This window comes from Macrotis lagotis, chromosome 1 (genome assembly GCF_037893015.1).
Source record: "Macrotis lagotis isolate mMagLag1 chromosome 1, bilby.v1.9.chrom.fasta, whole genome shotgun sequence".
In the NCBI taxonomy this organism is placed as follows: Eukaryota; Metazoa; Chordata; class Mammalia; order Peramelemorphia; family Peramelidae; genus Macrotis; species Macrotis lagotis.
The window spans coordinates 201,592,772-201,659,324 of NC_133658.1; the positions used below are offsets into that span (position 1 = coordinate 201,592,772).

The window sequence follows — 66,553 nt, forward strand, 5'->3', positions numbered from 1 at the left end:
CAACCTACACATACATAATTAATATTTCTTCAAGCAATTATTTCTATGCAATTAGGTCTCCATCTATCTATCTATCTATCTATCTATCTATCTATCTATCTATCTATCTATCTATCTATCCTCATGTATATGTAGATAGCATAAAGAAAAACTAAATGTAATATTAAATAAACAGAATACAAAATTTTTTGGGGAAAAGTTTTCCTTCTAATCTCTTTCACTGGTATGAAAGTAGTTTTCATACCTAAAAAAGAAAGAGACAAAAGAGAGATGAAATTATAGTTTAATATCCCTGCTGAATATTGGTACTAAATTTTAAAACAAATTCTTAACATATATGTCAAAATAACATGACATAACAGCTTATATTTTTTAGGATTATAAAGGTGATTCATTATATGAATAAATAGAAACCTATATTAATAAGATAAATCATGAAGCCACATGATTATATCAATAGATGTTTAAAAGACTTTTGAGAAAATCCAATATTCATTTCTTTTATTTTTTCCAAATTTCTATTGTTTCTAAAATTTATTCTTTGACTCATCAGTTTTTCAGAATTAACATTTATCACATACAATTAATCTGAATTATTTTTTTCAATGAACCTATATTAAATGCAAATTTATTACATTGTGATGAGTAAATTTGGGCAGCTAACTAGCACAGTAGCAACAGCACTGAGCCTGGAGTAGGAAGACCTGAGTTCAATTACAGATTCAGACACTTATTGAGTGACCCTGGAAAAAATCATTTACCCCTGATCACCTCAGTTTCCTTATCTATACAATAACTTAGAGAAGGAAATGGTAAATTTCTCTAGTGACTTTTCCAAGAAAATCCCAAATGGGATCCCAAAGACTCAGACATGACTGAAACAACTGAAAACAATGGTATCAGTTAATGATGTGTATTATTTCTAATTGTTCACATTTTTTAGGGAAGTCTTATGCTTCAAAATATTGCGACTGATTCATTAAGTATAGTGATTTTAAATAAATTAGTTCCTCTGATCATCATCATCCTCTCTCTCTCTCTCCTCTCTGTCTATAATATTGAAATCTTACCTGAAATAATTATTCTTAACTCCTGCTTTTTAAATTTCATCTGAAGCATGATAAATTTTACTCTAGTCCATCATCTTAATTCCATTTATCATTATGTTACAAGTGTATTTCTTGTAAACAACATATTACATAATGTTATTTTATAATTAATTTTGCTATCCTCTTCTGTTTAGGGGTGACTTTATCTCATTTACATTCATATTTATGATTGTTATTAATTTATATATTGTTATTTGTTTCCCTTCATTCTGTCTTCTTGTACTTCTACCTCTCTGTGTTCCCATCCATTCTTACAGATAAGAATGGGACAAGAGAGATGCTTGCCAAAGTTTGTGATCTATAAATATAATAGACTATTCATGTTTTGTTGTCCCTCTTTTCTTGTTTGTCCCATTTATGAAGCCAAGTTTTTAAAAATCTTTTTTCCCCTTTTTCCTTCCATTTGAATTTGATTTTTGTTTCACAGCATGATTGATGTGGATATATGTTTGGCATGGTTATACATGCAGAGCCTGTATTAGATGGCTTTCTATCAAGGGGAGGCGAGAAGGGGAAGGGAAGGAGGGAGAAAAAATGTAAAATTCAAAACTTTGCAAACAAAGGTTATTAGTAAAAACTACCATTGCATGTGGTTGGAAAAACAAATAAATAAAATATCTATTTTTTTTAAATTCCCTTTTCCTTTAATCTGCCCTCCCTTTTCTACAAATATAGCTTGGTTGGTTTATGATCATTCCCTTACCTATTTATTATTCCTCTTAAATCGATCTAATGTCCTCCCCCTTTGCCCATTCTCTTCTATTTCTCTTTTGAATTTAATACATGTCTGTTCCATGATCTCTGTGCATTTCTGTGGATAATTGTGTTTACCTTTCTTTATCCTGATCAGATGAAAATAAGGGTTATGGGCTATACATTTTTCCATTTCTTCCTCCATATTTACTACTTTTCATCTTATGAGCTTCAGTTATGTGTTAGTGCATTCTAAAGCTTTATTAAGGGTGTCTGTAGAAGAATCTGACCTCCTCCAAATCCAAAATATTAACAACCCATAAGTTTCAGTATCTTTCAGAGGAAAAACTATTCTATTATTAATGGGTCATACACCCAAAACAGTGTTCCCACCATATACCTCAAAGTTGTTTTAATTTATAGGTATGATTTTTGATGCATCTAATAATTTTTTCTCATTTGAAAATTTTCTATTAATATAGTTTGATCATGTATCATTTGAGGAGTAGCAGCTTTTACTGTAACCTTTTTATATGTCCTTACATATTTTATATGTCAAGTTAATTTGGTAGATTTTTCATTTGAATGTAGTCAAGCATAACTATCATGTTCCTAATAATTCCATCTGTTGAGTGAAATAATTTTCCTTACATAATTAAGGTACTTTTTTCCTGTATTTTTATTAGTTCATTTAATTTTTTTTCCTGTTATATAACTGGAATTCACTAGAGTACATATAACCTTTGTGACAAATTTCCAATCATTTTTCCCAAGAATCATTGGAGGACAGCTAGGTGGTGCAGTGGATGGAGCACCAGCCCTGGAGTCAGGAGTACTTGAGTTCAAATCCAGCCTCACACTCTTAATAATTACCTAGCTGTGTGACCTTGAGCAAGCCACTTAACTCCATTTGCCTTGCAAAAACCTAAATAAACAAACAAATAAATAAATAGAAATCTTCATTGGAGAAAAGAAGGAATCTTTTAAGGGGATAGGTTCTTTTTTCATTTGCATTGATAGCTTTCTGAAAAGAAAAATAAATGGTAATTCGTTTTTACTTACTAAAAAGTATTGTATACTGGAATGGTATGCATAGATATATGTTCACATAAAACATAAATTGTTTTCAGAGCCTTAGATGCTGTTGCCCCAACTTCCAAAGAAAAAATAAATAAATAAAGGAATGGGAACTTTATCAGTTTTGTCTTTATGTCTTCAGCAAATAGAAAATTTGTGACACAGATGAGATGCTTAATTAATGTTTGTTGTTTGATTAATGGATGGGAATGAACCTTGATCAAATTAGGTAAGGACATAAGACAACAGATACACAACTAAAGGTTATGTTTACAGTTCCACTTTGAACATACACACTAAGAGCTTGTTCTCCACTGCTATGACCTTTAGGAAGTCAGGATGACCTACTTACCATAAATTATTATAGTTGACTCTATTCAAAGTTTTTTTAAACAAAAATGTATTTTTAAAATAAATAACAATAGTTATAGCAATGTAGAAAAGTATTTCAATAATAATAATGGTATTAAGATAATATTTGAAGGTTGGCAAAACACTTTGCAAATATCTCATTTTATTCTTACTATAACTCTGGGAAATAGGTGTCATTAATGACCACATTTTACAGATGGGAAACCTGAGACACATGGAAATTTAAGTGATTTATCCAAGATTACAAAGTTAGTATGTGTCTGATGTTGGATTTGAATTGATCTTCATGACTCCAGCTCTTACACTCTATCCACTATGTAACACCTTAAGATTTGAAAGTATTTTCAATACCATTTCCCATTTGATTACCACAACAACCTTTAAAATATTAAAGCAGTCCTGAGAGAGTGTTACCCAATGATAAAGAGAACCCTCAGGTACAAAAGTACTCTCTCCTCATGAAGGTCAATGTGTTTTCTATAACTGATGAATTTAGAGTTAGAGTTAGAACTTGAGTTCAACACTGAAATGTTCCATAATTTGCCCAAAGTCCCTTAGCCAGTGTCATTCCTTTTCTGACACCACAGCCAGCCCTCTAGCCACTATACATGTGTGCATTTGGATAGAAAAGACTTCTCAGTAAATCTCCTTTAACAAGATTTGTAATTCAGGGCCTAGAGTTCATTTCAACAACAAATTCTCACAACAACAAAATGACTTTTTTTTTTCAACTTTAATTAAATAGTGTTAGTTTTTGAAAGCTTAACTAGCCCTAGATAATTGCTCACAGCTGGATGAGAATGCTGCCTATTCTACCTTCAAACTCCTAGAGAGTGTGAGTTTTCAAATATGTCACCCTTGAATAATAAAATGGTGTCAGATCTTCTCCATTTAAGCACATGGAGTTCATTAGTAACCATTATTTGAGTACCATTTGCCTTTCCCTTGTGTGTTCCTGCTTTTTGTGAGATTTTTATGTAAAGATGCTGTAACTGTATCCTTTTGAGTATTCTAAACACCTCACTGATGACTTTAGAAGAAATGTGAGTTTCAAGTATAATGCAAATGAAAGTTTGGCCCCCAAGAAATACACCAGAATTTATATAACCAGATGTTTACCATCATTCCAATAAAAAAGCCTTGAGTATCTATGAATTTCATCCAAAAATGCTGACATGGCTCAAAACATTTTGAAATTTTAGGAATTATTTTCAGTCAGTTTATGAACCATAGAAAAAAGGGGGAAATAGCAGGCTTAATTCTTTCTAGTTACACCTCTTTGAATCAAAAAAATGATATTATCTTGATGTCACTGCTGGGGTCTCTACAATCTGACTACCAGACTTTTAGCTTACAGTCACCCAAAGTGATTTTCCTGAACCATGGGTCTGGCCAAATCACCTTCTTGTTTAATGAGCTCTGGTGGTTTCCTAGGATCAAATATAGAGTTGGCTATTTGTCATTAAAACTCTTCATAACCCAACCCTTCCTACTTTTCCAATATTCTCAAATTTTACTACCCTTCCAATACTTTGTTATCTAGTAACACTTATCTGATTGTTATTCCTCTAATATGTCTAATATTCCATGCCTTTTCATTCTCTGTCTGCCATGCCTCTAATATTTTCTTCATGGCCGCCTAAATTGGGGCTGGGAAACCTCCAGTTCACAGACCATGTTGGTCAGTCCTGCCTTAAGGCAACACAAGTAAGATTTGAAATTCAATAAATCTAGTAGTTTTAGGGATGAATTGATTAAATATTTGACCAAATATAGCCTGTGAATGATGTTATAAATACCCAAATGGCCCTTGGCAGAAAAAAGTTTCCCAATTCTGGCATGGCTCAAATTCCATCTTCTACAAGAAATCTTTCTTAGTCATCATCCATCACTAGGCTAGAACCTTCTTTCTGAGATTATTATCCATCTATTTTGTACATATATATATATATATATATATATATGTATATCTATCTATCTATCTATATATATATATATAAAAGGAAGATAAATTTGAGTGGTAGAACCCTGTAACCATGGAAAATCTCATCACCTGGGTGAATTTCCCCATGTACTTATGGATTTAATTCAATTTAACTCAGTTCAATTCAATTCAAAAAAGTACTTATTGAGAATTTAATACATTTTGGGATTGCAAAAGTAAAAGTAAATGTTGCTGTCTTCAAGGCGTTTATGAGGAAAATATATTTCCTTGTGCTTTTTCCCACCCAATAGGGTCAAGAATGCCAAAGATGAATTCTTGAGTAGGTACACTTGAAAGAATTGACTTCTGTAGAACCTTCCAACTTTAAGTTTCTATGGTTCTTTATGTCGCAGGCCAGTCTCCTGCAATGGGCTTTAGAGCTGAAGTTCATAGGTACAGTCTAAAAAGGACTGAGCAAGTGCTATGTGCTAAACACCAAATAAAAGAAAAGGCAAAAATACAGCCTCTATTCACAAGGAGTTGATATTCTAACTGGATAAACAATATATAAACCAGTGTTTGCATACTGTCTCTCTCTCTCTCTCTCTCTCTCTCTCTCTCTCTCTCTCTCTATATATATATATATATATATATATATATATATATATATATATATATATGTTCATGGCCTGTATCACAAACTCCAACAATATATAAACAAGTGTTTACATACTATCTCTCTCCATATATATATATATATATATATATATATATATATATATATATATATATGTTCATGGCCTGTATCACAAACTCCAGGTGCTGATTTACTGAATCTTCTTCTAAAGGCTGGCCTTACAGAAGGCATTTCTTTGCTGCTTATGGGTTGAGTAACCATGAAGTATTCAACAAAACAATCTTTCCTATAATTTTGATTTACTATCAAAAGCCATCTTGGTTGAGAATGAGAGTATGTAGCTAATAGATGTTTCAGTTATCTACTGCTTGCTTTGTTTTACTGATTTTTATGCCAGGATTAACATATGGTATATAATAATCAAACATGCCTTTCCATTTGTGTGGAAAGTTGACTCTAATATATTAAAGTCATATGTCTAGAATTAAAAAAAATCCACAAAAGAGGCAAGGTTTTGCCAGTTGCTTGGGGTCTTGGAGTTGATTCTGAATGGTTACAATTATGCTATCCATACTCCTTAAACTAGTTGTCACCCAGAGAGAGGTAGAACAGAGAGATAGAAAGTAATTTGCTTTCTGAAAACCATAAAGAAATTAACTTTTTCCTATCTCATCCATCAAGCAAGGGGAAGTACCATAACCACTAGTGTGAGTATGGATTGATCCCTCTAATTTTATAGCTAAGTAACTGAGAACAAGAAAGATTAAGTGACTGGTTCAGGATCATATAGCTAGTTAGTATGTGAGGTAGGATGTGAACTCAGTTCTTCTTGACTTCAAGTCCAGCACTCTAGCCACTATACAACACATGCCTGACAATTAAATAGTATAGGTACTGCATTTGCAGAGAGATATTACTGTCACATGGAGCAGTTTGGGATGACTGAGGAATAGAAAACAATGAGACTATTTCCTTCCTCCATTTGAAACCCTGTGCTTACATTAAAGTGTCCAAGGAGTTAATTTGGATGGGTGAGGCTTGGACAAACGGCTATCTCAGATTCAAGTGTACAAAGTTTGATAATTCAATTGATGTCTGAAGGGAAGCTATAAGACCTACTCTAGCCTTCTTGGAATATATAATATAGCAACATTCAAAGAATTAATGGACAAATATATAACTGAGAAATGAGTTGACTGGAAAATAGGTGAGAAAGATGTTGCTACTTTTATATATTATTTCATTAGAAAGAAATGTTACAATTATATATTAAAGGTATATTAACATATCTATTTTATTATAACATAGTTTCCCCTTCATTATGGTAGGGGTCTGCTGGCTGGAATCCTTTTAGATGGAAAGGAGAGATGGCACTAGATAATATCTGGATGTATCTTAGGACAGAGGGCGTTTGTTCCTAAATGGTCCCAGAAAGACTAAGTATATGATACTATCTGCTTCCATAATAAAATCAACCACAAAATCTCCTAGCAACTTTCTGAAGGTGTGCAGTAGAGGCAATTCATGACATAGATACTAAGTCTAATCCTATAAATGCAGCCCAAGGTCTATTATATATTTTGTCTTTTGTGTTACTACTGAATCATATTGATTTTGAAAAACACTAAAATACTGATTTTTTTTTAAAAAATCTTAGTTTCATTTGTTGTTTTATTAGAAAACAAAAGTCATCACTTTATAAGAAATTTGTTAGATTTATTTCCTTTTAAATAATCTCAAAATGTTTCCATTTGTCAAAATTTATTCATATATATATTTTGTTTTGACTCAACAAACTACCAAATAACCAAATAGTCTTCAAAGAATGTGTTTTAATATAAGTTTATTAATTAACAGAAATGACTGGGGCCTCTAACTTACTATAATATTGATATTAGCATTTGCTTCTGTTCAGAATTTTACAGTCCTTCGTTGTTGACTTTGCATCATAGCAGTGATGCTTTCAAACTGTAGAGATGAAGAAGACTATTGAAAGTCCCTTGGCAATAAATCAATCAAAACGTAAAGAAATCAATTCATGCTATTCACTGGAAAACCAAATACTCAAGCTGAAGTTTAAATACTTTGGCAATATATGATGAGAAGACAGGACACATTGGAAAAGACCTTGATATGGGGAAAGATTGAAGACAAAAGGAAAAGTGAATGACAGAGGATGAAATGGATAGATAGCATCATGAAAGCAATGAACATGAACTTAGATTTTGAGAGATAGTAGAGGATCGAAGGATCTGAAATACATGGTCCATGAAGTCACAAAGAGTCAGATACTACCAAATGACTAAACAATGGAAAGTCTTTTGGATTTACTCTCGTCATTGTCTTTTCATGCTTTTAGTTTTTGAATCTTCATGTTATTCATTCCTAATGATGTAAAAATATTCCAGCATATAAATATGCCATATTTTCCAAACATTCCCCAATCATTTGCCGTATATTTAGTCTCTAGCTGTTAGCATTATTTTGAATATGTTGATCTTTTCTTGCTATCAATACCCTCATTGAAGTTTAATCTTAGCTGTGGCATAAAATAATATGAGCAATGTAGTCTTTCTTTAATTCCAAATTGTTTATTGAAACTAATCATAGCTCTAACTAGGAGAAAATTAACCTATCATTCCATAGCTCTTCCAAATTTTTGCTGCATTTGTTACATTTGTAAATATAAGGAGATACCCCAGAATCATTTTTTTTTGCTTATTAGTGATTAGGAACATTTTTTTCAGTTCATTTTGATTTTTTTTTCATTTTCTTTACCATCTGCAAGCCTCCAACAAGATTTGCACCAACTCCCTATTGTTTTTTGTTGTCAAACTTCTATCACAGATATTAAATGTAAGGTTTGTTTGTATATTTTAAAAATCTGTGTAATTTCTTGTTATCCTTACTTCACTTTTTATTTATACAATAGCTTTTTAAATTAATTTCTAATAAAACAGTATAAAATAGTCTTTCCATTATTTTATTCAAATCATTGTTTCCTTCTTGTTTAACCTCTGTGGAGGATTGGTTTCCCTGATCATCTCTCATGGTATTAACACTACAATATTGATTTCTATATAGTCCAATGACTGTGACTTTCCAATGCAAAACTTCCATTCCAACCTGTTTACTACTTACTGACAAGTATTGTCCATTTTATTATAATGGTAAACTTCCTGAAAAAAAAAGGTTGTCTTGTTTGCTTTTATTTGTATCTCTATTGCTTAGAATAGCACTTGGCACATAGGTACATAATAAATAATTTTTCATTGATTTTAAATCTGAAAAAAGTTTATTGATATCAACTACAATTGCTGTCTTGAGACAGGTCTTTTTTCATTTCATTCATTCATAGGTAATGTTTTAAACATCTAGCTATTCAATTTGAAGCATATATATATATATATATATATATATATATATATATATACATATTTAATATTGATATTCTCATGATTCCATGGAATAATGGATAGAGTTGGTAAGATTTGATTCAAGTCCTGTCTCATAATTTTCTATTAAATCAATTTTCTAATAAAAGTTGCAAGTGCAAATCAGTGGAAGAATTTTTTATATTGATACTACTCTAGACTACTGAAATAATTGATCTTAGCCTTTACATTCCCTCTCCCCATTTCTTATCCCCATTAATTATTTCACTATATTGTTTTTAAGAAAACTGCATTTTTTCTGTTTCAAAACCCTCATTTCAATTCTGTATTATTTTTTAAATATTGATTTTTTCTACTACTTATAATCACAGTGATATTCCCCTCCTCTTTGCCGCCCCAAAAGTCAAACCATTTGAAAAATAGAATTTTTTTAGAAAGGAAAAAAAAAGTCAACACAACTCACTGATATTGAGAAAATCAGGAACATGCACACTATGTAATATCTGTGGACCTTTTTCACCTCCTCAAAGGAGTTGGTGAGAATATCTTTAATATCTTTTCATTTTAGTCTTACTTTGTCTTTATAATTTTGTTACATTTACTTTTGACTTTTTGGTATGTCATTCTATATTAATGTGCCTATGGTTCTATAACCACTGCAATAATAACTGTTGATATTTGTTGATTATTTTTGCCAATTTGCAGCAAGTGAGATTAAAACTCTGAGTTGTTTTGATTTGTATTTTGCTGGTTATTAATGATTTGGAGTATTTTATGGAGTTATGAATATTTTGTAGTTCTTTTGAGAAATGTTTGTTTATAGTCTTTGACAATTTATCTGTTGCAGAATGGCTATTAGTCATATATATAAACATATAATTATATATAAACATATTATATAAACATATAAACATATTTATTAATTATATAAACATATTAATTATTTTATATATCCAGGAAACCCAAACCCTTATGAGAGAAATTTGACACAAATATTTTTCTCATTCAGCCACTTCCTTTCTTATTCTAGTTGCATTAATATTGTCTGTGTAGAAACTAATTAATTCTGTATGAATGTTTATATTTTGTGTTTTTTTCTTTTTTACATAATTGTTGACTTTTGTTTTCTATTCATTCTGGCATACTCTTCCATTTAATAAATATTACACATTAATTTTATTAATTTTGTAGCTTTGATTTTTTAATCCCATCATCAAATCTGCTATATTTCTTTACTTATTTTATTTTTTAAAGTAGTAAAGTCAGTAGTAAGTATATGTAGCTTGCAATCATTGGAACAAATTAATCCCAGTTTTATTCTTTCCTATTCCTTTCTAAACCAAGATGTAAACCATTAGATCTGGTCTCCAGCACCTTTTCATATTTTCATAAACTGATTGCAATAACTGGTTTATTAAGGTTCAGTTAATAATCTACCATCCAACTTTGACATCTCTCTTCTTTTGTCCTTCACAGTGTCAGAGTAGTCCTTTTCTTAATATATATGTGTGTGTGTGTGTGTGTGTGTGTGTGTGTGTGTGTGTGTGTGTACATATATATATATATATATATATATATATATATATATATATATTTAATTCTACAACTAAAATTTTTTTAATTTCCCTGTTCTGGCTCAAATAAATGAGATCCATGAGCCTCCAACATTTTTCCCACTCTTTCCCTCATTGTTTGAATGACCCTTACCTGAAGTTCCCCAATTTCAAGAAATACTAAGTTCTTTTTCATATTCCTTTCTACTTTTCTTGGGTGCTGCTTTAAGAACACCTAATCACTTTTATTTGAACAATGAATAATGGCAAGATTTCAAAGGACTATAGTTTTATCTTGTCCATTTGATATATAAGTACTGAATTGTTATTGAGTCCCTATTGAGTCATTCAAATTTTTTTAAACTTTTATCATGTTTTGGGGGAAGGTCAATAATTCTTAGGTCATATATCTGAAATCCAATTTCTAGGTCTTTGCTTAAAATTGTAGCAATTACACATATTATTCCAGTTTTTTTCATCTTTTGTCTTAATCCAAATAGTTCTCTGTTATGCTCTTGAGTTCTACCTTTTTCATTTTCTTTCTTAGGATGTCATCTATGTTATTAAACATTTCTGGCTTTTGTTTTAAGTCATCATGTTGAAGGAGAAATTACTGTCTAGCTTTTTTAATATTAAGAAAGTCTTATTTGTGCCTATCATATTTTCTGAGGGCTTCTGACCCTACTTCCAGATGTTAAATATGTCTCTGATGCAAATCGTTCAAAAGTAAATTCTCTCCAATATTGAATGTAAATTCGCCAAGAGCAACTTTAGCCCATCCCTTTATTCCTCCTCTAGATTGCTGCATTAAACCTTCCAAAGTGGGTACTTGATCCCAGTCAAATAGAGAGGGGCCACCCTTTGACCCTCTTCTTCCCTGACTCCTCTCTGCACAGGGAGTGGACAATATATATAAAAGTTTGACCCATATCCACCTCTATGTAATTTCTTAACATTGTTTTACATTCCTTTCTTTCCTTCCCTCAGGTTTTTTGTTGAGTAACTTGCTGTGTCTCCAGATGAATTAAATCTGTGAACTGCTTATAGTCTGTAATATATGTAAACTTTGCAAGTCTGTGAATTAAGAATCTGAACATTTATACCTCTGGGGTCAGTTGTGAATTTTTCACTTAAAGAAACCTGATATTTGAGTTCTTTCTCTGAGGGCAGTCCCAATTTCCCATCACCAAATATTTACCATTTAAAATTTTAATTAAGAATGTAGTTTTATACTTTTTTTTTAGTTTTTTGGTAAGGCAATGGCTTTAAGTGACTTGCCCATGGTCACACAGCTAGGTAATTATTAAGTGTCTGAGGCTGGATTTGAAATCAGGTCCTCCTGACTCCAAGGCAGCTGGTGCTCTATCTGGTGCATCACCTAGCTGCCCCTGGTTTTTTTACTTTTAATGCTTAATCAATCAAATTGTCAAAAGGAGCAAATGGAAGAATGTTGAAGACTACTTTTGCATGTAACTGGAAAAATTAAATAAAATTTCAATAAAAAAGAGCTTTGCATTTTCTCTATCAATAGAATACTTTATAGAACTCGATGATGCCAAAAAAACCTCATTTGAAAAAATCTAGACTATATAAAGTGAATGATTAAAAGAAATAGAAATGACAGGGGAATATCACTTCAAATTATATTAAACAGCAGCAACAGAGGGAGAGAGAGAGAGAGAGAGAGAGAGAGAGAGAGAGAGAGAGAGAGAGAGAGAGAGAGAGAGAGAGAGAGAGACTGGACACAATAGAACCCAACCAATGTTTAATAAAGCAGAAAATATAAATCATCTAAGAGAAAACTTATTTGATTAAAACTCCAAAGCTTTTGCCACATTCCACAATATATTGTAAATGGGTATGATAAAAATGCTATAATTTGTTTTCTGTTTCTTATTTTCCTTCTAATTTTATCTGTCAGTTTTGTGTACCTAAAGTTTTTAATTTAATATAATCAAAATGATCTAGATAATTCTATATCTTGTTTGATCATAAAAATCTTCCCTTATTTATAGATCTGATAGGTAAACTATTCCATGCTCCCTTATTTTATCAGTGAAATCACTCTTGATGTCTAAATCATATATCCAATTTTTACTTAATTTTAGTATAGTTCTGAAAAGTGTTTTGTAATTGTGTTCATAAAATCCTTGGGCTTGTCTTTTAGGTTCCCTCCTAAATATTTTAGATTGTCTGCCCTTATTTTAAATGAAATTACTTTTTCTAACTTTTTCTGCTGCTAGTATATAGAAATGCTGATGATTTAAGTGATTTTATATTATAATCCTGCATCTTTGCTGAATTTAATTCTCTAAGATTCTTTAAGTATACTATCAAATAACCTGCAGTGATAGTTTTGTATCCTTGTTTCCTATTTTTATTCCTTCCTTTTTCTTGCCTTATTGCTATAGCTAGCATGTGTAGTATAATTTTGAAAAAATAGTGATATCTTTCTTGAATCACCTCTGATCTTATTGGAAAGGCTTCATATTAATCCCCATTACAGATTAATGCTTGCTGGTGATTTTAGACAGAAAATACTTACAGAGGATAAAGATGCCTATGCTTTATGGTATTTTTAATATGAGTAAGTATTTTCTCAAAGGTCTTTTCGGCATCTATTAAAATGATTGTAATATTTTTCAATTAATTTGTCAATTATGCTGATAGGTAAATGTTGAGATGCTACACTATCATAGTTTTGTTGTTGATTTCCCCCCACAATTCGTTTAACTTGTCCTCTAAGAATTTGGATCCTGGGGGGCGGAGCCAAGATGGCGACAAGAAGGGATCGAGTCTTAGGAGCTCTCTGATAAAACTCATCAGCTAAGGACTCTAAACTTTCGAGAGACAGAACCCACAAAGGGATCCAGTGAGGCAGTTCTCCTACTCAAGGTAACCTGGAAAAGAGCAGAAAGGCTCTGCTCCTTGGGTTCAGAGATGCGGCCCGCCAGAGGGGTGGCCCGCCAGAGCCAAAGAACCTCAGCCTCCCAGAGGCAGCCCCAGGGCACTGGGAGCCATGGCTCACAGCAGCGGGGGAGTTTCCTGAGCTGCACTCAGAGGAGCACCGAGCACAAAGTGGGGGAATAGTGGGGGACCTCTGCCAGAGCAAGCATGTGGAGCCCAGCCCTCAAGGTGCACAGGGAGCAGCTTGGTCTTCCTGCAGCCCAGAGCTGGAAACAGAAGCAGGCAGGCGAGCCTGTAAGCAGGAACCCCCAGGGCATGAGCCCATTCTGCTGAGGGAAGGGAGTGAAGAGAGACTGCTGAGCTCTGTCCTCTGCCCCTGGAACAGGACTCTGGGGCTCTGACCACATTCAGATTCTGATCGCAGTCTAGGCCCCCCCCATAGAACATCAGGGCCCCCCCACCTCGGCCCCGTGGCAGAGGGGGGTGCATATGGTCATTCACAGACCAGGAGGGAGGACAGAGCATCACACACTGAAATCCTTGTGGGAGTGTCCCAAAAGCTCAGGAAGCACCCCAAAACCAGGCCCAGACTGGGAAAATGAGCAAGCAGAGAAACAAAAAGAAGACTATTGAGAAATATTTTGCAAATGAGCGCAAGAAGGATCAAAATACTCAGTCTGAAGATGAGGAAGCACAAGCTCCTGCATCTAAAGACTCCAAGAAAAACAGAAATTGGGCTCAGGCTATGACAGAGCTCAAAAAAGACTTTGAAAATCAAATGAGGGAGTTGGAAGAAAAACTGGGAAAAGAAAGGAGAGAGATGCAGGAAAAACATGAAAATGAAGTCAGCAGCTTAGGCAAGGAAATCCAAAAAAAATGCTGAAGAAAATAGCATGCTTGGGCGGCTAGGTGGCGTAGTGGCTAAAGCACCGGCCTTGGAGTCAGGAGTACCTGGGTTCAAATCCGGTCTCAGACACTTAATAATTACCTAGCTGTGTGGCCTTGGGCAAGCCACTTAACCCCATTTGCCTTGCAAAAAAAAAAAAGACCTAAAAAAAAAGAAAATAGCATGCTAAAAACCAGCTTAGGTCAAATGGATAAAACAGTTCAAAAAGTTATTGAGGAGAAGAATGCTTTAAAAAGCAAAATTGGCCAGATGGAAAAAGAGATAAGAAAACTCTCTGAGGAGAACAAATCCTTCAGACAAAGAATAGAATTCAGGGAGATTGATGAATTTACCAGAAATCAGGAATCAATACTTCAAAACCAAAAAAATGAAAAATTAGAAGAAAATGTGAAATATCTCACTGAAAAAACAACTGATATGGAAAACAGACTTAGGAAAGATAATTTAAAAATTATTAGAATACCTGAAAGTCATGATCAGGAAAAGAGCCTTGACATCATTTTCAAAGAATTACTACAGGAAAATTGCCCTGATATTCTAGAAGCAGAGGGCAAAATAGAAATGGAGAGAATCCACCGATCCCCCAGAGGAAGAGATCCCATAAAACCAACCCCTAGGAATATTATAGCCAAGTTCCAGAACTCCCAAGTCAAAGAGAAAATATTACAAGCAGCCAGAAGGACACAGTTCAAATATCGTGGAGCTGCAGTCAGGATCACACAGGACTTAGCAGCAACTACATTGGAAGCTTGGAATACAATATACCAGAAGGCAAAAGAGTTTAGAATGCAGCCAAGAATGAACTACCCAGCAAGGCTGAATGTCCTCTTCCAGGGAAAAAGATGGATTTTCAATGAACCAGGGGAATTTCAAAGGTTCCTTTTGGAATGGCCAGAGCTGAACAGAAGGTTTGATCTTCAGATACAGGACTCAGGTGAAGCATGGAGATTGGAGGAGAGGGGGGAAATATGAGGGACTTAATGAGGATGAACTGCATGCATTCCTGCATAGAAAAATGACACTGATAATACTCATGAACCTTCTCAGTTAATAGAGCAGGTAGAGAGAGCTATTATAGTTGAAGTACAGGAGAAAGCTGAATTCGAAGATAAAATATGGTGTAAAAATGTAGTCAATGGAAAAAAAAGGGGAAATGGAATGGGAGAAAGAAAAAGGAGAGGGGGGAATAGTTCAAGATATTTCACATAATAAGATTTTTTTTTTATTACAATGAGCTATTGCAATGACATGGAAGGGGGGAGGCAAGGGGGAATGAGGGAACCTTTGCTCTCATCAGAGATGGCTAGGAGAGGAAACAGCATATATACTCAATGGGGTATAGACATCTGGAATAAGGAGCGGGGAGCAGGGGGAAGGGGTGGGGATGTGAATAAAGGAGGAAAGGATGGACCATGGGGGGAGAGTAGTCAGATATAACACATTTTCTTTCTTCTTGCAAGGGGCTGGGATTGGAAGGCCTGCCCAGGACCACAGGGCCAGGTGGATTCTGGGCCTAAGGGGTGGTATGGGGGCTCAGGGCTTCTTGGCCCCAGGACCAGGGATCTGTCTGCTGAGCCAGTCAATGACCCTACAGCAGAGTCAGAGTGAAAGGAGAGAGAAAATAGAGTACATGGTAGTGGAGAAATAAGAAAGGAGGGAGTTGCAATCAGCAATGGCAAGGGTGGAAAAATATGGAAGTAACTTTTGTGATGGACTTATCATAAAGAATGAGATCCACCCATGACAGAGTTGTTGGTGTTGGAACAAAGACTCAAGCACATTTTTTGTTATTATTATTATTTGGGGGAGGGTGCAGGGCAAGTGGGGCTGGATGGCCTGCCTGGGGCCACATAGCAGGGTGATCTTTGGGTGTCTGGGGCTGGATTTGGACCCAGGTGCTCCTGGCTCAAGGGTCAATGCTCTGTCTGCCACCCAGCCACCCCTACTATTATTACTATTTTATTTTATTTTAGGTCTTTTTTTTCCTTTTTTTTTGGTTTTTTGCAGGGCAGTGGGGATCAGGTGGCTTGCATGTCACATAGCTGGGTGATTGTTGGGTTTACAAGGCTGGATATGGACTCCAGTGCTCATGGCTCCAGGGCTGGTGCTTAGCCCATTGCGCCACCTGGCCATACCTACAATTATTACTAGTATTTTTTTTTAATTTTAATTTTTTTCTCTCCCCTTTACTTTTTTCACCCAAGCAAGTCTATCTATATTCATGGGGGAGGAGGGGTATTTTGTTTACTTGTAAACAAGAATATTTTATTAATGTAAAAAAAAACATTTGTACAAAATGAGAATAAAAAATAAATTTAAAAAAATTTGGATCCTATGCTATTTACTGTTATGTTTAATTTTGATATTACTTTATTGTTTTTGGTTCCTTTCAACAATTGGCAGTTTTCTTGCTTATCCCTTTTAATTGGGATCATTTTTGCCTTTGCTTTCCTGAGATGATTGCTATCCTTTTTAAAAAAAAATTCAACTGATGAATAAGCTTTTGCTAGTCCCTTATTTTAATTACGTGTATGTTTCAAGGGTGTGTTTTTTAAATAATACATTGTTGGATTCTGGTTTCTAATCCATTCTTTTATTCATTTCCACTTTATGGATTAATTCATTCCATTCATATTCAGTTATGAATTCTAACAGTGCCTTTCTCTCCGTCACATTTTTCTGTTCATCTTTCTCTTTGCATCCTGTTTCTCCTCCTTCTTCTGACCATAGCCTTCTTTTATCACCTCCCTCCCTTTCACTTAGCCATTTCCCTTCCCTGTGATTAAGATATGTTTCTTTTACCAATTGTTTAAATTTATACACCCCCCACATACGTGTGTGTGTGTGTGTGTGTGTGTGTGTGTGTTTATGTGTGTGTTTGGGGGTGGTCATATATTTCTTCTTTGAATCAATTTTGATGTGAAGTTCAAACATTGCCCACCCACTTACCATGTCCCTCTCTACTGTAAAAAAGCTGTTTTTTTCATATCTCTTTTATGTGAGATAATTCCTCTCATTTTTCCTCTCCCTTAATATTCCTTTCTAATCTATTTTACATCATTCTAACATAATCAGTTTACTCTTGTACCATTTAACCATGCAGAATTCTAATTGCCCTAATAATAATAAAGTACTCAGAAGATACATGTATTATCTTCCCGTATAGAAGGGGAAACATCAAATCTTATTAAATCCCTTTCTTTTTTTACGTTTTTTTTTACGCTTCTCTTATGTATTGAATATGAAAGCCAAATTTTCTATTCAGCTCTGGTCTTTTCCATCAGGCATGCTTGAAATTCTCATTTCATGAAGTATCTGTTTTTCCTCTTAAAGGATTATACACAAATTTTTTTTTTTCTGGATGAGTTAGTCTTGGTTTTAATCTCAGTTCTTTTACCTTCTGAAATATTATAATCTATACCCTCCACTTACTTCATGTGGTACATGCTAAATCTTGATGGTCCTGAATGTAGCTTCATATAATTGAATTATTTCTGGTTGTCTGAAATATTTTCTCCTTGATGTGGGAGTTCAAATCTGGCTATAATATTACTATGAGGGGCAGCCAGGTAGCACAGTAGATGGAGTACTGGCCCTGGAGTCAGGAGGACCTGAGTTCAAATCCAGGCTCAGACAATTAATGATTACCTATCTGCGTGAACTTAATCTTGATATCTCATGGATTTATTAGCTTTCATTTGACCAATTCTATTTTTTTAAGGAATTGTTTTCTTCAGTAATCTTTTATACTTTTTCCTCCCAATTTGATCAATTCTGGTTTTAAGAAGTTAGGTTCTTCAGTGAATTTTTGTGCCTTTCCCTCCCATTTATCCATTTATTTCCTAGGTATTATTTTATTTTGTATTGTTATTTTGTTATTGTGTTCCCTCCCATTTATCCAGTTGTTTCTTAGGTATTATTTTATTTTGTATTGTTATTTGTATTTTTCGTGCCTCATTTACCAAATTTTCTCTTTTCATAATTTTCTACTTTTGTTTTAATTTCTTTACTTAATTTTTCCTCTACTACTCTTAATTTTGAAAATGAGTTTTTTTCCTTTTAGACGTTCTAGTAATTCATGTTGTTCTTGCATCTAATTCATAATTTTTTTTTTCTTGAGCCTTTTCTTATAGATGTTTTATTCCTGATTGGGGGGAGTTGGGGGAATTGTTTCAAGTTTTAGGTTTTTTGCATTGCTATTTTCATATCTAGTTCTGGAGGATATGGAGAGAACACTGCTCTACTGGTCTAAACTCTGTTCCTTACAAAGGAAGAGTATCTAATACCTTGGATTACAATTGATACTGCTTCTTAGCACCCCTATTCCCTTGGGACCAGAAGTAATATAGTTACTCTGAATTTCTGATATCTTGGGACTTGTCCTTTGGGCTTCCAGTCACTTGACCAAAAGAAATCCTCTCATGCTATAATCTAGGAGATGGAGTTGCCAGTTGTCACTCAGCAGTTCTGCACAATCTTGACTGAAAATGCTCTTCTTTACCTTTGAACAATAATGCATATGTAGATAGATATAGGCCATGGTGTTGCCAAACATCTGTCTTTTATCCACTACTGATCATTGGAAGGTTCCTTTGTTGTCTCTATCTTGAGAATTCCCAAAGCCATGACTCTTTCTGTCACCACCACCTAGTCCCACCACTGGTGTTTTATCCATATGGGCTCAGTGACAACATCATCCTCCATGTAATACATTTCTTCTTCTGACATACTATGTTTTCTTGGGCTGGAGAATATCTTACTTTTACTTGTTGCTGGCCATGCCATTCCACAATTTGATTTGACGTATCATTTTAAAGTTATTTGGATTAGAATGTTAGAAGAGCTCAACTGAGTGCTACCCCACTATCTGGGCTCCCAGAAAATGTATTTTTAATTAAATTAGATAAAGGCAATTACAACATATTAAATAAATAATATTGATTAGCGATAACTGAAAAACTTTTGCACTGACAAAATTAATGTGTCTAGGATAAGCAAGTAGATAAATGAGGAAAATAATCTTTGTATAAAATTTCTCTGAAAAAGGTTTGCTATCTAAAATACATGCAAAACCTATACTCAAAGGGGCATCTAGGTAGCATAGTGGATAGTGCACCAGTCCTGGAGTTAGGAGAACCTGAATACAAATTTGCCCTCAGATACATAATAATTACCTAGCTGTGTGACCTTGGGAAAGTCACTTAACCCCATTATCTTGCAAAAATACAAAAAAAAACCCACCAATACTCATAGGCCAATAGCTAAGTGGTTAAAAGATAAGAATAAAAAGTACACAAAAAAGCAGAGTTTTCAAAATCATGTGAAAGAAGTCTCCAAATTATTGCTAAAAGAAATACAAATCAAAACAAGCCTGAGATTTTACATCACACTCTGAACAAAGGCAAAAATGACAAAAAATGGCAATAGTTAATATTGTATTGATTTGGAGTTATAAACATACTAGTATATTTTTAGTAGTGGTATGAAATGATATAAGCATTATGGAAAACAATTTAGAATTATGCTAATAATAAACTGTCCATTCCCTTTAAACCAGAGACTCTATTAACTTGAAGGAAGTCATCAATAAGAAAAAATTCCCCATATACACCCAAATATTTATAGCAGTATTGTTTTTATTAGCTAAGAATTAGAAACAAAGCAGATACCCAGTGACTGAGGAATAACAATACAATATAGTACACAAATGTAATGAAATAAATATTGTTCACCAAGAAATAATGTGCCTAAAGAAGACTTTGTATGGAAAAAAGTATATGAATTGATGCACAGTAAAATGCGCAGAGCCAAGAAAACAATGTACACATTAACTAATATAAATGGAAAGAACAACTGTACACCAAAAAGTCAAAATTAAGTGTTAGAACATTTAAAAGATCAAGCAGGACTAAAATACAGAGATATGCGAGATATCTCAAAACCACCTAAAAGTTACTTTTTTTGGCGATGGGAAGTATATAAATGTTACAATACTGTTTCAATGTACTAAATTATATCAATCAACTATGCTGATTTCTTTTTCCTCTATTATTATATGAGATGGCTCTCTGGGAAGGGAAGGGATGCTTGGGATAACTCTGATGTAAGAGAAGTTATCAATAAAAACATCTTTTTAAAAATCAATACACATATTTATATATAGATACACACATATATATAATCTTTAATGCTAATTCTTCCTTAGAAATGTATCTATATATTTATATCTATCTAATCATTTCACATATTTGACTCAAAATTCAAAAGTACATATTTACAGTTTTCCCAACTTGATATAAAACTGCTCATAATTGATTAGTCTTCCTAGCAAGTTAGTGAAATCTTTTCAAAATTATATTCAAAATTATATTTTACTAAACAAAAAAGAAATGAATAATACTTAATCCAGTGACACGTAATTGGCTGGAAAAATGCCAGTTTGACCTCGAAGACTTCCTTCCCACCAATCAAAATGTGAATTTGTTTTGGATATTACAGTGATCCGATCCCCAGCTTTGAATTTCAAATCCCCTGGCTGTTGCCCTTCAAAAGAATACAGTGCTGTCACTTCTACTGGCTGACTTGAATTACCTAAAATGAGAAGAAAAAAATAATTATTTTTGTATTTTGTGAGAAAAGGAAAGGAAGAGCTAAAATATCCATTTTTATAGTCACGGTTTACCATTCTTTTGTTCTGGACTCATCAATTAACTGTCTCTGAAGATTTTACTTTAATAATAATCTTTGGTTTCAGTATCATCCTTCCTAATTATGGCCAAATTTATACTTATTCCTTTAACCACAAAAAGAAGAAAATTCATTCCTCAGTAGGAAAAAGAAAATCACAGTTCTGTGGACAAGATTTCACTCTTCTGGAAACCCTGAATTTACCAGTAATATAAAACAGAATTGATCCTAATTAATAATTTCCCATAATTTAGAAAATGGCCTTAGAGAATTGCTATAGCTGAAAATTCCAGTGCTAAAAACCCCAGTGTACTTCTTTCACAACCTAGCTCAGTTATCCTTCCAAACTTATTGTGCATTATTCTGCTGCTTGTTGTAATGGATATGTAAATAGGACAAGATGAAAGAATTTATTCTCTTGCTGAATATTTTGGAGCTTGTAATTTCTCCCCTCTGTCCAACCCAGTGCAGGAAGCAACAGGCACAGAAGACACAGATTTGGACTGAGGTTTGGGTAGCCATGACTAGATAAATGAATGGTTGTCGGAAGCAGAGAAAAATGATACATACAGGTCTCCAAATGTCAATCAGAGTTGTCTTCCACCATATGCAGACAAGGCAGAGGTACATAAGCTCAATGATTTGTGGACATTTCCCTAGTTAACACTGGAGGCAAATTCCTATACATGGCACTTCATTTTCCACTTATGTTCATTTTCATTGACTCTTTCCCATGCTTAGAATGTCCTCCCCTCTTACCTCCATCCTGTTAATGAAGGTCATAGTGAACTGAGAGCTCAGAAAGATGCAGTGGGTTACCATGTTTTTGGATTCATAGAAACTTGCTTCTGTGACCCTGGGAAAGTCACTTAATTTTTTGGGACCTCAGTTTCCTCCTCAGTGAAATGAATAGATTAGATTAGATTGCCCTTCAGGTTCCTTTCAGTTCTTAAATCGAAAATCCAATAACCTAATGATATGTTATTTCAAGAGTTACTACGTGAGTCACATAAGAAGCTGCTTGTGGCCAGTCTTCCTGCTACCCCATCCCCATCAATTCACTATTGGTAGGGACCTTATGGCCATTCTGTGTTTGCTTTCAACTCTACATGTGAAGCATTATTTAGTCTTCTTGGATAGGATGATGGAAAGTTTAAGGGAAATGCCCCAAGGAATGGAGGCTACATTAACTTGGAGGAAGGAAAGATGATAGAAATAATGGGAAAAAGATGATAACTAAAGAGATCCTCTTGAAATGCACACACACACACATATATATTGGCTTTTTTAATCTAACTGCCTATGTCCAATTTCATTTTATCTTCTTCTTCTTGTAATAGTTTTGAGTGATCCTTTGGACAATTTGCCAATCTTACCATTATGTTCAAGGTTAATTAAAATAGAGTTTATTTTTCTTTGCCTAAGTCATGGCTAGCCTTAATGAGACACAGAGTCAGATTCCAATCAGTATTTTCTGATTGGCAAGGCTTCCCAGCAGCATAGATTAGTGAGCCAGGGTCCCATGGTATATTTTACTTTCATTGATTCTTAAAAAGGAATTTTCTTTCTTGATGGATTCCATTTAATTTAGACCACGTGTAAACTTGCATATGCCTTGTTTAGAGTCATATATTAGATGAAATATTACAAGAACTTCACAAATTAACAGTGAGAAGAGCAGAGAATTGCTAGTCTAGACTAATATTCTGATTCATTGTTATTTAAACTATTTAAAATTTCCCAGGGAATAAACCCCTGCACAGGCACTCTTTCTAATATAAATGGGTTGGCTGAAATCTGAATTGCCATAATACAACACTTAGGAAAAGACATTAAAAATAGCAATAATAGTAAAATTAAAGTATCATATATTTAGAACTGGGATTCTTAATAAGAGGTAATCTAGTTCAACTTCTTCCTTTTACAAATAAGAATACTAAGACCTGGAAACTTGCCTAAGATTACATAAGTATTAAGTATCAGGGCTAAGACTTGAATCTTATGTATTTTATATTCTTTGACGTATTTTTTTGAGGAGTCCATAAGCTTCACATGACATTAAAAAAAGAGGGGAAAAGTCTTTGAAATAGTCATTAAAAGCCCTAGTATACTGAATCTCAAACATTATTTCATAAAATTACTAAGTATTATTTAGAATCCAAATTAGTTTACACATAATTCTAATAACCTTTGACATCCAAATTCTTAGAAAATATAAGACTAGTGTGATAGTCCCTTAAATACTTAAAGACAAATATCAGGTACTTGATTCTTTAAGAACTGTCTCCTCAGTTCCTTCACCCTATCCTCACTTTTTAGTAGCCCTGGGCCCCTTAGAGTCCTGGTCATATCTTCTACACCCTTCACTTTGTCAATGGCCTTTCTAAAATATACCACCTACAAATGAACACAGTACTCCAGTTGGGCTTGAACTAGGACAGAGTGTAAGAATAAGAATTACTACCGTCATTCAGTATGGGACATAACAGAGTTGGCATATAGTAGACAATTAATAGATACTTATTGATAGATTGGTTGCAATGCTTCTCAGTGTACCTGGAACAAATTTAACTAATCTTCCTCATTTGCCAGAACACATTCTAATTTGTAATAAAAATTTGCTGAAAGCACATCAATCCCATGACTTTCTGTTTGAAATCTCTAGAAACCAAGTTGTGGTATTTAGGAGATAACTTCTGACTCTTACAAATATCCCCTGAAGTCGTTGGAAAAATAGTCCTTAATTTCTCTGTTTTCTGGTATTGTGACTCAAGTGTTGTTGGTATGATGAGCACACACATGCACAAACATTCACATACATGTACAGTAACATGCACACCTACAAACACACTCCCTCTTTTTTTAGTTTTTTTTTTTGTAAGGCAAACGGGGTTAAGTGGCTTGCCCAAGGCCACACAGCTAGGTAATTATTAAGTGTCTGAGACTGGATTTGAACCCAGGTACTCCTGACTCCAGGGCTGGTGCTTTATCCACTGCGCCACCTAGCCGCCCCAAACACACTCTCTTTAAGTTTTCACAGTCATCCTCATCTTTCCCAAAAATGAATGTTAGTAGATTAACACAAGCTTTTGTTCCATAAGTATTATTTAATACAAAGTAAATACATTCCAAACTATAGAAAATATGGAAACAATCACTCGAATCCATTTTTATCCCATCTAACAGGTAATACTAATAATAATAATAATAAATCAATATTCATATAATCCTTACTATGTACCTGATACTGCTAAATGCTTTGCAATTATAATTTCATTTGATCTTCCCAACAACTCTAAGAGCAAATGGCTGTTATCATTTTACCAAAGAGGAAACTGAGACAACTTGATCTTAAGTTAATTGTCCAGAGTCACACAGTTTTAAATGACTGAAACCAGATTTCAGTTTTCCTCTAACTCCAAACCTAGTCTATTATGCCACCCAACTCCTGGAATAACTAACTTGGTGTTACTTTAAATGGGAAATTAGTATTTACCAACAGTGTCTGGATAAAAAGGAAGTTCAGGATAAAGTCTGGGGGCATCTCTGCTACCTATAGAGAAAATAAATGAACAAAGCAGATTCATTTACTATATATACAGGCTCAATATAAACACTGGCTACAAGCTCAATAGAAACACTACTAAATGCAAATCTCTTGACCTTGTTGAAACAAATTCTTTAAATTGGGAAGATGCAGGATATTCTTGGAACTTCAAGGTTCAACCTGAATCTAGCCCCAGTAATGAACCACAGAAAAAGTGATGATAAATTTTAAGAAATTGGGGGGGGGGCAAATTAAAATTATAAAATGGTGCGTTATGGACTTCTAGGAACATGTAATGATCAGAAAGTGTTAGTTGGATGCATAGAATCATAAGTAATGATGGTATTGAAGATGAAGATGATAATAAAACAAAATAAGTGGAACAAAACAAGATATCTCTAAAAAGAGATTTGAAATCAAAGAAGTTGACATTGATGAAGGGAAGTTTAAGGGGGGAAAAGGGAATGGAAGGGGAGGATAGGGAAAGGAATTTTATAGTTGGAAGGAACCTCAAAAATCATCTAGGTCTAATCTATTCATGAATAGGAATACTCTCTATAATATTCCTGAAAATAGGCCATCTAGACATTATTTGAGAAATTCCTGATCAGTAGTATAGTTAATTTTATTTTAAACCAGGTATAATATTGGTTCAGATAGGTTCACATCTTTTATGGCCATTACCAAGATAAATGAGAAAAAGTCAAATTACCAAAGCTCTGAATAAAATGATGATACAGCATATAAATGAGAGAAGTTACATCTAGACATATCCATAAATAATATCAATGGAAATATGTCTGTTAGATAAATTTTTTCTTCAGAAATTATCCAACATGATTCTAAAAATTTGATTTCTTGGAATTTTTTTAAATGAAATTATATTTAAATTATAACAAATTATTTTACCTTGAGAGTCTGAGTTTGTCTGAAGAGATGCAAGAGGTTTCTTGGGCCTGGAGGATGGTCTGAGAGGTATGTCTTTAGCCTGAGAGGGGAAAAGTACACTATTTTAAAAATTGGATTTGGTTTGACAGTTTATTAAACCTTTACCTTAAAATGATTATGCAGAGTGCCTAGAAGAATGACAAATAATTCATTAGCCATTTGTCCCTTGTACGTTTATGATGACAAAGCTTTGGTGACAGGAGAAAGTCATTATTTCTAAATTCAAATTCCAAAAGTCAGCTTTTGCCATGTACTACTGAAATGTACAATTTCAGGCAAGCTACTTTTGTCTCTGTTTATAGTTCTTTACATTTTTCTATTTTAAAAATTTTAAATAATGCAAAAAGTCATTCTATTCTTTAAAGATTAAGACATTTATCAACTTTCCAACTGTGTTCAACTATGTATTTTTTTTAGTTTTTTTTTTAACAAGGCAATGGGGTTAAGTGGCTTGCCCAAGGCCACACAGCTAGGTAATTATTAATTATTAAGTGTTTGAGGCCGAATTTGAACTCAGGTACTCCTGACTCCAGGGCCAGTGCTCTGTCCACTGTGCCACCTAGCCACCCCTAACTATGTATATTTTAAAAATTTTATTGTATCTTATTTTATGGCAATTCATCCTAAAGGTTATTTCTTTAAGATATTATGCTTGGGAGCTATGCAAAGAAAAAAGCCAAAGTTTTTTAAGTCTACACTTAAAAAAAAGATAAAAAAAAGAGAGAGATAAAGTCTACACTTTAAAGTTTCTTTAAAGGTCTAACTCAAGTTTCTAACTATTTCTATACTTAGTTCTTTCATTTTTTTTCAGTGAAAGTATCATCATAGAACAACCTATTTACAAGGAATTTATGTAAATAACATTACTAAAGGAAATTTATTTGACTGTTAAGAATTCGGTGCCAAGGAACAGAAACCTCCAGCAAACAGAAACTTCCAGTTGGGATGGATTAAAACAGTAGGAAAATGTAAATTTTATACAAGCCTTTGTTTGTTCCCTTGCTGCTTTCCTTGCATTAATTCTTTGCTCTTCATTTTCATATTTTTCAGTAAATGAGTCAAGAATTTCATAAAGATCTTCTGCTTGAGCCGGTTGTGGCATGTCTCCAAATAAAATGTCACTGGCACGAACATCTTGACAGTAAAACCTAACAAGGAACATCAGAAAATAAAAGATTTTGTGAACATCCTTAGGATTGTAGCAGAGGTCAAAATATCACAATTTCTTTTAATAAAGTCTCTGAATTGACAATATCTTAACATTTAGAAAAAATTATGACTTCCTTGGATATAAATGTTCCATAAATTCTGATTTTGTGTATTTTAAGCACTTAGCCCTTCCTAATTATGCCTCCACTGTACAGAAAACTTTAAATCAATTAAGGGTAAATGACTATTTTTTACAAATCTGTATCCCAACTACTCAATTGTTGTCTGACAGGTGATCAGTGAATAATTACTAATTTAATTAAAGTGTTAAAAAATAACTTTAACTATTACAATATAGGAACAAAAAGCTTATTTTCCTTAGTGTATAAAGAAAATAGATTATTGGGAAGGAAAAAAGTCATTTAGGTAAGACTTTCAGACTTTAAGTAATCAGAAATTTGTAAGATCATCTATTAAATCAAGGCAAAGACATTTTGTTCTTCTTTGAGATATCTTAACTTAGTGGTATAGTTTTGTATTCTAGAGATATGTCAAATAATGGTAAGAGGAAAGATTTCCTTTACCCCTTTTCTCAGTGAGAAAACCTCCAGCATTTTTCAATGTAATATTTATTTATTCTCATTTTGTACAATGCTTTTTCATACATTAATAAAATATTCTTGTTTTCTGTTAAATAAAATGTGAATCTTTGATTCAGATAAGTACTTTTTAAACATCATATTAAGAAGAAATCTATTACTCTTTTTTTAGTACCTTAAAAACATATAAATAAATAATGTATTTCATCAAAGACTTTCCCTGTTTCTAACAGTAAATAATTATATTTTTGAAGACCTGTTAGAATAAAACAGAAGTAGTTTTCTAGGAAAGAAATCAATTTTGCATTCAACATAAAAATATTTCCATTAGATTATAAGTTTTCTTATAATTTTTAAAAATTTTGCTGGCTGATATTTTGTTTACTTTTTAAAAAATTAATTTAAAAAAGATAGAACCTGGACTCTTGATTTCATTGATATAGGGGATTTCTGAATAAGGAAGCTCTTTTTACTAAAAACAGTCTCTGCAACTTGAAGTTTTAGAGTTTTCTAGAACATTCATCAGTTAAATGATTTATCCAGAATCATATAGATAGATGTCAGAATTTAGATTTGAACACATCTTTCTGATTCCAAGTACAGTTTTCCAACTATTATACAATATTGAATTAGTAGGAATTAATTTTTGTTTGTTAGTCTTATTTGTCTTTTAGGGGAAAAAAAAATTTATCTTCCCATCTTCATTTCTAATTAATAGAAAAAATGACTATCCTTCAGATTTTTGATATTTTGAATTTTGAATTTCTAGTAGTATATATTTCTAGTAGTATATATTTCTAATTCTAGTAGTATATTTCTAATAAAATAGGGAATTTTATTAAAGACTTCCTTATTTTTTTCTTTACTTTCCATTGACTTATTCAGATTGATATTTGTTTTGTTAATTTAGTTCCTTTTTATTTTTACAAAAAAATCATCCATTTGTTTTATAATCTCAATTTTAGTGATATGTAGTTGTATTAATAGTCTATCAGTTTTAATGCCTTCTTATTTGGGACTTGCTTCTGGTGTATGATCTTATAGAATTCTCAAATATTAGAATGGAAAAATAGCTCAATAATCATTTTTCTTGTTGCTGAAAATGTTCAAGTATAAAAATTTGACAAAAGAATGGTTTTAGTTGCATATAACCACTTATACTAACATTGTTGTATTAATGTCACTGTCTTTAATGTAAATATGATTATTACTCTTATTTATCTTTGATCCAATCATTATTTATAATTCATATTTATGTCTCCAAATATATCTACACATGTTGATTATTTTCTCTTATTTATCATAATTTAATTGTATCATTGGCTATAATTTATTTAAAATCTGTATTTAAATTAATTGCTTAAAATCTGCCTTTCTAAAGTATTCTTGAAATTCTTTTGGCACAAAGCAAGGAAACTTTTATAAAAATTTCCATTTGAATAAAAAATTAAATTCCCTACTTGCTCCATTTGATTCACTCCACAGACCTACTAAATAAATACCCTAATATTCCATTTCAATCAATAAATTCTGTCTTGTTAATCTTTATGTTGGATTTGTCACATTCCACTTCTTTTTTTAACTTTTTTAAATTTATTTTTTTTAATTTTCATCCATTTGTACATGCATATTTCCAAGTTACAAAATTTCCCTCCACCCTTCCTTCCCACCCCACCACCCTCCCCTCAGTAGGGAACATTCAGGTTAGCATTTTTCATAATATTTTGTTAAATATATTTACAAATTAGCAATTTTTGGCATGAAGATATAGGATTAAGGGAAAGAGATATATAGGAGATAATTTTTATAAAGTGTTCATCAGATTTGGTAGGGGCTTTTTATTTTTCTGTATGTTTTGTTTTGTTTTTCTTCCTCTGGAAGAGGAAGTTGTCCTAGCTTTCTGGATGTCGAGAGGAGTTACTTTCATCAAGGTTGTTCATCTCATAACATTGTTGCTGTGTGTACATTGTTCTCTTGGCTCGACTCCCTTCAGTCAGCATCAGATCACATAAATCATTCCATGCTTTATGTTTTCTTATAGAACAATAATATTCCATAGCATTCATGTACCATAACTTGTTTAGTCATTCCTCAACTGAAATTTCCAATTCTTTGCCACTATGAACATTTTGAAACGTGTAGGACTTTTCCCACTTTTTTTTTTACAATTTCTTCTGAATATAGACTTAGAATTGGAACTGCTGGGTCAAAGAATTGCTATTTGGGCATAGTTCCATATTGTTCTCCAAAAAAGTTGGATCTGTTCACAATTCTACCAGAAATGCATCAATGTCCCAATCCTTCCACAACCTCTCCAACACTAATCATCTTCCCTTTTTCTCATTTGGGCTAATCTAATAGATGTGAGATGATACTTCATTGCTGTTTTAATTTGCATTTCTCTAATCAATGATTTAGAGCATTTTTTTCATATGATTATATATAGCTTTAATTTCTTCATTTGAAAACTGTCTGTTCATATCCTTTGACCATTTATCAATTGGGGAATGACTTGTGACCTTATAAATTTCATTCAATTCTCTATATATTTTAGAAATGAGACCTTTATCAGAACTCCTGATTGTGAAGATTGTTTCCCAACTTTCTGCTTTTCTAATTTTTGGCAGCATTGATTTTATTAGCGCAAAAACTCTTTAATTTAATATAGTAAAAATCATTCATTTTCCCCCAGTTTATAATGTGTTCTATTTCTTGTTTGGTCATAAATTTATCCCTTTTCCATAGATCAGATAGATAGAGTATTTTTTGGTCTATTAATTTAGACCAAATTAATAAAGAGTGATAATGTCTAAATCCTGTACCCATTTTGATCTTATTTTGATAAGAGTGTGAGATGTGGATCTATGCCTAGCATTTGCCATACTATTTTCTGGTTTTCCCAACAATTTTTGTCAAATAATGAGCTCTTATCCCAGGGGTTAATGTCTTTGGGTTTGTTAAATAGTAGATTGCTGTAGTCATTTACTGCAGTTTCTTTGGAAGCTAATACATTCCATTTCTATAGTTGAAGTCTCACACTATTATTATTTTTCTCCCTAAATCCCTTTTTAAAAATTTTTTCAATTTGCCTATAAAAATGTAATTCATATAACATTAGGTGTATATAATTATAATGCTGATTTTTTCATAGTCAGTGTACCTTTAAGCATGACATAGTCTTCATATTCTTTTCTAAATCTCAATTTGAATTTATCTTTTCTAGATCTCCCAACTATAGATCCAACTTTTCTGTAGTCAACTTCTACAGAATAGTCCACCTCCTCATTTTAAATCTACATGGTACTTTCTGTCTCAAGCATGTTTCTTACTGAGAATATATTTTTGGGTTGTTTTTTTTAAACCATTCTATAACTGTTTCTCTTTATTTGAAATAATTAAATCTATGCACAGTTGTGATTTAATTGTAAAATGTGATGTTTCTTCTGTCACACTCTATTTTATGATAAAGTATTTTTCACCTTTACTATATTCTGTCATAAATTATTTAAAAACTACTTATCAGGCATATTGAGGAGGGATTCTTATTCAGGTGTGAGTTCTTTAAAGTGAGTTCATGTGTGTGTGTGTGTGTGTGTGTGTGTGAGAGAGAGAAAACGAGCAAGATCAAGTGAGAGGGAGAGAGAGAGAGAGAGAGAGAGAGATATTGAGAGACAAGGACAGAAACAGGGGTAGAGATAAAGAGACTGAGAGAGAGAGAGCCAGAAAGAAAGAGAGAGAGAGAGAGAGAGAGAGAGAGAGAGAGAGAGAGAGAGAGAGAGAGCATGAGTGAGCAATAGGAACTAGATCTCTGATTTCATTGTTATAAGGAGCTCCTAGAGGAAACTTCCTCTACTAATATAAATCAGAAACTTCTTTACAAATTTCACTCCAAGAGAAATGCCTAAAGCATTTGGTTGACTTCACAACCATAATTCAGGTCAGAGATTAGATATGTACCCAAGTTTACCAACTCTGACATCAGTTTTTCTCCTAATTGCTTCTAAAAATGTTTGTGTGGTTATATTTGATAAATAACATTTATATAATATGTCAGGCACTATAGTATATGCTTTACAATTTTTATCTCATTTCAACCTTGTAACAACCTCAGGATGTAAAGATTTTCTTTGTACCAAAAGTTCTTATTAAGATATTATTAGCCATAAGCAATCTTTTTCACTTCTTTAATTGCATTTTGTAGCTATTCTCTTAAATAATTATGCTTTGTTTCTGTAATGTCATTATTCTATAAATTGGCTCTAAGTTAACTGGATATGTCTCCTTATAATGAGGAAATTGAAATTTGAAGATCTGAGCCAAAACTAGAAATTGTTAAGCCTAGGATATATTCATTTGAGACATGGAATGAAATAGAGGAACATCTGACTTCAGATACCATTGTGTCAGAAGAAGAAGTGGCTTATCCCCTATAGTCTGGCTCTTGGTCTAAGTGGTTTGGAGGTGACAGAGAAAATAGATGACACATAGTATTAAGTCCCTGGAGGTGATACTGGTAGTTTTGGGATTGCATTGTGTATGACTGTGGGTCACTGGGAGTCCTTAAGAAGAAATGTTTGTGGAACTCAAAAACTTGCAAAAGGATGAATGCAGAAAACTACCTTTAGATGCAATTGGAAAAAAAAATAAAATATAAAATATAACTAAAAGAGAAAAAAGGAAAAATGATAACAAATATGACTGTGTGTGTGTGAGTGTTTGTGTGTGTGTGTGTGTGTGTGTGTGTGTGTGTGTGTGTGTGTGTGTGTGAGAGAGAATCCATGAAGGAAAAATGCATTCCTAGAAATAGCAATGACCTTTCCCAAATCTGATCAGGTCAATAGCCCTGTCAGAGAAGTTAAAGCCTTTCCTGACCCCCTAGTTATTGGGGTATTCCTCTCTAAGGTTGCTCTATAACTATTTTATGTGTTTTGCATATATCTTTATATGTATGTGATATATTTCCAATTAGTATACAAACTTTTGGAAGGCAGGGAATATTTGGTCCTGTTTTTATATCCAGAACACATAGCAGTTTTTGCCATAGAGTAGGTCCTTTATAAATTGTTGAATATTTGATATCGTAGTAAATAGACCACATTCATTGTTATGAGCCTCAAAATTAGGGATATTTCTCAAAATTAAGGATATTTTATTTTATCTATAATAGTAAACTACAAATAGACATTTGAAAAATATCTATTTGACTAGACTTATTAGGATTCTTCTATGATTTCTATCAATATCACAACATTTTTTTCAAATTAATTCAAAATAGTTTGACTTGAACTTACTTTCGATTAGTTTCTTTCCTTTCAATTAAGTAGCTTCCTTCTAAAGATACCCCAGCAAACAAACCTCGTGACTTGCAGTATGTGTAGACAGCAGCTGGGCTTCGGATTGCAACATTTCCTTCTAAATTCCTAAAAATGCAAAAGATTTTTAAAATATATCTGATTTTTTGCCCATATTTACTAGAATTTGAATATTTCTATATTTTTGGCCATAATAATATAATCTTATAGTTTAAGATTTTTTAAATTTTATTATATCTTATTATATGGCTATTGTTGTTTCTTTAAGATATTATGTTTGGTGGCTATGCAAGGAAAAAGGCTAAAGATCCAAAGAAATAATGAAATTTACTGGTAGGAACAAAACCTAATTAAAGCAACTAAGACAATTTTAGATAATATCAAAAAATATATGTAGATATATAGTTTATATTTTTAATATTTATTGAATGAACTATATTGTAAATGGTCCAATTTGTATCTTATGGGAGTTGAAACTTTGAAGCATTTTATGATGTCAATAATAATATATACTGTCCTCAAACAAACTACATTCAGGATTTTTCAAAATGACTGATTTTAGCCATTCCAAATAATGTTACCTCTCCCTTGCCCTCCCTGTCCTAGTCTAAACAGTTTAATTTTTAAAGTCCTTGCTATTAGGGAAAGAAAACATTCTTTAACTCCTATGAAAATCTCAAACCCCCAAAACTCCATAGTTTCATTTAAACACATTTGTTTTCTGAAACAGTCAATGATGTGTTATGTAGGTTTACACCATTAGGTATTCAAGGAATGTTTTAAAGGTACTCACCTTCCCAAAGGTCCTACAGCCACAGTAAAATTTCCACCAAGTGTAAGGTTACCACCTTTTGCAAAAGCTTCCACTGCTCTGTCATAATTTAATATTATTACTAAATCAGACACCTAGAAATTAAAAAAATTCATTTTAATATTATACATCAAAGTATAAATTTATTAAAGTATCATCTAAAATGTGTTGTCCATATTTTTTTAATGCAGAAAACACTGCATTGGGAATTTTTTCTCTTGGCTGAATGAAAGGGATTAATGAGTATTCAATAAATTTTAAAATGTAGAGGAAGAGAGCAAGAAGAGAATCATCCCTGAGCAAGATGAGCAGAACCAGAAGAGCATTGTACACCCTAACAGTAACATGGGGTTGATGATCAATCTTCATGGACTTGCTCATTTCATCAGTGCAACAATCAGGGACAATTTGGGGGTATCTGCGATGGAGGATACCATCTGTATCCAAAGGGGGAATTGTGGAGTTTGAACAAAGACCAAAGACTATTACCTTTAATTTACAAAAATGGTATCTAATTATATAAGTTTGTTATTTCTTATATTTCATTTTTTCCATAAGGATATGATTTCTCTCTCAATACACTCAATTTTTTTTTTTTAGGTTTTTGCAAGGCAAATGGGGTTAAGTGGCTTGCCCAAGGCCACACAGCTAGGTAATTATTAAGTGTCTGAGACCGGATTTGAACCCAGGTACTCCTGACTCCAGAGCCGGTGCTTTATCCACTGCGCCACCTAGCCGCCCCCACTGTGCCACCTAGCTGCCCCAATACCTTCAATTTTGATCAATGTATAGCATGGAAATAATGTAAAGTCTATCAGACTGCCTTCTGTGGGGGGGGGGGAGGGAAGCAAGATTGGGGGGGAATTACAAAATTCAAAAAACAATTAAAAAAAGGAAAAAAAGAAAAGAATCATCCTTTAAAGTCAAAACAAATGCCACTTAGTTTATAAATCCCTCTCTGGTTTTTCTACTTTTCTCTTCCTTTCCTATCACTAATATTTTCCTCCTTTAGACTTCACATAGTTCTCTGATTTACAACTTTTTAATGCATTTATCATCTAATATGTATAATAGTTATGTGTTTCTTCTTAACTTCATTCTAGAATGCAAATACCATAAAGGTAGGCACTAATTCTTAATTCTTCTATTACCTAGAATAGTGGTCCATAAAGGAAGGATACTTGTTAAATATTTGTTGAATGGTCGAACCATATTTTAATATTGAGCAAGTGTTAAGGCAAATATAATCCCCTAGTTTCTCCTAACAGAAAACTTGAGGCAAGAAGGGAGAAAGAAGAAAGTATAGAAACAGGAAATAGCATAGGAAGAAAAGAAAAAAAGTTGCATTTATAATAAATGAAATTGATGGATATTGCAGTTAGGAAAAATAGCTTGTGTTGGTGTAGCACTTTTAGCTTTCCCATACACAATTTCAGTTTATTATCACAACAATTTCAAGAGGTAAGTAAAAGACATTTTATTACTCTCATTTTAGAGATGAGGAAAAAAGGAAAAAAAGGAAGTTAAATAAATTACTAGCTCAAGGTAAAACAGTTATAAACTACTGAAGTAGTGGGTTTTCTTAATTGTATTATTTTATTAAAGAGACCTCACTAAGTGAGAGTAATCAGTGAATGTTTATAATGTAAATATAAAACATAATAAATATGAATAGGTAAATAGATAGATAGATAAACAGATAGATAATATAGCAGGGCTTCAACTCAAGTCTTACTTGTGTTTTTTCCCTAGAAACATATTCATATCCACAAGAAATGCTTACAAAGAAACAATCTACTTCATATATTATATAGAAAGTTTAACTCTTTCTTCTTTTAAATTATATTTGCTTTTGATAACTTTGCAATATTCACTTTTAATTTGTGTGTGATTAATTCTGTCTTTTTATACTGTTGAAGTGGTATATATTCTATTGACTCTGATTTGGTTCATGTTTATCTTTCCATGAATAGTTGTATTTATATTTCTTATTTCTTTTTTAAAATAAATTCAACATATCACTTTTTAAAAAAAATATTTATTTAGGACAATGGGGTTAATTGACTTGCCCAAAGTCATTCAGGTAAGCAATTATTAAATGTCTAAGGCCAGATTTGAACTTGGATCCTCCTGACTCCAGGACTGGTGCTCTAGCCACTGCACCTAGCTACCCCCATATTTCTCATTTCCTAAAGTATAGTTATATATTCTTACATTCAGGTATCACAATCAAGAATTCCTAAGTCAAACGTTATCTATTTTGTTTTTAGTTGCTATTCAAAAAATATACTGCTATAAATATTTTGGTACTTGTAGGGGCTTTCTTCTTTTTAATGACCTCCCTGGGATACATGCCCAGTAATAGGATTTTTGCTACTCTATTTTCACAGTTACAAATTTCCTTTTTTTTTGGAATAGTTATACTGCTTCACTTCTTCACTAACAATGCCTCAGTGTGATTATCTTCCTATAATTCAGACATTCCATCTCCTCCAACTTGAATGGCTTTTTGATTTTTGATTCTCTTTATTTGTGATTGGAACATTCTTTTAAGTGACTGCTAATAGTTGGCCATTCTTTTCAAAACTGTTTATATTTTTTGACACTTATCTATTAAGGCTTTTGGTCTTATACAGTATGTTTCAAAATTATCTAAGCTTAAAGAAGTATCTAAGTTTAACACCTACTTGTTTATATATCTTTGTATACAAAACCCTTATCAAAGAAAGCTGACACAAAGGTATCACCTCCCCCACACACACATACACACCTCAACCTCTTTACTCTTTATGCTAGATGCATTACTTTTGTTTGTGCAGAATACTAATTATGTTCATATAGTCAAAGCTGTTTAATCCTTTATAATCCTTTACTTGTTTAGGTAAGGATATACAGCTTAACCATGGTTGTGAGAGTTATAATGACCTGCTTCTCTTATTTTGCTTTTTTAAAATAATAATGTGATCTTTAATATTAAAGTCATGAGTTCATTTATAATGTATTATACAATATGGTATAAATTATTAGTTTAAACCTATTTTCTACCAGATTGCCTTCCAGTTTTCCTAACCATTATTTCCTAAGCAATTTATGTTTTCTGATTTATGGAAACCTGGATAATTGAGTTTTGTTGATTCTATTTCTCCATTTTCTAGTTTGCTCCACTGCCCCAGTTCTTTACTTTTTAAATAATATTAAGTGGTTTTGATAACTGTTGACTTATAATATTAGGATTAAAAATGTCATTCCTCCTTTGTTTCTACCTCTTTTCATTATTTCCATTAATATTTTAGATTTTTTATTTTTCCAAATGAATGCTATTGTATGGAACTTTTTAAGGTGTTAGTATACATTTCTAAAGCACTCTGTTAGATGACTGACAATACTCCCACACACTACTGAAACATATAAAAAAGTAATTGGGAAATATTTAACAAAATAATTACAAATACAATAGAATATAGAATTAATTAATTAATTAATTAATTAATTCTGTGGTTTTCCAAGTCACTTATTGGTTAAGTATTCTGATGTTGTATTTAGTGGTCTTTGCTTTTATTTGACTTTATCTCCACTGCTATAAAGGATACCTCTGTCAGTTTGCTTGAGAGAGTAAAACTGTAAATTAATTGATAGTGCTGTCATGTTTAGTATATCAGCTTGGTCCACCTTTGAGTATTAGATATTCTTCCATCCTATTTAAGTTATTCTTTATTTCTTTAAAGAGAATTTTGTAATGTAGAAATGTAATGTAGTAACAAAATGTATTCCAGATATTTTTTGCATTTTATAGTTATTTGGAATAGGATTCTCCTTTATATTGCTGCCTCTTGGAATCTGATACCAAATGTTGTTGATTTTTTTTTGTTTTTATTTTAGGGGTTTTTTCCTGTAAGTCAATGGGGTTAAGTGGCTTGCCCAAGGCCACACAGCTAGATAATTATTACATGTCTGAGGCCGAATTTGAACTCAGGTACTCCTGACTCCAGGGCTGGTGCTCTATCTACTATGCCACCTAACTGCCCCAAATGTTATTGATTTTTGAAGGTCTATTTTGTAGCCTATAAATCTGTTGAAGCTATTAATTATCTCAATTAGCATACACTGGTTCTTTCAGGTTTTCTAAGTTAAAAAATCATATAATCAATAAATGGGGATAATTTTAAATCTTCCATCTAAATATATACCTTTAATTTCTTATTCTTATCTATTGCTAGAATTTCCGGTTCTATGCCATAAATTAGTGGAGAGAGTATTTCTATAGTTATTGGGAAAAGTTTCATCGTTTCTCCATAGTATATGATGTTCACTTTTAGTTTTAGATAATTTTTATGATATTAAAAAGGTCCTTCTATGTCCTTGCTTTGTAGAATTTTTAGTTTAAATGAATTCTGTATTTTGCTAAAGGAGTCTTCTGCATATATTGGGATGGAAATGTCTTGGGGATTTTTATTTTTAATAATGTTATGCTGATTTTTTTCCTAATGTTGAACCATCCTTGCATCCCTGGTATACATTCAACTTGATCATGATGATTTCTGATTCTGTTTAAGAAGATTTTACTTGAATTTTTTGAATCAATATGAATTGATGATGTTCTCTTTCTGTGTTTTATCTTCCCTGCTTTAAGTATTAGGATTGCATTCATCTCATAAAAGGAGTCTTGTAGGAAAACTTCTTTCTTAATTGTTGAAAATAATTTGGGTAGTATTGGTAAATATTGCTCTTTAAAAGTATTCTAAAGTCCACCTATGAATCCACCAGAGCCAGGAGTATCCCTCCTTACCTTCGGTGGTTCCTTTACAGGTTTTTTTCCATTATCTTTTCTGTGATTGGATTATTTAAGTTCTCTGTTTGGTTTTCTGTTAGTATGAGTATTTTTTAATTTTAATTTTATTTTTTCAATAGAAAATTAGTTTATTCATTTATAATGGGGGAAATAACATTTCCAAGTGGATATTCATGGCAGCAATCCTGAACATCTTCTTAGTAACAATTCCCTTAACTAGAGAGAGAGGATCTGAAGTATTTGCTCTTTCCTCTGGGCAGGAGTCAAGTTCCCTCTAGAAGTACAGCAAGAGCCTCAGGGCTAATGGAAATGCTCTCATGAGACAAAAGTTGGTAGAGCCTGGTGATGGTAGCTTTTTCCTTCTCTTGGTTTCACCAGAGTTGGAACATGCAAAAGACTCTCTTGCTTGTGGCTGGGTATTCTTCCTCCAGTCTATCCAATCGGTACTGCTGAAGGCCAAGACACATTATGCCTATCTCCCACCACTCACACCCTCACATGTTGAGCAAGATGCATCTGTGTTTTTTGGGTCACCATTGGCTAGCTAATCCTACAGGTGGTTCTCTTTTAGAATGGGAGTTGATGCTGGTCTCCTGTCCTTGAGACCATCTTCAAGCTTCGGCTGTCCAAGTTTTTCCAGGAGGTGTCGAGATGGGACTTGGTTTACAGTCTGAGCCACCACACTCAGGGCTCTGGTGCCACAGGAGCTCACCAGATGGTAGGCAATATCTTCCCGGGAGGCAGATGGAAGTGACCAGACTGAGACTTCTGCCTCTTGCTGAGATACAATTTTCTTGAAGATCTGGAACTCTGCATCTTTCAAGTCTTGGAGCACCTGAAAAATTTGTACTTCCTGGTTCATAGGACCAGCTCACCTGTGCAGGAAGGGTGGTAGGGGCTGACCTCAACAAGGTACCCATCTAAGTGAGTCTGTCAGTATTTTTTTTATTTTTAAATTATTTTATTTAAATTATTTTTCTCTGTTTCTTTTGTTTTCTTAGTTTTTCTCATTCATCATCAGTTGCACTATTGTGCAGTCTGTTCTATATTATTTTATTTCATCTGATTTTGTTCCAATTTCGTCTTTTTTCTTTTCTTTTTTGATTTTTTTTCACCGCTTTACTTCTAATTAACTAAAGGTTTATCCATTTTTTAGTCTTCACAAAAGATGACTTAGTTTTAATTTGTGTAGATTTTTTAGTTCCAATTTATTTCTCCTCTAAATTTTAATCTCATATATAATATGCATATTTTAGGTTTTTTTAGGTTTATTTTTTGATTGCATAGTCATTTTAGCAGTCCAGAAACTTAATCACTAAGCCACATTAACAGTTAGACAAACCTGGAATAGAGGTGGCACATTACCAAGATTCAAACATACAGAGGTGTTCCAAAGGTAGCAGAGACTGACTAGATGCACAAAAAGGCACATAATAGTATAGAACTATAATCAAATCTGTTTTATATGAATATAATCAAATAGACAATGCATTCTTCCTATTCTTCAGTCTATCATTCCTGCTCTGTATTTACTTTCTTGCTTTCACAGTCAACTCTGTTAACTGGTTCAAAAATGCTTCATTCAGGGGCAGCAAGGTGATGCAGTGGATAGAACATGGACCCTGGACTCAGGAGGACCTGACTTAAGATCTGGCCTCAGACATTTGATACTTACTAGCTGTGTGATGTTGGGCAAGTCATTTAACCCTATTACCTCACTAAAACAAAGAGAAAAGAAAGAAAGGCATTATTCTCCCATTATGGATAACCCACAGATCTCCAAAATTGGGTCACCCCCATTATCTGCTTTCTCTATTCTTCCTCTCAATCTTCTGCAAACTGCAGGAGAAAGTCACATAATTACATCTAGTAGGGCCACTCCAAATCAAATTTGTGTAACTCAACTGGGGTCCTTGCTTCATAACAATAATTTTATTATTTCCAAGTTTATTCTCTATCATATTCCCAAAGCTAGTTATTGCAGATCTTCTCCACTTGTTTTTTACAAAGAAATGGGGTTAAGTGACTTGCCCAAGGTTACCCAGCTAGGTGATTATTAAGTGTCTGAGGCCAGATTTGAATTCAAGTCCTCCTGAAGGGCAGGAGCTCTATCTACTATGCCACCTAGCTGCACCCCTTTCTCTACTTTTCTAAAGCTCTTCAATGCCACTTCTATACCTAAGATCTTTCACTTAGCAGATGATTTTTCCCTTATTTTCCACAAAAAATTGGCTATTCTTATTAGCTCCTTTATCTTCCCCACTCCACAGGCAAAAATCTCTATATCTTTGCCTCCTTTGCTCCAGTTTCATTGCATGAAAGTCACCTTCTTGCCAAGGCTAAACTTTCTGTTTGTTTCCTTAATGGCATCTCTTCTGACCTTCTCTGAAAGCCTGGCCTATTTTGGTCATTCATATTTTCTCCTTTACTTGGGTCTTTAGTGTCTCTTCTCTGTCTCTCTTCTTTCTCTCCCAACTTACTGATTCTCCTTGTCCATGAAAGTTTTGTTTTTCTCCACTTAGAATCACAGAGATTAATTATCAGAATTCTCTTCAGCCAACATCCATTAAAAAAACAAACACAAAACCAAAATCCTTGATTTGATCTTATCATACCCAAAGTTATTGACTTTCATCTCTTCTTCCATTACCAAAGTCCTTTAGAGTTATCTATATTCACAGAATGTTTCCAGAATTCTCAACCAATGATTTCTGGCTTCCAACCCATCACTTTTCTGAAACCACTTTCAGTAATTACCAGTGATCTTCTAACTTTTAAATTAGATAAACTTTTTTTTTAGCCAGTCTTTATTATCCTTGCTTCCTCTCTGAAAGTTCTGGCATTATTGATCTTTTTTTTTAAGGTTTTTGCAAGGCAAATGGGGTTAAGTGATTTGCCCAAGGCCACACAGCTAGGCAATTATTAAGTGTCTGAGGTCACATTTGAACTCAGGTCCTCCTGTCTCTAGGGTTGGCACACTATCCATTGCGCCACCTAGCTGCCCCCTGAATCTTTTTTTAGGATAATCATCAAAATTGTGTTCCTCTACCTGATTGTTCCATGAAAACCTGAACCTTAACATTTTTTAAATATAAGAGATAATTTTTAATCCCTCCACCAATGCAGATTGTAAACTTTTTATGCTTTTTAAATTCTTTTACTTTTTGGTTTTTGGTTTTTGCAAGGCAATGGGGTTAAGTGACTTGCCCAAGATCACACAGGTAATTATTAAGTGTCTGAGGTTGGATTTGAACTCAGATCCTCCTGACTCCTAGGCTGGTGCTCTATCCACTGTGCCATCTAGCTGCCCCACTCAAAAAAAAAAGTTTTTTTTAAACTTAACATATCATTTCTAAAACTTAACACATTTCTAAAATTTAACACATCATCTTCCTAGAAAACATCTATCCTTCAAACTTCCTAAATATGTTGAAAGCACAATCAAGTATTCAGGTTAATAATTTGAGTTTTATTTTTTTATTCTTCTCTCACCTTCATGCCTATATAAAATCAGCTGCTAGATCCCATTGATGCTACCCCTACAACCCTACAACATCTCTTGAATTCATCCCATTTGTTCTACTCACATGGTCATCTTTTCCCTTATCCTCTATTCCTTGATCAATTTATATTTCCATTCAATTGGACTTAACATAAATAGCCTTCAAATAGGTCCACCTGTTTCCATTCAACTTTCCACAAACCTTGAAAAAAACATTTCCTAAAACACATGCTATTCTTCTGCTCAAGAGTCTTCAGTAGCTCTAGATCATCTTTAGGATAATATACAAGTTTCTCAGTCCAGCAGTTAAAACTATTTAACCCACAATCTGGTTCAACTCTGCCTTCTTGGGATTATTTCATATTAACTCATCTTAAATTCTCTCTCAGCCAAATAGTGTTTCTACAATTCCTTTAACTAAGTATATTATTTTCCACCTTTTTTGCCAATGCTCAGTCTATCTCTAATGCCCCAAATATACTGTTTATTTCAGCTTTTCAGATCCTTAAGTGGGTCCAATAATAGTGACACATTCTCCAGTCTACCATAAGGGAATTTTGGAAACTGATAATACTCAATAATCTATTTGACAATGAAGGCTAAGGATTTGAATCTGAACCAGAGTAGAAAGGTTCATTGTGGCCCATTCTTATTAGATGCAGTCAGAAAACTCTAATTATTTTAGAAATGTCCACTCCCCATCGGGGTGGCTAGGTGGTGCAGTGGGAGGTAGCTAGGTGGCACAGTGGATAGAGCACCGGCCCTGGAGTCAGGAGTACCTGAGTTCAAATCCGGTCTCAGACACTTAATAATTACCTAGATGTGTGGTCTTGGGCAACCCACTTAGCCCCATTGCATTGCAAAAACTAAAAGAAGAAGAAGAAGAAGAAGAAGAAGAAGAAAAAGAAATGCCCACTCCCCATAATTTTTGGAGAAAAGTGTTAAGTTGGAAGATTCTTCAATAGTAAGGAAACATGATAAGGCTACCTTTGGGGATTCCAAATAATAGCTCCCAAACTCAGAATGCTCCATAACAACTTCAGTTTGGTTTAAATCCTAAAGTACAGCATCATTTGCATAAAAGACATTAAGTTCCATATACTGATAAGAAGTCTCCCTAATTTTGGGGAGATGGTATTAGGTATAATATGAACAAAAGAATTAACTTGGCATTTATTTGATTCAGCTTCTTATTACTATTCTCCCAGGAGAATATCTGGTTGGAAAATATAAAAAATATTAGGTTCTTGCTAAAATACTAAACAAACCCTCCTCCACAGTTTGAAAAGTCACCATATCAAACAATTTCGTAAGTTAGACTTGTATCTGCAATTGCCAATTAATTTTTGTAACTGACTAACAGAGTTGGTATAATTTAGTTCAAACAAAAATACATTACTAAGCAGCTATTCTACTCAAGGCTCAGTACCAGGTGCCAAGGTGAATATAACCAGGAAAAACACAAAAAATAAAAACATGGTCTCGGACCTACATTTAGAAATAAAATATCTAACATTAACAATGCCTAAGCTAGCTTGACAACTACCTCTATGGTCATAAAAATTTGTTAATGATCTTAATGTTATCTTTAAATCAGTTGGTTGAATAAATTTTTTAGGGTTTAATCCCTAATCTAATTTGAAGGCAAATTTTATAAAGTAACTATATAAAAATATCAAAATATGACAAAGACAAACTGTGGATAATCATATGCATTACATAATGAATCACTAGTACAGTGCCTGGTATATAATAGACATTTAATAGATGTATATTGATTGATCAACTGTTGAATCGTGACACTAAATTTTTATCCATATATTGATAGTGGGGAGAGGAATGGGTACATTTATGGAACAGGAATTTGGTGGTTGTATGAATGAGGGGGGGAAATGAGAGACAGCATGTTGAATTTAGGGAAATGGTTTAATCTGTAACATAAAGGTAGTAAAGGAGAGTAATATAAAATAAAGCTAGAAAGGTAGGCTGGAATCAGATTGTGGAAGGCCTCAAATTCCAAGTGAAACAATACTGTTCTATTCATATGCCAGTACCACAATAGCAAAATCATATGAAAACCTAAGGACAAATGCTATGGGACTATCTGCTGAAAAGAAACTGACCACAGGAGGGCAATATTTTCAACAGACTTTAGCTAAGAGAGAGGTATACAAAAAAGTTCACTTGAGATAAGAGAAGGCAAAAGATGTCTTTAATCGTCATTTTTCTTTGACTTCTGATTTCTGCAGCGACAGCAAGTGAAAGTAATACCAATAAGAAAGATAAGAGATGGTGAAATTACTTCCTTTAATAAAGCTGAGAGAATTTAAAACTATGGCAACAGAGAAGCTTCATAAATGGATGACTAGCTGAGGAAAAAACTGGCTGAAACTTGAGAGGAAAATGTAGACTTGTAACTTGAAAACAGTAAATAATAGGAGCCTAGGCTGACTAGTCATTTAGCAAGAGGGGAACAGATGACAGATTAATATCATGCATAAGATGTACTATGTGTAAATCCTGATGTAATTGATCTTAGAGAACAAGCACATTTTGGAGAAAATAATCCCCAGGCCAGATGTTCAGGTCAACAATCCGATCAGAGGCATAGTTATGGAATGGAAACACCTTGAGGTCAACCTTCATTTATCAAAAGAGGCCATAAATCTTGACCTACCTCTTTATCAGGTATTATAAATTCCACATGCTAAGAAGTACTGTTAATCATATTTTAAGATTCTATTCTGTAGATTGGTAAATTTGACTGGAATTATGAACCCCAACAAAAGGAACCAATGAATGAATAAAAGAAGTGATGTCTTCTGGTAAACAAGTTATACAAATTTTCCTCAATAGGTTAAAGTTAATAAAACTAGCTCACATTTTTAGAGCATTTTACAGCCTACAAAGTACTTTTCTCATAACAACCTATTGAGTTGGTAGTATAAATACTATTTTCCCCACTTCAATCATAAGAAAACAGAGAGAATATGCTCCCTGTGATAACAAGGAAAAGCCCTGTAATTCAAACTCAGGTCTTCTGAGACAGGCAATAGTTCAGCTATCATACTACAAGAAAACTGAAACAAATATATATTACTAAGTATAGTTTGTTAGAAGCTGAAATGATCACTTAGAAGATTATAATTTAGAATGGGGGGGCCCTTAGAAACCATACAGTTCAATTCCTATTACCAACATTTTACAAATGAGGAAACTGAGACTGTTAGAGAGGTTAAGTCCCATTGTCATAAAAATATTATGAATCAAATATGGGATTAAAAACCCAGTTCCTCTAATCCCAAATCTAATGTTCTTCCCACATATAGCATCTGCTGTAAAACTACCTAAGAATCAGTAGAACAACTTTGAACATTTTTCTGTATAGTCTAAAAAACGTGTCTCATTGAAAGGAGTTTTAGGAGAGAAAAATGAGAAAGGTTCAATTAAAAAAATAGATAGGGGCGGCTAGGTGGCGTAGTGGATAAAGCACTGGCCTCGGAGTCAGGAGTACCTGGGTTCAAATCTGGTCTCAGACACTTAAAAAAAAATTACCTAGCTGTGTGGCCTTGGGCAAGCCACTTAACCCCATTTGCCTTGCAAAAACCTAAAAAAAAAAATGAACATTTATGAATGTCTACAAAGATGTTAGAGGCAAGAAAATGATGAGAGGTTTCTAATACTGGACAGTTAAATTTCAGATCCTTTTCAAGGATATAACAAATATAAAATAAAATCTTAATGAACAAACCTCAATCCCAATTTCAAATCCACCACCAAGTCCAGCTATTCCAATGGCAGAAGGTGCAGACCACCCTTAAAAAGGAAAAGAAGGGGGGGGGGTGAATTAGGAACAGTTTTATTTGTAGCTTAATACTACCAACAACCATAATCTCAAGCTGTATCCATTTTCTATTAGTTCATTTGTACATTTTAGGAAAAAATAGAAACATGAGAAGTAAATTCATATTTGATATTTGAAAGCAATGAAGATGAGACTATGCTAATCAGTCATTTAAACTGAAAAAGGATATAACATATCAAGTCTCTGTGTGGATCCTAGCCTAAAACTAGTTGGAGGGGCTTCAAAGGTACTAAAAATAATTCACATCAACTCATTTATCCTAGCTTTTTATTATTTATATATATTTTCATCACCATATTCCTCTCAGGTTGGCAGGACAACTTACTCCCATTTTATATATATATATATATATGAAGAAATTGAGAATCATTGAATTTTAAATGATTCAGTCCTAGGTCACACAGTGGGTCAAGTCAGGGTTCAAACTCAGAGTCTTTAGCTTCAAATTTGGCTCTTCTAACTACACTGTTAGTTCAAAAAGTACTCAGGACTTTTACATAATAGAGATGACAGAATTTAATCTTCAGGAAGCAAAATTTTGTAGATTACATTCTTGGTACAGGTACAGCACAGATAGTACAACATGTAGAAAGGTATACATATTTTCTGAAGAGGATAAATGCTCATGGAGTTTTAAGGGGTATAACAGAGTATTCTTCTTGTGAAAAATTAAATATAATCATTTTGTTAACCAAGATAATAACATATTTTAGGATTCATACTTTGGCATTTTTCTGACTTATAAATACATGAAGAAGGTCAAATGGAACATTGGAAAGAATATGGAACTGAGAGTCAGATCTAATTTTGAAGTAGATCTGATTACCTATAATTTTGTGAGCAAGTCACTTTAACCTCAGTTTCTTCAATTGTTACATGTTGGGAGTTGGACTAAATGATACCTAACCCTTCTATCAACTATAAATATAGAATCATATGCTACTAAGGAACACAACTGATTTTTCTTTTAGTAAAAATGATACTTTCTGAAATGGTTAACGATTCTTTAATTTTTTTTAAGTCTCCTTTTCCTTGGTAGTCCATGCCCAAGAGAATATGGCAATGCACACAAACTTTCAGAGCTGAGTTTTGTTATACATATAACAGTTAAAAGGCTTTATTTCTTTTTTTTTTTTTTTTTCATTTTTGTGTTAGCAACTGGTCCTGTGCAGGGACCTGCCCCTGTCCAGCAGGGTACTATTAGGACACAAATGAAACTATCCAGTCATAATCCTCCTGACCCAATTCTAACTCATTTTGGACTATTTTCAAACAATCCCCTTGTGATTCTAAGGGACAGCTGGACAGCTACTTAGATGAGGATGAAGGGAGCGGTTTTAGGTTTTCAAATCCAGGAGACAGGTCCCTCCTGGGATTCTCAGAGAAACTCCAGAGTTCTTACTGCTCTTTAACCTTCCAAGTGCAACCAGCCCGACAATTGAGGGTCAGCCAGAGTGGGGCAGAAGGCCTTGGGAATGGTTAACTCAACGATTTTCAGACAAATGCTCTGGGTCTAATTTCACTGAATATTTTTCCTTGAGCAAATCTCTATTTCAGTTGGTTTCATGGCTGAAATATTTACTGAAGAGGATCTGGGAGAGAAATGTGTGTTATTTTTATTCTTCTGTAACAGGTATAATTCAGTGGTAGGCAAGTTGTTCTATTCCTTAATAGGTTAATTTTTTCATCTATTGTGAATATGACCTGGCTATAAATTGTCAAAAAGCCAAACAAGGAGGTTATTGAAGCTGTAAGTGCCACCTCAACTTCCTTTTCTTTCTTTCCATTTCCATGTCTTGGATATCATGTTTCTGTGGGCTTTAAGGTAATGAAGTTTTCAATCATGTGGATTAGAATAGTAGATTGAAGTCAACCTCATAAAACTCAAAGAACATGCCACGATCAGCAGATACTAGAATTTATTCTTTTTTTAAGGATAGTTTTTTAAAAAAAAGTAACAGTGCTGCTTAGGTAGAAAAAAGATAACAACAGTATATGCCTGCATGAAGGACCAATCGGGCATCAGTCTAGAAGAAGGATTCCATGTGAAAGAGGTCACATATATATCCAGACCCCCCTTCAGATCAAGACCAAATGAAAAACAGAACAGACTTTGGAAGATAAGACATGAAAAGGAATCAGTGCCTCGACATGTCTCTGATTTTCATCTTCTTTCTCTGGAAATTTTTGGGAATCAGAAACTTTCTCTCTGGTGAGCTGAACTATTTCTCTATGGGGAATGACATATAATTTGTTCAGTCACTCCTCAATTGATTGTAAACTAAGTTATTATACTTTGTCATTCAAAAGAGAAGAAAAAGAAGAAATGCTTTTATATAAATGGGTATTTTTCTTCTTTTGATTTCTACAGAAGTAGTAGAAGTAGTAGTAGTAGTATTACTGTGTTAAAGAATATATACTTAGGGAATTTTTGCCTCATAGTTCCAAATTACTTTCCAAAATCTAATGCAACAATAACTGTAGCAACAATTCATTTTTCTCTCAACTCTCCAACATTTGTCATTTTCATTTTTGGTCACCTTTTCTAATCTTGTATGTATGCAGATTTTCTGAAACTGGCATTTCTTTAATATTAATGATTTGGTGCATTTTTTCATAATCCTATTAGTAAAGGGAAACAGAGGAAGAGGAAAAGAGAAAGAAAGAGGGGCAGCTAGGTGGCATAGTGGATAAAGCACTGGTCTTGTAGTCAGGAGTACCTCGGTTCAAATCTGGTCTCAGACACTTAATAATTACCTAGCTGTGTGGCCTTGGGTGAGCCACTTAACCCCATTTGCCTTGCAAAAAAAAAAAAACCTAAAAAAAAAAGAGAAAGAAAGAAGAGGAGGAGAAGTAAGAGAAGAAAGAGGAAGTAATGAAGCAATGCTAATAGCTCCCATTTACTCACTACAACATTGTGAAATTTAATACAGGTATCATCCCAATTTTAGAGTCATTTTATCATCCCTCATAAAAATCATCATATTTGTTTTTTCTAGTTTCTGACCAAGATGTTACTTGAAATGAAGGCAGCACCCACATACTTTATCAACAAAACACTGAAGTTTACAGCAGAATGAATAATTACCAAGAGATACAATGACAACTACAGTGCCTTTTTTGCATTCCAGAAATACATAAGATGTCATCTAGAATATCATGTACAACAGAAAAGACTTCAAGCAAATTCAGGAACAATAAAAGGTAGCCCTTGGCATGACCAGAAATGTACCAGGAACACCTTGCCTAAAAGAACACTTTACTCAAGAGGAACCAAGAGCAAAAAGGATTATTTCAGCCAAATCCCAGGATATTCAGAAAGCCTTTGGATGATCAGAAAGCCCCAGGATAGGAACCTTTGGAAGTCCATGGAAGGAGGAACAATCAGCCACCAGAACAGTAGCTCATACTGACCTATGAGTCAGTATGGCTCATACAAGCCTAGAGACTCTGGGTATCCTAATATTCTGCCCTGAGGTACCAGAGAAGGACCGGAGGTTCTAGCACACTGAAGCTCAAAAGATTCTGGGAGACCTAATCTTAATATATAGTCAACATAGGAATCAAAGTGACCCACAGTGAATCCAAAAGTATACCATAGAGTAGAATCTGACCCTGGAAAAGCCCCTATTCAGGCATTAAAACTGAAGAGAGATGAATTAAAAAAAAATCACATCCAATTAAAAAAAATTGTCGCAGACCTAGAGATCCTCCCTAAGAAAGAAAAAGTAACTCCTTAACAAATATAAATAAATATTCAAAGACAAAATAGATTTTCCAAGAGGATGACATGAATATGTAAGAAAGAATGATAATAATGAACAAGATATTTTTAAAATGAAAAGAGTTCTAAAGGAAAAATCTGCAAATAAACACATTAGAAAAGAAAATAGAAAGACTCCCTAAAAGCAAGAATAGAACAAACAGAAATTAGTGATTTTATGAGACTAATATAGATTAGAAGAGAATCAAAAGACTTTTTAAAAAATATAACAACTAATATGAAAAACTATTAACTTGAAAAAATAAAAGAAAATACAATCTAAGCATCATGAGGTACTTTGAAAACCAATTTTTAAAAAATCCTGAAAAATACATCTTAAGAAATCATAAATGAAAATAACTTACCTAGATCTATCAGACTTCAAGAGCTAGTGAAGGAAGAAAAATATTCACTTACCACTTACTCAAAGGAATTCCAAAAGAAAAAGTTCTAGGAATGTCACAACCAAAATCTAGAGCTACCAAGTAATGCAAGCATCCAGAAAGAAGCAGTTTAAACATGAAGACACCAAGTCAGGATCACATAAGAAATGAGAGCTTCTACCACAAATGAAAGAGAACAAGGCATACAGTATTGCAAAAAGCAAATGACAGGCTTTCAATCAAGATAAATTTCATCTTCTAAGCTTAATATAATTCTAGATGTAGAAAATAGAGGAGCTAGGTGGCACAGGGGATAGAGTGCCTCCTCTGGAGTCAGGAGGACCTAAGTTCAAAGGCAGCCTCAGACACTTAACAATTACCTAGTGATGTGATCTTGGGGCAAATCACTTAATCCCATTGCCTCACAAAAAAAAAACAAGAAGAAAACAGAAAATAGAGCTTTTCTGGAAATTTTTTTTTGGACATTTCTGATGACATAAACAGAACTAAGTACAAACTCTGAAATACAAACATGAAACCTAAGAAAGTAAGCATATCTAAACAACTGAAAAAGACCCTTATGTTAAGCACTAATATTCAATAGGCAAAGAAAAAAACAAGTGTTCCTTAGAACCTTAGTGTCCTCAAGTGTACTGAGGGAGTTAAATAAAATATCCTAGGGGTGGCTTGGTTCGGTTCTGAGAGCTGTGAGAAAGAAAAGATAAACCAGGTAAAAGCAATAGATTAGTATAGAAAGGAGGAAGCAGATGGAATTTTGCTGTTTCTTTGGGGCACATGAGAGGAAGAGTATACATAGAAAAAGAGGAAGGATAGTAAGGCAACAGATAAAGCCCATTCTTATCCGAAATGAAAAAAGGAGGGTTGAAGCCAAAGAGTTTTGAGTTGAATTACATAAAATTCAACAGATCAAAAATTAGAGAGAGAACAATTAAGAAGGAAGATGGGAAGATAATACTGGGAAGGGAACAGTACAAGCAAAATAAACTTTCTTTTATCAAAGCGGGGGGGATTATAAGAGAGAAATTTCTTTGGTTTGGATATGATTCTTCTCATACAACATGATCAATGTGGATCTATGTTTAACATGGTTATAAATGTAGAGCCTATATCAGATTGCTTTCTGGAAGGGGAAGGGGAGAGGGAAGGGAGGCAGGAAAAATATGTAAACCTTTCAAAACCTTAAAACCTTTCAAAAAAAATGATTGGTAAAACCACTGATGCATATAGTTGGAAAAACAAATAAAATATTTTGAGAGCGAGAGCGAGAGAGAGAGAGAAGAGAGAAAGAAAGTATAGCAAGGAACTAGAATTAAGAGGATGCCTGGGGTGGCTAGGTGGTGCAGTGGATAAAGCACCGGCCCTGGAGTCAGGAGTACCTGGGTTCAAATCCAGACTCAGACACTTAATAATTACTTAGCTGTGTGGCCTTGGGCAAGCCACTTAACCCCATTTGCCTTACAAAAACCTAAAAAAAAAAAAAAAGAAAAAAAGAAAAGAGGATGCCTTAGATTGCCTCTTAGGGAATGTCTGAAGAAATTGTCATGTGAATATAACAGAATTATTATTTTGCCATAAGAAATTATGTAAGATACTTCTGGGTGTTATAAATTGAGGAAAAGCAAAATGAGCAGAAACTAATCTTGAAAATTTAAACAAAGAAACCAATCCTGAAAAGAAAAACTTTAAAAGACTTAAGAACTCTAATCAATGACCTGCCATGTCTCCAGGAGATGTGTAATGGAGGCATATAATAAAACACACTACTTGGCTGTCTTTAAGAAAGAAGTGATAGACGCAATATATATATGACATACATTTCTGAGCATGGAAAACAAAAAAAAAACACACTAGTATTTTTTACATAACTCAGTCAATACATTACCAACTTGTATCAAATGATAAAAAGAGACATATTAAAACTGTCTCCCCCCCAAAGAGCATTACTAACATGGAAATGAGATATCTAAGCCTATTTTCATAGATTTCAATCCCCTGTACTTTCTTTACTAGGGTACCTGATGATTAGTAAGATTCTAGTTGGGTAATGATAGAAAACTTTTTTTTAAAAGGTTAAGTAAAAGACATAATCTCTAAGAGTATGACAAAACTCAGTTTTTTTTCCCTACCCAAGTCTTATTCTTTTAATCCAAGCATTACTCCCTTTGGGGAATATTAAGACAATTTTTGCCCTTTTTTTCCCTTTTCTTTTCTCTCAAGAATGTTTTAGAATCAGGCGCCAAATATTGAAAGCCTTGCCAAGTTCAGAAGGCAAAATTGTACAGGTAAAAGAATTATGGATTTGGATTAAAATGACCACATGAAAATCGCTTTTTGGCTTACTAGCTACATGACCATAGACAAATCATATAGCCTCACTAGGTTTTATTTTCCTCATTAGTAAAATGATGAATTCCACAGTACTTTCTTTTCCTCAATCTATAATCTTATCCAATCTGTGCAGTTTTCTATGTTCAACTGACTTTTCATTTTAGATTCATGTAGATATAAATATATATATAAAATCATATTCATATTAATTAAAAATAATATTCATATTAATTAAATTAAAATTATATGGGAGAAGAAAAATCTTTATTAAGGATGACATACCCATAGCATTTCTGCTTCTAGAGACTTATGCAAAATACAACATTAAGGTTTTTCCACTTAAAAATATAATTGTAGCTTTTCACTTAAGTAATGACATAGTTCAGCCTTAATAGAAACCAAAATATCATAGTGCTATATTCTTCAATAGAAATGGCAGAGAACTCTACAGATAGCTCCTCTTTTTCAATTCTACTTCCAAAGAATTATTAATTTGACTGTGATACTGGAGAATAAGAACGTTCATTTGACATAAGAAATTCAAAGACTATATTGTGTTTAAATATTTTCACGCTTGGAAGAATTACAAAATTCATGTGAAATTTAAAGTAAGACCTAGTCATTGGATCTCTCCCTAAGGACTTTAAGAGGCAGGAAATAACCTCTTCTTGATAAGTTTATTCACACACAAAACTGAGCTACACTGAATAATCCAATTGGAAATTATATAAGGAAACCTGTCATATTCCTATGAAATTTGTCAAAAAGGGAAAGAGAAAAGGGAAGAATATGTTCTAATTCTCTAAGTAGGCAAATATCAACTTACTTCCATCTGGAAGGCGAGCCACTACAATCCCACTGCCTCCTCGAGCAGTGACAAGAAATCCAGCCTTTATCACTGATAGGATAGCAAGACCTTTAGCCTTGGCAATTACATGAGCTGCAAACATTTAAAGGGTAGACAGGTAAGTCATTATCAATACATACTTTTAAGTAAATAAGCATACAATCTAAAATTATAAATGGGGTGAGCAACCCCAACACACATATTTAGACATTTGAATGACTAGCTTTCAGGGTTCTAATTAAGAATCTTAAATGAAATGTAGAAGTCATGAATTAAAACTCAAATTTATAAAAACAGATGGCCATGAAGACTCTGCACTCCTACCTCTTTTTCTCTTGTTATTTCTGAATAGCTAAATTTAACATTATAAATGTTTTAAAATCGTGCAATTGCCATGCAGATTTAGATAGTTTAGATCAGAGTGGAATTTGATTGCTTTAGTCTATAGGCAGTAGAACAAATTTTTCAAGGATTTCTATTAATTCAGAAACTAACTCCAAGCCTAAGCCTAACCCCCCAATTATTAAAAAAAAAATAATTCACACAGTATTAATCCAATTTTTCCATGGATCTCAGGGATCATGAAAGCTTGCTCAGAAAGACCAAACAAAGGGCAAAACTAAGCTCAGTTTTGAATTTAGAAATATGCTTTAAGTGTGAACTACAAACATTTGGAAATATTATATAGATTTGGGCATTAGTACTTTTATAAAAGAATTTTTTAAGTTTAAGGAAGTTAGGGAAACATTTAGAAAGACATTGTTTTCCTTATAAAAGTGCTATGAAAGATTGTACAACATGATTTTTTAAGTAATTACCATTATACCAGGTTGTTAGTTCTGTTAAATAGCATTATATTATTTAAATTTTGTAAAATTTACAGTGTTTAATACAGTAATTTCATGGTGTAGCTAGTTAAGAAATGCTTCTTAAGTGAATGAAAATGTAATTAAATTTAGTGGAAAAAAAAGTAGAGTCACAAATGTTTTTTTAAATATATTATAGGATCAAGTATCCCCATGCACAATATAGAATAACATATATGTTCTACAATTCAGGGGTGAGATAAAGCACTAATATCCTAAATGATGAACTCGGAGTATATTTCTATTCTATGAATTCTTCATATTCTTTCAGTCAACTCAAGTTCTCTACATTCTGATACATGAGTTCCAGAGTTTGAATAACATAGAAAACCTATAAAATAGGCATTACCTTTGTAACCAACCAGCAGTGTTATAAGGGGTTATATTATATCTCCATGTAAACAAAGAAAGGAAGAAAGGAAGAAAAGAGGGAGGGAGGAGAAAAAGAGGGAAGAATAAATGATAAGAGAGGAGAGAGGGGAAGGGAAAGAAGAGAAAAGAAGGGAAAAGAGAAGAGGAGAGAGGAGGAAAGGAGATGAGAAAAGAAGGAAGGGGAGAGGAACTCCATGGTCCCTTTTGGATTACTTCAAAATGCATTTACCAGGGAGTAACTGAATGGCAAAGTGGATAAAGCACCAGCCCTAGAGTCAGGAAGATGTGAGTTCAAATATGATCTCAGACACTTAATTATTAACTAGCTGTGTGACCTTGGGCAAGTTATTTAATCCCATTGCCAAAAATAAAGAAAAAGTCAATGATCAATATTTCCAAATCACCAAAAAAGAAGACTTTCTTTCTACATAACTCCCAAATTATTTGTGATTACTTCAGTAAAAATTATTAAATTGCCTTCCTTATCTATATGTAGATTTTATTAATCTAAGAGACTAGATACAAAAATTAACTTATCACATGGAATCACAAAACTAAAAAGAAACTTGCAAAGGAAAATTCATTTTTAAGGAATATCTGGAAATTACTAGGAATATCTGGAAATTTACTAACCAGGAATGATCTTATCAGGCCCATTTCTAGAAGTTATTTCTGTGAATTCTCTCAATATTTTGGCAGCTTTTTTTGCTTCTGATTTCAAGTTAGATGGTATTGGATTATTCACTGAAAGGCAAAAAATACAATTTAATTTAAAAGTCAATGAATAAAATCAGTATAAGACAATAAAAACTTATGTTTTTCTACATTTTTATCATTTTAAAGGAGGGTGAGTAAAAGTATAAAGTTTTTCCTAGTAATTCACTGCTTAAGCTTCCAGTTTTATCTTTGATAAACTGATACCAGTGAAACACATACTAGGGAAGCTTTGAGTTTGAAATCTAGAGATTTATCAAAGTATTAAATTATTATAAAATTATTCAAAATTATTCAACAAAAATCATAATTCACAATTGTATATGATTCCAGAAATATTGTTATATTTAGTAACTGGCTGACATTCACATAATTTATATGATATATAGTAGGCATTTAAATCAAATGGTTACACTACCAAACAGCACCTTGAAACAAAGGGACTGTAAAAGTCACCTTGTCTAATCCTCTCATTTATTCTTATATTTCCATGGATCTGTGATTTCATCAACATAAGTATTCTTTATGATGACTTAGATCACAACCTTTTGAATAATTTTCATCTTGGCCAACTCTTGTCATTTTTCTACAATGAATTCATTTTTAAATTGTCTTTTGAATTGTGAAGTTAACAATAAAAACATTTCAATGTACAATGACAAGAAAGAATGATAGAACTTTGAATAACATATATACATATATATGAAATTTCTCTTTAAAAAAGTATATGTATCAAATTGAAAAACTTTTGCCCAAGTAAAATAAATGCAATTAGAATAAAGAGACAAAAAATTGGGGATCTCTTTACTGAATATTTGTAAACAATGTTTGATAATATGACCAATATATAGAATGTGTGTGTGTGTGTGTGTGTGATTCTTCAATAGATAAAAGATCAAAATACATGACTAGTTTGTTCTAAAGTAGAAAACACAAATTTCCATAAATTTGTCAAAAGAAGCCTTACTTTTGTATCCAAACAAACATAACAATAAATAAAAATGGCATATTACTTATTAAAGACTATGAATATGAACAGAGTACTAATAACACTTTTTTGCTGCTTCTAGGAACTCTCTAACTGATAATATGTTGCAGCCTACTCTTATTCATCCTTCTGCTACTCTATTGCTCTTTGGGTGAACTTTATCTAATTCTTGGGAGTATATTCCATAACTGGAAACCATACATATAGTATAACAAAAATAATACTAATGTCAAAAAGGTAGGTGCTTCTGGGAAAAGCTTGGGATCCCTAAGATGACTGAATAATTTTCAAAAACAATCTCTTTTTGTTCAATTCTATGCCAAATTTGTCATCTATTTTCAATATTTATACAATTTATATGTACTAATGGACACACTTTATGGTTTTCTATAAAATTACATACCATAGTCCAGACAATTAAATGAATCTCAGAAATGTTAAATGAGTTGTTCTAAGTCATAAAGCTAGTTAAAATCAGAGCTGGATCTTGAACCAAGATTTCAACTTTCTATCAAATGTGCTTCCCTACTGTACATAGGAAACTGGTTGTGTTCAACTCTTCATGTCTCAATTTGGAGTTTTCTTAGCAAAGACACTGAAGTAGCTATTATTTTCTTCTCTTGAAGCCCTTCAAATGCTGTGTATCAAATGATTTTTTTGGTAATGAAATCATATTTTAAATCCTCTAGGGGATTTTGTGAATTTTTAATTATAATGACAATTCTAAATATTCTTCAAAATAAATAAATTATCCAATTTAACTATTCTATAATTCCCAATTTTATAAAAAAAAATTCTTAAAGTGGGGTAAAACTATTAAACTTCACTTTTCCATACCTACTCTCCTTATTAATGCTTAAATCTATTTCTCAAGATTTCATCAAATTACATTTCTTATTTCATCTTATACCTTTTATATCAAAAAAGATTAGAAAGGGGGCAGCTAGGTGGTACAGTAGCTAGAGCATCAGCCCTGGAGACAGGAGGACCTGAGTTCAAATCCAGAATACGACACTTAAGTAAGATACTTATTTATCTGTGTGACCCCACTGCCTTGCACCCCCCCAAAAAAGAATAGGATATTTTATGATGCCAAATAACATAAAACCTGAAAATATTTTGGAAATAAAAACCGTCTTTTTAGAATAGGGAACAGAAATTATCTTAAGTCAGTTAAGGGTAGATGGATACTAATATACAAATAGAACCTTAAAATTTTTCCTTTAAAAAACATGTTAATTTATTCAATTGTATCTTTGCCAGGCTAAGGGGAAAAAATAGAAACCAGCAAAATTTCTAGTCCTATATTTTTACAGTCTAATATAAAAGAATTAGAGAAAATATAAGAGTTTTCTAAATTAGGAGGACCTGGAATCAAATCCCTGTTCTACCACTTAGAAGCTATGTGATTTTGAGCCAGTTACTGCCTTTGAGCCTCAGCTTCTTCATCTATAAAACTGCAAAAGTAGGTTTTCATAAGATGACCTCCTAGATTTTTGTCTGGTTCAAAATGTTAGGTACTTGCATCCTTGGGGTGTCTTATGGGAGAGAGATTGTTCTTTTGGCTTTGAGTTTTGGGTGAAATGAAATAAGTGGCATGATCTATATTTCCATAGGTTGAGCAAGATATATGTGCAGTTGTTATTGCTTTTGTTTTTTAAACAAAATTATTTGTGATCTTGTCAAGGAAAAAAAAAAGAAAAGAACTTTTTGCCTCCATTGCTTAGTATAAAGAGTAAAATTTACTTTAAATTTTTTTAAATAACAAAAATTTATTTTCTCTCTAACCCATTCCACCCCCATTGAAAAAAAAGTAGGAAAAAAAAGATCCCTTGTGAAAAGAAATGTGCCTATCCAGAAACTAAGGGTTACCATCAATTTGAAAATGACTGAATAGATATTGGTGTAAGACCACTGTTTTCTTATGTCTGATTAATTTTATGATCAAGATGCTTTATACCTGTATATCTTTTTCATGTGATAATGCCTATTTAAGCAGATTTAAAATGAAATTATATACCTATATTAATCAAAGAATAAACAAGAAGCAGAATTAAAGTTTTTCCAGGTTTTGTAAGAAATTAGATGATGAAATAAAATGAGAGTGGCTGAAAGAATTAGACACACACATCTGTGTCTCTCTATATGAGAAGATATTTCCAGCAAGAGCATTATTACATAAATTGATTTTCACATCAAGCTTCTGTAGTATTTTTAGCAGACAAATAATATAAACTTATGGACAAAAATTGTAAGTCCATGTGTCCCCTTTCCCCACTGCCTGAACCATAAGTCTACTCATTTTTTTTTTACTTACAGATGTCTTACATACAATGATACTCCATCTCATTCACATTTGGCTTAACCATTCCCCAATTGATGAGCATCCCCTCAATGTTTATTTCTTTGCCACTACAGAACTGCTAAAAATGTTTTATACATGTGAGCTTTAAACTCTTTCTTATGATATTTTTGGGATATAACCGTAGAAGTGATATTCCTGGATCAAAGGTAAGCAAAATTTTATTACCCTTTGGGTATAGTTCCAAACTGCTCTCCGGAAAGGTTGGATCAATTTATAACTCTAATCATTCAGTATTATCCCAGTTTTCCCACATCCCCTCCAACTCTGATTATTTTCCCTTTTTGTGATATTGGTCAATCTGATAGGTGTGAGGTAGTACCTCAAATGTTTTAATTTTCATTTCTCTAATCAATAATACTTTAGAAGATTTTTCATATTAGTTTTAATTTCGTCATCTGAGAATTTCCTGTCCATATCCTTTAACTATTTATCTATTGAGGAATGACTTGCATTCTTATAAATTTGACTCAGTTCTCTATATATCTCAGAAATGTGTCCTTTATCAGAAATACTATCTATAAGGATAATACATTATGATCAAGTAGGATTTATCCCAGGAATGCAGGGTTGGTTCAATATTAGGAAAACTGTTAGTATACTCAATTATATCAATAACAAAACTATCAGAAACCATATAATCATATCAATAGATGTTGAAAAAAGCTTGACAAAATACAGCACCCATTCCTACTAAAAACATTAGAGAGCATAGGAATAAATGGATTGTTCCTTAGAATAATAAGCAATATCTATCTGAAATCATCAACAAGCATTATCTTCAGTGGGGAGAGGCTAGAGGCATTCGTAATAAGATCAGGGGTGCAACATGGGTGACTATTATCACCACTACTATTCAATATCGTATTAGAAATGTTAGCTTTAGCTATAAGAGAAGAAAAAGAAATTGAGGGAATTAGAAACAGGAAGGAAGAGACAAAACTCTCACTCTTTGCGGATGACAAGATGGTATACCTAAAAAATGGCAAGAAATCATCCAAAAAACTAATGGAAACAATTAACAATTTTAGCAAAGTTACAGGATATAAAATAAACCCTCATAAATTCTCAACTTTTCTATATATGACTAGCAAGATACAGCAGGAAGAGCTAGAAAGTGAAATCCCATTCAAAGTAACCTCAGACAATATAAAATACCTGGGAGTTTATTTGCCAAGGCAGACTCAGAAACTTTTTGAAAACAATCATAAAACACTTCTCACACAAATTAAATCAGATTTAAATAATTGGGCAAATATCAACTGCTCATGGATAGGTAGAGCTAATGTAATAAAAATTACAATTCTACCAAAACTAAACTACCTGTTTAATGCCCTACTAATCAAAATTCCAAATAATTACTTTAATGAGCTAGACAAAATTGTAAGTAAATTCATATGGAGAAATAAAGTCAAGAATTCCCAGGAGCTTAATGGAAAAAAGTGCAAAAGAAGGGGGCTTAGCCCTACCTGATCTAAAATTATAAAGTATCAGTCATCAAAATTGTTTGGTATTAGCTAAGAAATAGAGTGATGGACCAGTGGAATAGACTAGGTGCAAAAGCAGCAGACAATTATAGTAATCTGCTGTTTTGTAAACTCAAAGAGTCCAGCTGTTGGGATAAAAAACTTACTCTTTGATAAAAACTGCTGGGAAAATTGGAAGTTACTATGGAAGAAACTTAGATCAGACCAACACCTAACACCCTTTACCAAGATAAGATCCAAATGGTTACAGGATTAAGACATAAAAAACAATACTATAAACAAATTAGAAGATCAAGGACTAGTTTACCTGCCAGATCTATGGAAAGGAGAGCAGTTTATGACTAAAAACCAACTAGATGATTTCGATTACATTAAATTAAAAAGCTTTTGCACAGATAAAACCACTGTAACCAAGATCAAAAGAAATGTAGTAAATTGGGAAACAATGTTTACAACTAATGATTCTGACAAAGGACTCATTTCTAAAATATACAGAAAACTAAGTCATATTTTTAAAAGAAAAAGCCATTCCCCAATTGACAAATGGTCAAAGGATATGAAAAGGCAATTTACAGATGAGGAGAACAAAGCAATCCATAGTCATATGAAAAATTGCTCTAAATCATTAATTATTAGAGAAATGTAAATTAAAGCTTCTCTGAGATACCACCTCATACCTCTCAGACTGGCCAATATGACCAGACAGGATAATGATCATTGTTGGGAGGGTTGTGGGAAATCTGGGACACCAATACATTGTTGGTGGAGCTGTGAACTCATCCAACCTTTCTGGAGAGAAAATTTGTAACTACGCCCAAAGGGCAACAAAAATGTGCATACCCTTTGACCCAGCAATACCACTACTGGGTCTATACCCTGAAGAGATGATAAAAAAGGGTAAAAACATCACTTGTACAAAAATATTTATAGCAGCCCTGTTTCTGGTGTCAAAGAATTGGAAATCAAGTAAATGTCCTTCAATTGGGGAATGGCTTAGCAAACTGTGGTATATGGATGTCATGGAATACTATTGTTCTATTAGAAACCAAGAGGGACAGGTCAGGGAAACCTGGAGGGATTTGCATGAACTGATGCTGTGTGAGATGAGCAGAACCAGAAAAGCACTGTATATCCTAACAGTAATGTGGGGGTGATGTTCAACCTTGAAGAACTTGCTCATTCCATCAGTGCAACAATTGGGAACAATTTTGAGCTGTCTGCAAAGGAGAATGCCATCTGTATCCAGATAAAGAGCCGTGAAGTTTGAACAAAGTTCAAGGGCTATTCTCTTTAATTTAGAAAAAAACCAGATATCTTATTGTCTGATCTTGTTATCTCTTAGACTTTTTCTCTCTTCCTTAAGGATATGATTTCTCTCTCCTCACACTCAATTTGGATCAATGTACAACATGGAAACAATGTAAAGACCGACAGATTGCTTTCTGTGGTGGGGGGGAGAAGTAAGATTGGGGGAAAATTGTAAAACTCAAATAATATCTTTAATTAAAAAAAGATTAAAAAAAAGAAATACTAGCTATAAAAATTGGTTCCCAACTTACTACATTACTTTTAATCTTTTATTGGTTTTATTTGTGCAAAAACTTTTAATTTATTATAATCAAAATTATCCCTTTTACATCTTATAATGTTCTCTCTCTTGTTTGGTAATAAACGCCCCTTTCCATAGATCTGACAGAAAAATGATTTCTTGTTCTTCTAACTAGTTTATGGTATCACTTTTTAAGTCTAAATCCCAATTCTATTTCAACTTTACCTTGGTATAGGGTTTAATATGTTGGTCTATATCAAGTTTCTGCCATTCTATTTTACAGTTTCCTTAGCAGTTTTTGTTAGAGTTTTTATCCCAGAAACTCAAGTCTTGGGTTTATCAAATAGATTATAGTCATTTTCAACTGTTTCTTTTGTACCTATCTATACCACTCATTCACCAATCTATTTCTTAGACAACACTGCTGCTTTATGATATAATTTTAGATATGATACAGCTAGGTTACCTTTATTTGCATTTTTTATTTACTCCTTTGTCATTCTTGAACTTTTTGTTCTTCCATATGAACTTTGTTACTATTTTTTTGAGGTCAATAAAATAATTTTTTGGTTGTTTGGTATGGCACTGAATAAGTAATTTAATTTAGGTTTTTATATTAATTATACTATAATATAGTATCATGGTCTACCTATGAGCAATTGACATTTGTTCAAATATTTAGATCCGATTTTATTTTTTGTGAAAAGTGTTTTGTAATTGTTTCCAGTTTCTGCATTTTGTTTTGGCAGATAGACTCCCAAGTATTTTATGTTGTCTACAATTATGTTAAATGGAATTTCTCTATCTCTTGCTGTTGGGCATTATTAATAATATATAGAAATGTTGATAATTTATGTGGGGTTTATTTTATATCCTGCAACTTTGCTAAGGTTGCTCATTGTTTCAAGTAGTTTTTAATTGATTTTCTAGGATTCTCTAAGTATGCCATATCATCTTCAAAGATTAACAGTTGTTTCCTCATTGTCTATTCTAATTCCTTCTATTTCTTTTTCTTCTCTTATTGCTAAAGCTAACATTTCTATAACAATATTCAATTAATAGTGTTGATAACAGGTACCTTTGTTTCATCTCTTATCTTACTGGAAATGCTTCTAGCTTTTCCCCATTTATAGAAATGTTTATCAGGAAAACTTCATTTATTCTTATATTCTCTAATATTTTTAATAGGAATGAGATTTGTATTTTGCCAGGTTTTTTTTCAGTATCTCTTGAAATAATCATATGCTTTCTGTTAATTTTGATATCAATATGGTCAATTAATCTGATAGTTCTCCTAATATTGAATGAAACCTGCATTCCTTGTATAAATCCTATCTGATTGCTAAAATCTTATTCAAATTTTTACATCAATATTCATTAGGGAAATTAGTCTATAATTTCCTTTGCATTGATTCTATAATACTTTTCACACAAATAAAATCGGATCTAAATATTTGAATAAATGTCAATTGCTCATAGGTAAGCCATGCTAATATATTATGGTAAAATTAATATGATAATAACCTAAGTTAAATAATAACCTAATTAAATAGCCTAAATTAAATATGATATCAACACCATATTGTCATCATAGAAGGAATTTGGTAGAACTCTTATTTTTTAAATAGTTTAAAGAGAATTAGAATTAATTGTTCTTTAAATGTTTGATAATATTCACATGTAAATCCCAAAGATTTTTTCTTTGGGAGTATATTAATGGCTTGTTCAATTTCTTTTTCTGACATGGGGTATTTAAGTGTTTAATTTCTTCTAATTCCTATCTTTATAAATATTCATCAATTTCCCTGATTGTCAGATTTATTGGAATATGAGTGGACAAAATACCCCTAAACTATTACTTTAATTTCTTCAACATTAGTAATGAATTCAACTTTTCAGTTTTGAAACTGGTAATTTTGTTTTCTTTTTTTTAATCAAGTTAATCAAAGATTTTTATTTATTTTACTGTTTTTTCATAAATTCAACAGTCTGATTTATAAGTTCAAAAGTTTTCTTATTTTCAATTTTATTAATTTTGCCTATAATTTTTCAGAATTTCTAATTTGATACTTAATTGAATATTCTTTTTTCTAACTTTTTTTAGTTGTATGACCAGTTCATTGATTTCCCCTTTCTCCATTTTATTCCTGTACACATTAAGAGATGTAAATTTCTCCTAATAACTTCTTTAACAGTATCCCACAAGTTTTGAGATGCTGTCATTACCAACCTTGTCTTGGATAAAATTGTGAATTATTTCTATGATTTGTCATTTGATTCACTCATTCTTTAAAATTAGATTAGTTTCTGAAAATAAATAAAACCTTTCTAAAATTAAAACAATTAGATTAGTTTCCAATTAATTTTTAATCTATCTTTCAATGGTCCTTTATTACATGTAACTTTTATATCATCATGATCTGAAAAGGATACATTAATATTTCTGCCTTTTTTGCACTTGATTGTGAGGTTTGTATGCCCTAATACATGACCAAGTTTTGTGTGTAGGTTCCAAGAACTGCTGAGAAAAAGATATTCTTTCTATCCCCATTTAGTTTTCTCCAGAATTCTATAATATCTAACTTTTTAAAAAATTCTATACATCTCTTTGATTTCCTTCTTGTTTATTTTGTGGTTAAATTTATCTAATTCTGAGATATGGGGGTTGAGGTCCCCCAGCAATATAGTTTTGCTTTCTATGACTTTCTGTAACTCAATTACCTTCTCTTCTAAGAATCTGAATGCTATGCCACTGGGTGGATATGTTTAATATTGATATTACTTCATCATCTATAGCACCTTTTAGGAAGTTGTAGTTCCCTTCCTTTTCCTTTTTTAATGAGATATATTATTGCTTTTGCTTTGTCTGAGATAAGGATTGCTTCTCCTGCTTTTTTTTCACTTCAGTGGAAGCAAAATATATTCTGCTTCAGTCTTTTACCTTTACTCTGTATACATCTCTCTGATTGAAATATGTTTCTTCTAAACAACATATTGTAGGATTCTGGTTTTTAATCTACTCTGCTATTTACTTCTGCTTTATAATAGTTCATCTCAATCACATTCAGTTATAATTACTAACTTTTTATACCCTCCATCCTATCTCCCTTCTCTCTGTTATATTCTTTCTCCTTTCACCTTATCCCCCCTCCTCATTGACATTTAGCTTCTGATCTCCTCTCTCAATCTGCCCCCCCCCATTTTTCCCCTGTACCCTTTTGCTTTTACCCTTCCTTTCTTCCCTCCCTTCTATTAGTCCCTCTTTCCTTTTTCTCCTAATTTCCTTTGGGGTAAATCCCTTTCTGAGCCAAATCTGTGAATATAAGATATAAGCAATTCTCACTCTTCCCTTCTTTCCCTCTACTACTTAAAAGTAATAAGTGTTTTGTGTCTCTGTATGCACTATAATTTACCCCATTTTGTCCCCCCCTTCCTCTTGTCCCAGTACAATTCCTTTTTATAATGTCTGTTTTTTAAATCATCCCATCAAAATCAAGTTATGCCTATACCTTCTAAGTATACCCCTTCTAATAGATACAGTTCTCAATTATTACGAGTATTATTCTCCCATGTAGAGATATAGCCAATTTGGTCTTATTGAATAATATTCTTTTTCTTTACCTCCTTTTTTCCCTTCTATGTATCTCTTGAGTTACATGTTTGAAGACAGAATTTTCAATTTTCCACTGGTTTTTATTTCCATCAGGAAAACTTGAAAGTTATCTATTTTGTTAAATATTTTTCTTTTTCCCTGAAAGAGTATACTCAAATTTTCTGTTGGGTATTTTTTGTTGTAATCCAAGCTCCTCTACCCTCTGGAATATCATATTTTGGACCCTTCAGTCCTTTAATGTTGATGCTGCCAACTCCTATGTAATCCTGACTATCTCCTTGCAGTATAAACTGTTTCAGTCTGGCTGTTTCCAGAATTTTATCCTTGATCTGATAATTCTAGAATTTGACTACAATATACCTTGACATTTTCATATTGTGATCCCTTTCTGGAGGTAATTAGTGAATCCTTTCAATAGCTATTTTACTCTCTGGTTCTAGGATATTAGGACAGTTTTCTTGATGATCATGGCTTTCAGGTGATCCAATTCTAAATTATCTCTCCTGGATCTGGTCAGTTTTTTTTTTTTGGTGAGGTATTTTTCTTCTATTTTCTCTTTTTTTTTTAAATTTTGCTTGACTAATTCTTGATGCCTCATAGAGTCATTTGCTTCTACTTGTCCAAGTCTATTTTCAAGGAATCATTTTCTTCAGTTAGTTTTTGTATCTCCTTTTCCATTCGGTCAATTCTATTTTTAAAGAAGCTGTTATCTTTTTCCATTTGCCCAATTGCATTTTTGAAGGAGTTGCTTTCTTTTTGCATTTACCCAAATGTAATTTTAAAAAAGAATTTATTTTCTTAAGTCAATTTTTCTGTTTTCTTTTGCAAGAAGTTTGCATTTCTTTTTTTTTCATCTTTTTCTATTTGAATTTTAAAATCCTTTTGGGCTCTTCCAAAAAGTCTTTTGAGGCTGGAAACCAATTCATATTCTCCTCTGCAATTTTTCATGTATTATTTTTTTCTGCCATCCTCTTATTGGGACTATTTTGTGTTTTTTCTTATCTCCAAGGTAACTTTCTATAGTCCCACCTTTTCTGACTTTTTTAACTCAAATTGAGCTTTGTTTCTGTACTGCTGTCCCAAGTTTCTTGTGTTTGGAGAGGGGCTTGCATTAAGAATGCCAGTGGCTTCCTCAATATACTGGCTCCTTCCACATTGAGACTGCCCATATTGTGCCAGCTGCACAGCAGGTCTAGGGTTTGTGTTGGAGCCTTCCCATCAAGCCAGCTGTGCCACTGGTCTGTTAAGTCAGGACCCTAAGGGCCTCTGCTGTGGTGGAAAACTTCTTGATAACCCCCTTCACATCCTGTCCAAGCTGCTTTCAGCTTCCTGCCCTGGGCTCTGATCCCTGCTTCAGATCACACTCATCCTCCACTTTACTGGAAAATGTTCCACTATGTTCTTTTGTGGGTTCTGCCACTCCAGAATTCATTTAGAGGCTCAATTAACATTTTGGAGGAAGCAGGAGAAAACTTAA

At 32.9% G+C, this 66,553-nt stretch overlaps 1 protein-coding gene across 2 annotated transcripts; it reads right to left on the bottom strand.

Annotated features, from left to right (window-relative positions):
• Window positions 1–19,374: 19,374 nt before the first annotated feature.
• LOC141504511 (SH3 domain-containing YSC84-like protein 1) lies at window positions 19,375–53,190 on the bottom strand. 2 transcript variants are annotated; one of them, XM_074209563.1, is made up of 7 exons: window positions 53,105–53,190; window positions 33,610–33,722; window positions 32,796–32,924; window positions 26,742–26,904; window positions 25,718–25,796; window positions 24,758–24,814; window positions 19,381–21,165 (listed from the first exon to the last, which is right to left on the bottom strand). In XM_074209563.1, exons 1-7 carry the CDS (start codon window positions 53,108–53,110, stop codon window positions 20,975–20,977), a joined length of 738 nt encoding a protein of 245 aa, XP_074065664.1. In that variant the 5' UTR covers window positions 53,111–53,190; the 3' UTR covers window positions 19,381–20,974. The 2 variants fall into 2 exon arrangements, with proteins under 2 accessions (XP_074065665.1, XP_074065664.1); XM_074209564.1 differs by lacking the exon at window positions 24,758–24,814 and having other exon boundaries at window positions 19,375–21,165.
• Window positions 53,191–66,553: the final 13,363 nt, after the last annotated feature.

What these genes read in the sequence shown, in the direction of transcription:
- LOC141504511 (XM_074209563.1), bottom strand. An exon ending in CAGCAAGGGAACAAACAAAG is followed by an intron (nt 25,797 to 26,741) that starts GCTTGTATAAAA and finishes TTCCCCTCTCAG; the next exon opens with GCTAAAGACATACCTCTCAG. An exon ending in GACAAACTCAGACTCTCAAG is followed by an intron (nt 24,815 to 25,717) that starts GTAAAATAATTT and finishes TTTTCTCTATAG; the next exon opens with GTAGCAGAGATGCCCCCAGA.